The sequence below is a fragment of the Phascolarctos cinereus genome, unplaced genomic scaffold, assembly GCF_003287225.1.
Source record: "Phascolarctos cinereus isolate Bilbo 61053 unplaced genomic scaffold, phaCin_HiC Scaffold_2;HRSCAF=192, whole genome shotgun sequence".
Taxonomy (NCBI): Eukaryota; Metazoa; Chordata; class Mammalia; order Diprotodontia; family Phascolarctidae; genus Phascolarctos; species Phascolarctos cinereus.
The window spans coordinates 315,890,936-315,951,883 of record NW_027555625.1 but is presented as its reverse complement, the minus strand read 5'-3'; the positions used below and the strand labels follow the sequence as shown (position 1 = coordinate 315,951,883).

The window sequence follows — 60,948 nt, the reverse complement described above, 5'->3', positions numbered from 1 at the left end:
GGATGAAATAAAAACCAGAACAATAATATGGACTATGATGACAATGATGTCAATAAGAAGAACACACAAAGAATTGGAATCCTGAGGAATTATAATAACCAATCATTGCCAGAGAACAGAAAACAAAGCATACCTCCCACCTCTCAATGTAGAATTGGAAGTCTACAGGGTCAGGATACTGCTTACATTCTGAGATGTAGTTATTTCTGTTTCATTAAGTGGTTTTCTTGGGAACAAGAGACAATTCCATTTGGTTGCTGAGGGGTATTAATGAGAAAACGAAACAATAAACCTTTTTTTTAAAGAAAAGCAAAGTAATAATAAGAGTCTGTCCTATGGTGGTGGCTGAAGTACAAGTGAGGAGTAGAGAAATGATACAGAAATGCACTTGAAAGAAAGTGGTAAGTAACTGAGGGAGGGAGAGAAGAGAGAAGAGTCAAGGATAATAACAAATATTTCTACAGCATGTAAATGTTTATAAAGTTCTTCCCTTATAACAATTTTGGGCAGTGACTCCAAAATGTAATACCTCTGGGTTTGTTTGTTTATTTTTTTTAGATTAAAAAAAAAGTAACCTGAGGCTCAGTGAGGGAAGTGAAAAGCTTTATGTGGAGATGAAGAATTCCTTGATTCTTAATCCCCAGTGCTTTCTTTTGTATCTTCAAACTTTGGACAAATAGCAGGGTTGTTGTCTGAATTAGAAGAGGTCCTTTGTTTAGCTCCTTCAAATGTCTGTCTCCTAAAAGGGATTGCTAATGAATGTCTTTTCCTTTCCTCAACACAGGAGAGGCTGTGACTGACCACAATGGAGAGGACACTGGCCCAGGAGTCCAGTGAAGTCATCTAAATGGGTACCAAAAGGCAAACATATCCATTGAAAACAATTCCTTCTTTGTCTTAGAGACTAGCAGATAGTAGGATTCCCTGCTGCACCCAATGAATTTTACCATGGAAGCTTAGCAAAGTCAACTATGCTCAGTTATCTCATCACTGTTTACCTCTTAGCCAAATAATGAAGGAAAAACAAGATTGGGGTTTGAATAGGCTTTAGATCAAGAGAGAGGGTCACACTAGAGGGGGAAGGAAAGCTTAGCAGGGAAGAGAATAAGCAGAGGAATAAAACAGTAATGACAGAGGCCTAGATCTACCATGCTGTGGGGTAAGATGGTAGAAGTCAGTACTGGACTATGAGAACCAGGGAGGTAGAACATGGCACTTAGAGCAAGATGTGGGGTTGAAGGCTGACTCTGAAATGTCTGAGCTATGTGACTGTGGGCACTTTACCACCTCCACACTGTGTCCTCATTTATAATTGGTTATAATGAGGCCATAGGATTTAGAGCTGGGTGGACCCTTAAAGGTCATTGAGTGAAACATTCTTATTTTACAGATGTGAAAGCTAAGGCCCATACTTACAGATGAGGAACGAAGGCCCAGCACTTAGCACCGTGCCTGGCACATAGTAGGTGCTTAATAAATGTTTACCGACTGACTCACTATAGAAGAGCAGGGACTTCTTGCCTAAAATTATACAAGTCAATCAGCAAGCCCAGAATCCTCCCTAGGGCTTCTCACCAAAGGCCTTTTCTATGACAGCACACTTCTGCCTACACATCACTTGCTTGCTCTATAGGGTTGTTAAGAACAAAGCACTTTTTCAGTCTTCAGTCTATCAAAGAGCTGAGATGTCATCAGTGCAAGAGAGGGAGAGAGAGGGAGAGAGACAGAGAAAGAAAGAGAGAGAGAGAGAGAGAGAGAGAGAGAGAGAGAGAGAGAGAGAGAGAGAGAGAACGAGAACATAGAGTCTTTAGAAGATATAAGGGCTGAAAAATGTTATCCTCTAGTGGTCATCCTTTTGGACAAGGCTCTCTCCAGACTTATCTAGAGGTGTCATAAGCAACAAACAGCCTGTCATTGAGTCTGTGCTTGAAGACTTTGGAGTACATTAAAAACATCCAGAGTTTATACTCTGTGGCATTTCATTCAAGTCAATTGCACATTGATTTCTTATGCATCTACCTTATTCAAGAACCTGTGCTGAGAACTAGAAATATAGAAAAAAAAGAAAAAGAATGGCATTTCCTTTCCTTAGGGAGTTTACATTCTCTCAGGAAATATAACAGGTAGACAGACAAGTAAATACTAAATTATTTGAGGAAGGAAAGAGTACTCACAATTGGAAGGGGATAGGGAAAGTTTTTTAAGATACTGACCTGAGCCTTGAAGAAAGATAATTGTTTTTGTGAGAACATTCCAGGAATGAAACCGGTGGAAGTTTGAAGAAAGAGGTGGCATGTTGTGTCTAAGGACCAGCTACTAGTCTAGTTTTGTAAGCAAAAAAGGCAGAGTAATATGCAAGAAATCTGAAAAGAAAGGTTGCAGCCAGTTTTGGGAGGGTGTTAAACGAAAAACAGAGGGGTTTGTAGTTCATCCTATAGGAAATAAGGAGGTTCTCAAGCTTTCATATGATGAGAAGGCCATGGCTCATAGAATTTAGAGCTGTCAAAGACATTCACTGTCATCTAGTCCCTCATTTTATAGAGGCAGAAATTGAGGGGAAGAGACTGGATTTGACCATGGTCGCATATATAGTAAATAATTGAGCAAAGATTTGAACCTTGGGTCATTTGTCTCCAAATCCTTGATCTTTCCATTAAATTCTGGCTTGTGAGTTGTTTAGTGTTTCCCTCTTCAAGACACTCTTTTCAAGCACATGCTGCTTTTCATAGAAAGGATACTGGCATTAGAGTCAGAAGGTATGGTCCTAGCCTAGGCTCAGCAACTTAGGATTTGTGATCCTGGTCCACTCACTTTAATACACAGTCTTCTGCTTTATAAAATGAAGGATTCAGAAGAGATTGTCTCTAAAGTTTCTTCCAGTTTTGAAATTTTACAATATCTCTGATTAAGCAGATTAGCAATGGTACCACCAAAGAGTACTGTGAAGGATAGAGACCAGAAGATTGCCCAAGGCCAGCCCAGTTTTTCACAGACATGTGACAGACACACTCAGAACAGACCCCTCTTAGCTGCTCCTCAGGGATCTCTATCCAACTGCAGCAACCCTGGGCCTGTGGACTCTCAGAATGTGGTTCTATCTGTGGGTATAAGCCTTTGGCCTTAAGGGAGATTTTCCAGGGTCTTTCCAACCCTCCTTGCACTTATCTTTCCTTTATTTTCTATTCCTCTTCCTGCTAGTTTCTAATCCTCCTTGGCAATGTGAACTAGTTGTTAGAGAGGAGTATGAAGTTCCTTTGGGGAATAAGTATTAAGCATTGTCATTTGTGGTTCTCCCCATGACCTATAGAGATTTGTTCTAATGCTGCCCTGAGGCAGGGATGGCAAAGATTCTGCTTTCTGTGGTCACCATCCAACTTCTACTTCAAGGTGCATAAGCTTGGCTTGAAATTAACAACATTCCCTTTCTGGTTAAAGAGGTAATTTCAGGTAAGTCAATTACTTTTTCTCACTGGGCCTCAGTTTCTCCATCTGAAAATAATCTAATAAAACCTACCTCATAAAAGGGTTGCGAAGGAGGTCATATGTGTCTAAATGCATTGAAAAAGTGTGAGATCCTGAACAAATGTAAGGTACAATAATAAGAAACAGAGGGTGATGTGCTTGCATCCTCCCACGTGTCAGCCAGCAGCCTTGAACATTCCTGCCATGTGCTATCTGCAACTACTCCCTTCCCCTTGAGCCTGTTCACTGATGCTGTTGCCACAAGCTCCTGGTAGACCTAGAAATGGTAGAAATGGGCCCTCCCCATGCTATCCTGAGAGTTACAGAAGCATTTAAAAAGGACAACAAGGCAGGAAGATGAATCTGAGAGTAGAGACCTATCAAGATAATAATGAGAAGGCTTATTTTCTTCCAAGAGTTGGTAAGAAGAACTTGAATAAAGAGTGCCGGCCTATTGCAGGACCAGCTGAATTTGCAAAGTATAGGCAGAGCTGGTGCTAGGTGAAAATAAAAAGATGAAATATGGCTGAATTATCACTGTACAGACATTTCTAGGAAAGGAGGGTTGAAAGAAGGAGCTAGTTTTCTGCAATAGTTCTTTAAGTTCAACTAGGATGTCTGTCTTCCCAAACCATCCTTGGGAAATCATGCCTCCATCTTCAGGGATACTGGCATAAAGTTGAATATCTACTGACCCCAAGACTTGGGGCTTTGACTTCAAGGGAAACATAGAAGACATTTCAAAATCCCAAAGCAGAGTGTCATCCTTCTGTATATTCATTCTCATAACCCCACAGGGTTGAGCCCTGGAAAGAAAAAGTGTCCCTGGGAAAGCAAAAGAAACTCTTTGCATTTTTTGACATGGCATACAAATGCTTTGCCAGTGGAGACAGCAACAAGGTTGCCTGGTCTGTGTGCCACTTTATTGGGCAACACATTGTCAGTTGAGGATAGTTGAGGGGATTTAAACTTATCAATGAATGAGTGAGGTGAGGAGGCACACTAGCACACCAGAGCTTGTAGCCACAGTTGAGCAGGACCCTCCTCACAGTTCCAGAGTGGAAAAGAATGCTTGTAATCACTCACAGACCAGAGTACAGGCTAGGACAGTAGTACACGCATCTCATAGGATCATACCACCTTGGAATGAACTGAAAACTCTCAGGTCCCTGGAAGTATCTCTTGAAGCTCGAGACAATGCACACTCCACTCTGGAAGCAGAGCCCTACCTCAGCAAAAAGTCAAGGAACACGCTGGGAAAATAAGCAAACAGTGAAAAGAAAAAGCTTGGAGCATATGAAGTTACTATGGTGACAATGAAGATCAAAACACACAGAAGAAGACAACAAAGTCAAAGCTCCCACACCCAAAGCCTCCATGAAAATATGACTTGGTCTCTGGCCATGAAAGCACTCAAAAAGATTTTAAAAATCAGGCAAGTGAGGCAGGGAAAAACTGGGAAGAGAAATGAGAATGATGCAAGAAAATCATGGAAAAAGAGTCAACAGCTTGGTAAAGGAGACCCAAAAATATACTGAAGAAAATGACACCTTAAAAAATAAGACCAGGTCACTTGGCAAGAGTGGTAGAATAAGCCAAAGAAGAGAAGAATTGAAAAGCAGAGTTGGCCAAATAGTAAATGAGGTCCAAAAATACGATGAGGAGAAGAATGCCTTAGAAAGCAAAATTGGCCAAATGGAAAAGGAGGTTCAAAAGCTCACTGAAGAAAATAATTTCTTAAAAATTAATGTAGCAAATGGAAGCTAATGACCTTCTCAGAAATCAAGAAACAATAAAACAAAACCAAAAGAATGAAAAAAATAGATGACAATGTGAAATTTCTCAGTGGAAAAACAATTAACCTAGAAAATAGATCCAGTGGAGATAATTTAAAAAATGATTGGGCAACCTGAAAGCCGTGACTAAAAAAAAAGAGCCTAGTCATCATCTTTCAAGACATTATCAGAGGGGGTGGTGGTGGAGCCAAGATGGCGGAGGAAAAGCAGTGACTTGCTTGAGCTCTCCCCCAAACCCCTCCAAATACCTACAAAAATGGCTCTGAACAATTTCTAAAGCATCAGAACCCACAAAAAGACAAAGTGAAACAAATTTCCAGCCCAAGATAACTTGGATGGTTAATCAGAACGGTATATTGCACCAGGCTGGGAGAGGAACGCAGTTCAGCATGGGCACACAGACCTCAGCAAACCTGGAGGAGTCCTCAGAGGACTGAATTGTGGGTAGCTGTGGTGGTTTCCTGACTTCTCAATCCATGAACACCAAAGACAATTTAGAAGGTCAGTGGGAAAAGTCTGTGTCTGCAGTGGTGAGAGAGAGAAGCTTGGTGGTCTCAGCTCCAGTCCCCGCACTTGGCCCCAGGGATGTCACTGCTTCCTGAGCTTCTGGCCCACAGACTGAGGGGGAACCAGTTGCTGATCAGAGGGGGATTACAGGGATCTCTTTGCTGGTGCAGGATTCTCTTGCTTTGCTCATATTTGGATCTGGGTCACAGTTCTGGGTGGCAGTTCTGGGGCAAGGAGGAGTGTTGGCTTGGTGGAACTTGTAGTAGCAGTACAGATGAAATCCTCCTCACAGTTCCAAGACAGAAAAGAGTGCTTGTAGTCACTGATAGACCAGAACACAAGCCAGGAAAGCACTAAACACCTCACCCTCAATAATAAAACCTTGGAAGAACTGAAAATTTACATGTCCCTACAAGTATCTCTGAAAACAGCTGCAGAAAACCCCTGAAGCTTGGGACAGTCCATTCTCCACACTGCAAGCAGACCCCTAACTTAACAAAGAGTTTATAACTCAAGTAATTGGCTGGGAACATGACTAAGCTGCGCAAAAAGAGTCAGACTCTATTATCTTACTTTGGTGACAAAGAAGATCAAAACATACAACCAGAAGAAAGCAAGGTCAAAGCTCCTACATCCAAAGCCTCCAAGAAACACATGAATAAGTCCCAGGCCATAGAAGGGCTCAAAAAGCATTTTGAGAAGCAAGTAACAGAAGTAGAGGAAAAACAGAGAGGAATGCTAAAGGAGACCCCAAAAATACTGAAGAAAATAACACCTCAAAAAATAGCCTGAACCAAATGGCAAAAGAGGTCCAAAAAGCCGATGAGGAGAACAATGCCTTAAAAAGCAAAATTGGCCAAATGGAAAAGGAAGCCCAAAAGCTTACTAAAGAAAATACTCCCTTAAAAATTAGAATGGAGCAATTGGAAGCCAGTGACTTTATGAGAAATCAAGACACCATAAAACAAAGTCAAAAGAATGAAAAAATAGAAGAGAATGTAAAATATCTCATTGGAAAAACAACTGACCTGGAAAATAGATCCAGGAGAGGGAATTTAAAAATTATTTGACTATCTGAAAGCCATGATCAGAAAAAGAGCCTAGACATCATCTTTCAAGAAATTATCAAAAAACAAATATAAAAAGAAATTATCAAGGGAAACTGCCCTGATATTTTAGAACCAGAGGGCAAAATAGAAATTGAAAGAATCCACCAATCACCTCCTGAAAGAGATCCTGCAAGAAAAACTCCTAGGAATATTGTAGCCAAATTCCAGAGTTCCCAGGAGAAGGAGAAAATATTGCAAGCAGCCAGAAAGAAACAATTCAAGCATTGTGGAAACACAGTCAGGATAACACAAGATTTAACAGCTTCTACATTAAGGGACTGTAGGCCTTGGAATATAGTATTGCAGAGGGCAAAGGAGTTACAACCAAGAATCATCTACCCAGCAAAACTGAGTATAATCCTTCAGGGAAATAAATGGATATTCAGTAAAATAGGGGACTTTCAAGTATTCTTGATGAAAAGACCAGAGCTGAATAGAAAATTTGACTCTCAAATACAAGACTCAAGAAAAACACGAAGAGATAAACAAGAAAGGGAAATCACAAGGGACTTATTAAGATTGAACGGTTACATTCCTGCATGGAAAGATAATATTTGTAACTCATGAGACCTTTCTCAATATTAAGGTAGTTGGAGGGAAAAAATTATATGTATGTATGGATAGATAGATACATAGATAGATAGATAGATAGATAGAGGGCCCAAGGTGAGTTGAAGATGAAGGGATGATATACGGAGAATAAAATTAAGGGATGGGAGAGGATTATACTGGGAGAAGGAGAAAGGGAGAGATAGAATGGGGTAAATTATCTCACATAAAACTGACAAGAAAAGGCTTTTACAGTGGAATGGAAATAGGGGAAGGTGAGAGGGAATGAATGAATTTTATTCTCATCAAATTTGGCTTAAGGAGCGAATAACATACACACTCAATTGGGTATGGAGAGCTATATTGCCTTACAGGAAAATATGGGAGAAGGAGATGAGAGAGCAGGGGGATAATAGAGGGGAGGGCAGAGTGAAGGAGGTGGTAATCAGAAACAAACACTTCTAAGGAAAGACAGGGTCAAAAAAGAAAATAGAATAAATGGGGCAGGGGGCAGGATGGGATTAAGGGAAATAGACTAAGTTTTTCACAACATGACTACTATGGAAGTGTTTTGCATGACTACACATATATAACCTGTATGGAGTTGCTTGCCTTCTCAAGGAGGTTGGGTGGGGATGGAGGAAGGGAGAAAATTTGCAACTCAAAGTTTTAGAAAGAAATGTTAAGAAAAATTGTTTTCACATGCAACTGGGAAATAAGATATACAGGAAATGAGGTAGTATAGAAATCTATCCTGCCCTACAGGAAAACTGACAAGGAAGGAGATAAGAGGAGGGAGGGCAGATTAGGGGAAGGGGTATTCAGAATGCATGCCAACTTGAGGTGGGGGAAAGGATGAGATGGGGAGAAAATTTGGAATTCAAAACCTTGTGGAAGTGAATGTTGAAAACTGCAAATAAATAGATTTTAAAAATAAAAATATTCATTATTATAAATTCATTATTTAGTAAAAAATTGTAGGGAAAACTGGAAAGCAGTATGGCAGAAATTGGCATAAACCAATATCTCACACAATTTACCAAGATCAGGTCAAGATGGATACATGACCTAGATACAAAGAGAAATTTTACAAGAAAATTAGAAGAACATGGAACATATTACTTATCAGACTTATGGATATGCAAACAATTTATTAATGAACAAGAGATACAGAGCCAAGTTAGGTATAAAATGAATAATTTCAATTACATTAAATTAAAAAGGTTTTGTACAAATAAGAAAATGCAGCTAAGTTCAGAAGAAAAGCAGAAAATTGGGGGAAATTTTTATAGACAGTTTCTCAGATAAAGATCTCACACCTAAATATATAAAAAACTTTGTTAGTCTGTAAGAATACAAGTTATTCCCCAACTGATCAATAGTCAAAGGATGTAAGTAAGCAGTTTTCCAATGAAGAAATAATATCAATTTATGGTCATATAAAAAAATTGAATTGAAACAACCTTGAGATATGTTATACCTACCAGATTGGCTAAAATTATAGAAAGAGAGAGTGACAAATGTTGGAGGGGATGTGAAAAACTTGAGACACTTATCTTTGGTGAAATTGTGAACTTCTCTAACCATTTTGGAAAGGAATCTGGAATTATACCCAAAGACTTATCCAACTACCTATACCTTTTGACTCAGTAATAACAGTATTTCGTCTATTTCCAAACATAATCAGGGAAAAAGGAAAAGGAAAAGAACCCATATGTTTGAAAATGTTTATAAGAGCTCTGTTTGTGTAGCAAAGAGCTGAAAATTGTGGGAATGCCCATCAATTGAAAAATGGCTGAACAAGTTGTGGTATGTGATTGTGATGGAATACTGCTGTGCTGTAACAAATGATTAGTTCAATGATTTGATTTGACTTTTTAAATATTTATTGATGGGTTTATTTTTTCATTTTTTTTAAATTTTTAGGTAATTGGGGTTAAGTGACTTGCCCTGGGTCACACACAGTTAGTAAGTGTCAAGTGTTTGGTCTGAGACCACATTTCAACTCTGGTCCTCTTCATTCCAGAGACAGTGCTCTATCCACTGCAGCACCTAGCTGCCCCCTTATTTATTTATTTAAAAAAAATTTCCCCAGTTCCAGGTAAAAAAATTTTAACATTCATTTTTACAATTTTGAGTTCCAAATTCTCTCCCTTCCTCCCTCCCCGCCAACTCACCCACTGAGAAGGCAAGCAGTTTGATATAGGTCATACATGTGTAGTCATGCAAAACGTATCCATAATAGTCATGTTGTGAAAGAAACACGGACCAAAAAATCCTGCAGAAAAATCAAGAAATTAAATAAATAAAGTATGCTTCAGTCTGTATTCAGACAGCATCAGTCCTTTCTATGGGGATGGATACCATTTTTCATCCTAAGTCTTTCAGAGTTATCTTGGATCGTTGTATTGCTGAGAAGAGCCAAGTCATTCACAGCTGATCGTCCTACAGTAATACTGTTACTTTGTACATAGTATATGTCACTTTGCATCATCTCATGCAAGTCTTCTCAGGTTTTTCTGAGAGCATTCTACTCATTGTTTCTTATAGGTCTATAGTATTCCATCATATTTACATACCACAACTTGTTCAGCCTTCTCCAATTGATGGGCATCCACTCGATTTCTAACTGATTGCCCCCAGAAACGAGCTATTATAAATCAGTTTTTACATATACATCCTTTTCCTTTTTTCCGTGTCTTTTGGAATAGAGACCAAGTAGTGGTATTGCTTAGTCAAAGCGTAGGCATGGTTTTATGAGCTCAGCGATTTTAGAAAAACACGGAAAGACTTGCACGAAATAGTGAAAAGAGAAATGAGCGGAACCAACAGAACATTGTATACAGAAACAGCAATATTGTTTTAAGAATGACTTTGAGAGAATAAGGTATTTTGACCATTATAAATACTCAAATTAGCGATGAAGAAAGATGCTATCTGCATTCAGAGAAAGAGCTGATAAAAAGAAGTATGTATAAAATAATTTTACATGCATACCTACATACACACACTTTATTTGTGTCCAATGGCAGCCATCTTTAAGATAGGGGAAGGGAAGGAAAAAAAAGCAATTTATATGATAATTTTGTTGTATATTTGAAAGGAATAGCAAGTTGTGCATAGTAGATTTGCAGTTTCATGTGCAGTTTCATCTTTTTTATTCTACTATCTTCTGAAAATGCTTTTTTTATTCCGTAAATTAAAATTAAAATAAACTTTAAAAGAAATTCTACTCAGCTCTGTTCTCTTCATGAGGAATGCTTGAAAATTCTCTGTTTCATTATACGTATGCATATATTCCTTCTGTAGAATTATATTCAGTTTTGCTAGGTAGATTGTGGTTGGTTTCAAGTCTATTTCTCTTGCCTTTTGGAATGTAGTATTCTAAGCTCTCCACTTCTTCACTGTGGTATTTTTAAGTCTTTTGTAATTCTGACTCGATATCCTTGATACCTGACCTGCTTCTTCCTGGCTCCTTGCAGTATTGTTCCTTTGACATGGAAGCTTTGGATTTTAGGTATAATGTTTCTGTGAGTTTTCATTTTGGGTTTCTTTTGAAATGTCATTTCTATTTTCACTTTGCCTTCTTATTCAGATGTGTTTGGAGAGTTTTCTTTCATGATTTATTAGAATATTATATCCAGACGTATTTTCTGTTCATGACTTTCAAGCAGTCCAATGATTCTTAATTTCTCTATCTTTTATCTGTTTTCCAGGTCAGTTTTTCTTTTTCTTTTTTAATATAAAGTACTTTATATTTTCTTCTTTTCTTCAGGCTTTTTTGTTGCTTAATTATTTTTAGTTATGTCTGCCTCTTTGTGACTTATTTTGGGGTTTTCTTGGCAAATATACTGGCAAAGTGGTTTGCCATTTCCTTTTCCAGCTGATTTTACAGATGAGGAAAGTGCAGTAAATAGAATTAAGTGACTTGTTCAGGGTCACACAGCTAGTGCTTAAAGTGTTTAAAAGCCTCCCGTGGTATTATAATAAATCAATTTTCATTTCTTTACTTACTTATCCACCTTTACTTCCCAGATGAGACTTTGTATAATGGCCAGGTGCCGTCCACCTCTGACAGCACTGCTGTAGCTTTGTATGATCCTGGCCTCTTCATCTGGGCTGCTACTGCATTGTTTGAGTGTCAAGTGCTATGTTCTTCAAATATCACCAGCATGGCTTGAACCATGATGGTGCAAATTTTCAACCACCTATCAGAAATCTAATCAGTTATACAACCTGATTACTGTCCTCATGGACTTTCTAGGGCACAGAAGTCTTCTTACCTATGGGTAGCACTTTACTAGACATTAGTTGGCCTGAGCCCCTGTCAGATAGCAGAAAGGCTCAACATAGTAAGAGTGACAGTAGCACTGACCTAGAACTATAGTGTCTTGGGCGAACCCTCACCAATGTCCTGGCTTTGTTCTGGCCCTGGGGCTGAGTACCTGCCCACCTTAGTTGTCTTGCACTGCTGGTCCCATTCTATTGTGAGCTCTGAGGTCTGAATCCACGATCTAGGTCCCTCTGGACAATATCAGACGATTGGCCTGGGCCCAGGCTGCATCTTCTATCTGCTCTGTTTGATCCAATATTGAGGGCCCAGCCCTGTTCTTAGCCCTGGGGATTATCTGGTTGACTCTTTCAAGAAGGTATCTGTAATAGAAATTTGAGAAATTTCTGGGAGAGCACCTGAGCTTCCCCATTATTATTGTGCTGTAAGAAATACAGTGGTGCGCTCATATTTAACAGCTAATTCTCCAAGAAAAAGTAGTACACATGAAAGATTCTAAGTTTAAAGCACATTTTAAACATTTTCCCCATCACTGTCTTTAGTCTAAAAATCAACAAAACAATAAATCAAACTCTAATTTGTAGCATTTGCTGATTTCTGAGGTTAAATGATGCTCACACTGAAAATTTAATACTCACTTCACAGGTTTGAGCTGCCTTTAGCAGACTTCTGAATAAGGACACGTTGAATACAGAGAAACATAGAAAGGCTTATATGTACTGATTCAAAGTGAAGTAAAGAGAGCCAGAAGAACAATGTACACAATGACTATAATGTATGAATGGACAGAAACTTCATCAAAAAATTGAAACCGAACATTAAGAAATTATATGGAACAAATTTGGCCTCAAGGAAGAGATATGAGAAGAAATCTCCACTTGCTTTTGTTCAGAGATGCAGGCACATGTGTGTGGGATATTGCACATACCATTACATTTCTTTCTATGTATTGATTACTTTACTGAATTTCTTTCATCTACTTCCTTCTTTTCTTTTTCTCTCCTACAACAGTTATAAGATGGATTTCTGGGAGTCAGGAAGAGATAAAAGAAAAAATCTAGGCAATTTAAAAGCCATAATATCAATTAAAAATCTATTTTTAAATATTCATAGGGTATTTGAATTGTTTTCCTCATAGTTGCTTCTTTTGAGAAATCTTATATGACTTGAGCATGGGAATGGAAAACATTTTATCAGAAAAGGGAATTTTAGGCCATAATTTTCTTTCCTGTTGCCTCTCCTTCCATCCCTACTATAAAATCAGGGCAAGGATAGTGTTAAATTCTTAAGATACATCTAGTTCAACTAATTCATATTGAGGCCATGAGCACTTAACTTTTCCGATGCTAGTAATTACCCAATGGTAATTAGCAACTATGATATTTAGAACCCTTCATGTTAAAGATGAGGGGAATGAGGCCCAGTGAGGTTAAATAACTCATACAATGTCACACAAATAGGAAACAAGACCTGTGTGCCCTAACAGTCTTCTTGCACTTTCACGTTCAACACCTTAAACCCTCCCTAGGCTCTAAACTATCCCTTCTCTGGAACTATAGATAATTCATGCCATTGTATAGTGAGGACTTGAGTTCAAATTCTAATTCCCCTACTCACAAGTGAAGCCCCTACCTATAGAATCCTAAGCTCAAAAGACTGGTAATAGCATTGCCCTGCTTCTTGAGTCATATGAATTTCTAATTAAGAACATAGCTGAAGTGTTAGAGTACACTTAATAAAGTATTTTACGAATGCAATTAAAAGAACTTTAAACAGAAGAAATAGGAGAGGACCAGAGATTCAGATTTGAAAAGGACCTTAGAGGAAGGGACCATAGAATCCAACCCCTTCAATTTAGAGCTAAGTAAACTGAGCTACAGATAAGATTTGCTCTGTTTGACCTTAGAGGGAAGAATCTGGAGCAAGTGAACTTTCAGAGGTAAAATGAGGTTTGATGTAAGTTAAATTTTCCTAATTATTAGAGCTATCCAAAAGTAGAACTGGGTGCTTCGTGAGTGGTGGCTTTCCCCATGTTGGACACCTTCAAAGAGCATTGGATGACCACTTGTCACAGCTATATGTTCTAGTACCCTGTGGGGATCTCTGCAGGGTATAGGTTACAGTAGGTGACCTCTGAGATCCCTTTGCAACACTCAGATTTGAGGTTCTTTGAAATAAGTTATGTAAATAATTTCTGGAGTGAAAGGCAGATAGTCTAATGGGGTCCTGGATCCCAGGAGATGTTTTTGAACTCTGGAGAATTCATTAAGATGTTTGGGCAAGAACACCTCTATTCCACCGTCTCTTCCAGGAATGAGAGCTGCAAAAAGGAGGCTGGTTTCTCTATTCTAAGTCCTGGTCACTTTTCCAATTCCTTCCTACCTTAGCCTTTCAACAAAATGAGGCAGTGGATGGAAAACCTTGATGACAGTTCACCCTGACTCCTAGTTTACTGCCCTGAACAACTCATCCATTCTGACCAATATGTGACTTCCTCTTTTCATGATGAACATGCATCCCACCACAGAGAATGACGTAGAAGTCGAAATGTAAAGCAAGTTCTCTATTTTGGGATTGTCACCTGCCTTACCAACTCCTTTAGGATTCCTCCCTACACGCCACAAATCTGATCCCTCTCACTGCAAGAAACTCCTCTTCATTAAAGCTGCAAGTCTCAAATGACAGAGAGGCTAACAGTGACATCTCTTTAATTTGCTTATCACTCATCTTGCCTCTCCCTTCTGGCAATGTGATCATCAATTATTGACTTTGGAGGATGCTTGGAAGCATCATGAGTAACATGTTCCAAACCACCTTTTGAAATCCGTCATGAGACTGAGTTTCCGGCTTCATCTGGCTGGTCTTACTATATAAGGGCCCCTGGTAGGCAGAGTCTTACAGGAGGAGGAAGAGAAGGAAATTCAGATTCCTGCTGCAACTCCTTGGAGACATCCAGGTGAGACCCACCAGCCCAGCTCTACCCTCTCCGGGGCCCTCGACTGAGGGCAAGAAGTCCCTTTACTGCTCACATCCCACAGGGGCCTTTAGAGACCATCCTGGCCCAAACCTCTTCATGCCTCTAATCCTAGCTTAGAGTATCAGAATGATATCAGTATCAGATGATATCAGGATGAATATCAGAATGAGGAATTTCTCAAGGATTTTCTTGTAATCCATTTGGTCATGTGCAACCAGTCTTAGTGAGGCTCTTTTAAATCAAACAGGGTTGATGGATTCCAAGGACAATAAACGTTTGCTGGGATTGTAAAAATTGACCAATATTGCTTTGTAAGTGACATAGATGCTGCTAAAACCTGACTGGGTCACCTTGGTCAAGTCCCTCTCTCTCCTGGAGTCTTAGTTCTTTTCTTTTCTCTATAAAATGAGACAGTTAGACTAGATCTTCTCTAAGCTCCTGTGTGGTTTGGACGTTTTGGTCAAAAATTCAATTTAAATGTCCTAGGACTTTAGAAATGAGGAACTGGAAGATTTCTCCATAAGAGCTTTCTCTTTGAGCTAAAGGATGAAACCTCTAAAGCTCTAGTTGATTCAGTTTACTTGCTGTCAGGATGATGTGTAAGGCTTACTACCCTACGTGATCCAAGCTACAGAGTGAGTGACTTTGACTGGAGCCCAAACACTTGCTTGTATATTCAGAAAGGGGCTGCAAACAGAATAAAAATCATTGGGCCATGTATTGATTTCCAGACATTTGTACAAGACCTTGAGGTTTGTACCGCTGGGATCCTAGAATGTCAGAGTTGGACCACGCAATAGTATAATTCCTGATGCAGAGTCAGTGTTAGGGATGCAGGAGGGTCTTAGGACTTCTGACTCCCAGGTCATTTACCCCACACCACGCATCCTGTCTGACTATGCAGCTCTGACAGTAGCATGACTTCATGGGAACCCCAGGAGAACTAGAGGAGAGTCATAGGAAGCAGGCACTGATAATATTATGGGGAGTTGCTAGAAACATGAAATCAGTGGTTTTAATTTTAAAAAAAAGTGAAAATGGTACTCTGCATGACAAATCAGAAATATCTGGAATTCTCTCCATAAGGACTGGCAACAGATGAAAATATGGATTCAAGAAAGACTGATAAACTCAAGGGGTTTTCATCCATTTTGTATAGAGAAACATGTCATGTGGGAAGGGTCTAAGATGGGTGTGTGTGTGAGACAATACCCCACCATGCTCCCTCAAATATTCCACACGGAGGTTCAGGAGAGAAATTGTCCTCAGCTGGAAGTACTGGGAGGGGTTTGGAGGTGGAAGGGACATGGATTTCTTCTCTTCTTTAGTCACCATGTTGTTTTAAGTCTTTATCTTTGCCTTAGTCTAAATAGAACTAACCATGTGATTCTTTAGAGAATTCTAACAATCCTAAGCATGTATAGAGGGAGAATCCTACTTTCAAGCTGTGTCCCAATGAATATATTGTCAAAAATAATGGCTTCTTCTTTGCATATTAGACATGAAGACCCTGATGCTGTTAGGACTTGTGCTCTTGTGTGGCCAGTTCTCACTGAGCTTGGCCCAGGAGGAAGAACAAGGCTCAAAGGTCATCTCAGAGGTTGCTGCTAGTAAGTTCCCATCTTACTTAGGCCTGATCCCTTTCCAGGAGACCCCAGGCCTGAAGTGAAAAGACCACTGGGACAGAGGGCGATAAGAATAGGAGATGTCTGTGACCTTGGGAGGTAGGATGGGAGGAGGTTGTTGGTGAGACCACGATTGGCAAAACCTTGGAGCCAGTCCAGGGGAAGAGGAGAGGAAGAGAAGGGCCTACTGATTCACATATAACCTCCTCCTCAAATATCCTCATCACCACAGACGTTGAGATGGTGCTGACTATGCAGACATTTACATAACTGACATCAACAGAGGTCAAGTGATCTAGCCAGGGTCACACAGTTAGTGTCTGAAGCTAGGATTGAACTCATGTCTTTCTGACTCCAGGCCCAGGGCTCTCTCCACCATGCCACTTAGCTGCCTAGGCAGAGGGAAGAGTAAGATCCCTCCCCTTCCACAAGACGTATGAGTATGTTTGCTTCTACCCATCTGGGAGAACGTGGCTCAGTGTAGCCTTGGGTTTGGAGTCAGAGAATGTGAGTTCCATCCAGCCACTAGGCTAGGAAAGCTGTTCTTCTTTTCTGTATGACATAGAACAAGTCTCTTCCTCTCTTGAGCCTCAGAGGTTTCATTCCTAAAAGGCTGCTGGGGCTGGAGGAGAGTGCCATTGAAAGTGCTCAGACATTGGATGTTGGGATATGGGTCTTGAAAATGAATGAGACCAACCTATTTCTAGCATCATAGGAGCAAAGCCAATAGAGCTGTGAGGGACAGTGGAGGGTAAATAATCCAGTGTCTCACTTGCATGAGGAGAAACCTGAGGCCCAGAGAGAACCAGACAACTAGGTAGGAAGTAGCCAGCAGAGCTGGGCTTCAAATCCACTTCCTCGGACCCCAAATCCAGGGCTGCCGCCATGACATCAGCATGCCCTCCTTCCTCTCTAAGCAAGAGTCAAACTTGAAATCCTTTTCCAGGTATGCAGAATAGTCTGAAAAATGCTGTGGAAGACCTCAGCAAGCTGGACTTGATAAAAGAACTTGAGAACACACCAGTTATTGGAGATGTCCTGAAGACAACGAAAATAATTGTTGGGAATATAGTTTCGTGAGTCCATCTTTCTGATAAAGTCATGCTCCAATTCAAATGTGGGCATCAAGCAATCTCCCAGAGTGGGACTTAGGACAGCACAACTTAGAAAAGAGTTTCAGTGAATAGAGGGAGGCGTTCAAGAACCCATCTATGGAGCAATGGGGCAAACCACAGGAGACAGGGTGGGGAGCGGGATATTGACAGCTGGACCCTCCTCCATTGGATCTGCTTAATCATGCCTCCATTTCCCATGGTGATCTCAATGGCCTAGATTAGACATCGGATTATGGCTGCGCACCAATGTCCTCGTTCAAAATCTGTGATTCATTTGGGTGAAAACATTTTCTTTTCTGTCCTCAGAGACCACTTATCTGTTTAAGAGAGGAGTAACATTTAGGAATGGTTGGGTTTGGGGTTGAAGATGTGTCAGGAAAGGGTTTGGTCTATGAAAGTTATTAATTAGTGACACTCTCTCTCTCTCTCTCTCTCTCTCTCTCTCTCTCTCTCTCTCTCTCTCTCTCTCTCTCTCTGTACAGGTTCAACATTAACCATGCCCAACTCCTGAAAATTTCCCTTCAAGAAAATCAAGACACAGAGAGTCTCTCTCTCAGCGTGCCCTTGGATGTCTCTCTGAGTTTGAACACGTAAGTGATTCTTCTGAGTCCTGCAGGGCCCATTCAATGGCATGTGGAACCTTGGAGGGGGTATTCACATGGCACAACCAGATCTCTATAGTTGCAGTGTTTCCTGAGCAAATCCACCAGGATGAAGTTGGCAAGCGAGCAAGGCAAAGAGAATGGAGGGAGGCACACTATCTCACAGGGTTATTGGAAGGAAAGTGCTCTGGCAATCAAGAATCACCAGGGAAGTGTGCAGAATTCCTATGACTGCTATCATTCCTGTGAGCTCATTCTGCTCATCTTCCTTGATGGAGATCAGGAAGAAGCAGTTTAATGACAAGATACAAAGCTGCTCTTTTTCTTTTAGGGTCATTTCAGAGCACGATAAAAAATCCCTTTCTGTACATGACTAGGAGTACCACAATTCTTAATGTCTTCATGTTGGGATGCTCATTACTTCTCTGGCCAGCACCTCATTTCTGGTTTGGGTTGGGAAGAAGAGACTAGAATTGGCCATATGTCTTTCTTGCCATAACAAGGGGAAGCAGCAGAATCTTGGGGCAAGGATTTTCCCTGTGATATTGAGCACTGTGCAAAACCTCTGTTTCCTTCTCTATAAAATGGGCATAATAACATTGAGTCTGTCAACCAAGCAGGTCTCTCATGAGAACCAAATAAGGGAATAAATAGAAAAGTGCTTTGTTAAAGGCTTGCAAAGGGAGTCTCAAGCTGAGTCAATGTGGGAGATGTTTAGGATCGGTACTGTTTTCCCGGGTTTGGGTCCTCAGTTTACCTTCCTCTCTCTTTAGTTTCCATGATGACATTGGGTAAACAGTGGGATTCTTTTTCTACATTCCATATCTTCTTTCTTTAGACGGCTTTTTAAGACGATTGATGTCTCTCTAAATGCGAAGACATCACTTGAACTCACAACTGAAAAGGATGAAGATGGAGGAGCTCACTTGGTTGTTTCCAAATGTCAGACAAGCCCTCAACTTCTTGAAATCTCAGCCAAGAGAACGTGAGTCACCCAAGAGCTGTGTGTGTGTGGGGGGGGTCCCTGGTAGCATCTAATTCGTGTACTTGGTAGATACACTTCTGTGTTTCCATTCCTTCGCCCCACGGCCCTCAAAGAGGATGGGGCACTCTCCTGGGTCACAGGAGACCTCATTTCATGTCTTCTCTGGTACACCAAATCCCAAAAGGGATCCCGGGGTAGCTTGCAAAATGGACATTTTCTGTCTCGGTCAGAGAAACATCATACTAAGGACACCATGTAATATGGAGTGGGAGGATTGGGGAAATGAACGGTAAGGATGAGGTCTGGGGACTCTGCCGAAGAAAAGCTAATTTCTTCTAAGAGAGGGAACAGAAAAGAAGGCTTGCCTAACTGCAATGGAGGGAGTGATATGGGCCAGGACAGGGACAAGAGAGTTACAGGAATGATTTCAGGATTGGGCTAGAGACTGTATGCTCCAAATGAGAAGATTTAAAGGGATGTTAAGGTCCTGAGGGGCCGGACCATAGTGTCTTTTCCTTGAGTTGATGTAAGCATCTGAGACAACAGGGAAAATGATGAAGTGGGAGACACAAATTGTGGATTTGTGCTCGCACCTTTGTCATTTCTTCTCCATTGGACATCAGCCCAGTCCCCATTCTTCTGGGGGCCTGATTCAGGTTTATAAAATAGGGTCAGTTTTTGCCACAAAGCCATCGTGATTCTTCTGAATTGGGTCACACAGGAAAAAGTGCCTTCTATAACGGTCTAGCCCTCTCAAACTTCTGAGATTTTATTACGAATGCCTGTATTTCTCTCTTCCTTACTTTCTTCTCTCGTAAGAGATACACACATGATCCACAGCCTGTTAGACTGTGAGCTTCACGGGTGTGAGGCCTTTATTGATCCTTCAGGATCCAGAATACTTCTCTGCTCACGATAGCTACTGTATAATCATTTTCTGAAAACAAGAATGAAGCTTCTCTGGGACTCTGGCATCAGAATGACAGACTTTTGGGATAATTGTTCCATTCTGGCTCGAGAGGCTTTTAGCTCTGACCCTAAACCGGCTCCAAAGACATGATGGAAAACTCTATCACACTCTCCCTACCTCCATCTAATACATACTACTCCCTTTGGGCAAACAGAACAAGAGTGGACATGGAACTCCAGCTGGGACCAGCACATGTGGGCTCCAGCCTCTGTTTGAATACTTAGCATCCCTGTGACCTCAGATGACCCACTGACCCTCCGTTTCCTCACCTCTAGAAATGAAGGGGGTTTGAGTGAATGCAGTTTCATTCCTTAAGCATTTCTCAAGTTTCTCCTAAGTGTCTGGTGCAGGGTTGGACTAAATGACTTTGAAAGACCCTTCCAATTAGGAATCCTATAAATGAATATCCTGATACAAGAGGGCTTCTCTCTGGCTCCGGGAGACAGACTCTGTCCAGAAGCACCCAACCTCAGGTCTCAGTTATGTTTTCCTGGCTGAGTTAGTGAGACTTCTCACAGGGACAGAGCAATCCTGCCACATAGCACTTCCCTGGGGCCTGCTGAGCTGTTTCCCATAGGGTTAGGAAGCTTCTGGAGGGAGGGGATTTACCTGGGATCGTCGGCCACTGGCAGCACACTGACGCTCAGTTTCTTCTTCCTTTAGGGGGCTCTTTGGGCTGGGAGTAGAAGTATCTGAGACCGTGAGCAACCTGGCTCAGCTGACGGTCAACCAATTAGTAAGTGTGAAGATTTGGTCTGATTACTTAAAGCCAGATTTGTTGTTTTTAGACAGTGCAAAGAGGACTCAACTAGGAGTCCCAAGGCTGGGGATCTGGCCTATGTTTGGTGTCTGCCTTATGGCGTGGAGTGAGGTGAGCCCCTTCCCCTCTTTAAGATGGTGGGTGATTAGGCAAGATTGTGTCTAAGATTCCTTACAGTTCTGGCATCCACCCTGTGGCCTACTTGCTGTCCGTGAAGTCAGGCTGAGCTAAACATTCTCAAGTGTGATGGGTCCACAGGCCCAATTCCAGGTCAGCTAGGCTTGGTGATGACCCCTGTTGCCACCTTTACCCTCTGGCCCTGTTCCCTTGCCTGATGCCCTCATGCTCATCTATCCCTCCTGCAGGCCTGCCCTTTGATCACAACTGCAGTAAAATTGGTGCCTCCAGCACTGGTAGACAGCTTGCAGAGTAAGTATCTGCTCTCGCCAATCCTTCTCCTCTATCTACGATGGGCTGAGTTACCCAGACTAACTTCCTTTGTGCCGTCATTGAACTGGAGTTTTAAGGATTTCATACCAAGAACTAGTAGCCTTGACTGCTTATTGTTACTTTTTTCTTATAGTTCTAACCTGCCCTCTTCCCCAATGGAGTGACTGAGAACTGAGTCAAAGCAGCAGGTGGATGACTGTTCCTTAGACGTCTTAGAATTCCCAGGAAAATCCTGGTTCAGAGCCTCCAGCCCTCTGACTGCCAAGGGGCTGGCCACAGTCTATGATATTCAAAGGTTTCCCGAGCTGTGAGAACTAAATTGTCCCATGCTCCCAAGCATTCTGCCTTTCTCAAAATTCAATGAGTGACTAATTGAATGAGTGACTAACTCCTAATGTCAGTGTATAGGGATGTCTGTCCCACGAACTGCTATTATTTGTTTCTTTTGTGAAGCCCAGATCTCTCTCATCAGAGTCACTGCACTGGGAAGGGACTGTGCAGTGACAGTGTAGACCTATTCCAGTTCCCTCAGCCCTGCCCTCTAGAAGATGCCTTTCTTTTCCCTTCTTTTCCAAAACTAGAACTGGTAGAAGCCCCGCAGTCTCTCTCGTTCCCCTTGACTCTATCTCATCTGAATCACATGTTCTTTCTTTTAGATGTGGTACGTGGGAACGTGAGTGTTACTGTGTAATTCTTCATTACATGGACAATAACTTCCCTCCTTCCCCAAGGGTGTAAGTGTTGCATTGAAAGTTGCATATTCTCTTTTGATTCACTGAATTTGCAAATAATTTTTTTTCCCCCAGGAACAGAGGATCTAAGAATTTTGGAATCTAGAACTCTTGGGGGGAGAGGAGGAGAGAATGTATTGACTGAGTGTTTATTATGTATCAGGCTCCATATTAAACACTGTGGGTATCATTACAAACCAGCGACTCAATGCCTATCCTCAAGGAACTTGCATTCTATTCAGGGATGACATCACCTGCAGGAGATCTGGGGAATGAGTGGGAATGCAGGCTTGGTCTAGAGATTCTTAAGCTATCAGATGGATATCTAGTTGCTGGCAGGACGAGGTGCAGATTCTCATCCCAGTGTCCTGGAACCCAGGCAAAGTAGGAAACAAAGACTCCTAAAAATTTAGAGCCATAAAAGGACTTAAGAAAGGCACCTAGGCCAGTGTTCATCTGAAGGTAGACTCTCATGCTCTACAATAGCTCCCAAAAGGAATAAGAGCCTGACTGATAGGATTAGATTGGTTGGATGAGAAAGAAATGGAATAATACATAAGATTCTGAATGTCAGAACAGCTCACAAAGATGGCAGTCTTATTTGTTGCATTTTCCCCTGACAGAAGCCCCTCTTGCTCTTCTTTTCCTTCTGCCTGAAGCCATTTAAAGCCAGAGGACAACTTACTGGATCTCGTGTCTGATGAGAAAAATCCTTTCCCTCTGCTGACCCTTGCCATGGTCTCCTTGCCTGGAGTTATTGGAGCCACTTTCCTTGCGTGAAGACTCTCTCTGGATGGTGTGTTCCTTCCACCTGCTTTTCCTTACAATAAACTTCCCAGTATTTCAGCATGAGCAGAGTGGTCACTGCTTATTTTCCCCTCCCCTGGTTAAATCCTCTCCACTTGGGAATAACTGAGGCTGAGCTTGTGTTTCTCGTGGAAGCTCTCAAGGGAAGGGACTGAGTCCAGCACTCAGAATGGCTTAATGCACCTCCTTGCTGCACTTGGCTCATAAGTTATGGGTATCAGTCAAGTCAGAGCTATAACTAGGAATTCTGGCAGTTGGAGAAAATTCATTTTAACGTGCGTGTGGTTGGGGGAGAAGAGGTTTGAAGTTGTGAGCTGTTGTGCATAAGGCAAACCAAGACTGGAACTCTTGGGAGTTCAGGAGAGTGAGAAACAAGGTAGGAGGGAGAGAGTATTGAAAACCATACAAGTACTGGACTGGCGCTGAAGTCTATGAGTGAGGTCCTGAATGTGCTGGGAAAGACAGAGCATGACATGGAGTTTTAAGGGGACGACTCCTAAAATCTGGAGAAGACTTAGTAAAACCTGATCAATGAGAAGATGTCCTTTGCTGAGTGGTGGTGCCAAAGGGAAGGCACGACAGCGGCAGAGGGTCTTAAAGGCCTTATCAGTCCTTCCTATGGTCCTCATAGTTCTGGGAATGTAAGACAGTTGAAGGACCAGCCATCTTAGAAGAGGGTAGCAAGAGAAAGAGTGACTTTAGGAAAAAGGTCGGGGATCACCAGAAGATGAAAGAATGGAAGGGGAAATAATGGAAGATAAAAGAGCATTTGTTTAGTGTGAAGGATGTTTCTTTTTTTTTTTTCCTTTCAGCCAAAGACAAGATTTATTAGAACATTCATCATATTGGCCAGACTCTTAAGGAATCAAAGCATTTGCATTGGTAATGCAATCGGGCCAGATCTTAAGAATCTGAGCAGTGGCCAGATTTTAAGAATCTGAGCACCTTAAGGAGACAAGGTGAACCTTATATACAGAAAGACCGTGGGAGGGTTCTAGGAGTGACCAAGTAGTTCAGGGTGACTGGTGGAGGGGTGTAAGGAGAATCTGGATGGGAGTGGCCAGTAAGCTGGGGTGAACAGAACGCCAGGGACCTGGACCACGTGGCCAAGGGAGAATGGAGTCTAGATAGTGTTAGAAAAATCTGAAACAAAAATGTACTACAGTGAGTGAGTGAAAGAAAGTCTTTATTACGTTTCTCGTGAGAGAAGTGGGTACAATGCACTTTAGTAACACGTGGGCACTGGTTCAGTGGTAGAATCAACTTTTAAACTGTTAGTAAGATCCATACTCCACCCATCAGGGCTCCTATTGGTCTAGTTCATCTGAGTTACACCCTTCCTGGACAGCCCACCTCATGTTCGTCTATGTTCTGTTAACTCTACCCACTTCATGGGTCCCATGTTCAAAAATGGTGGCTATCTCTGCCCTTGGGGTGTTTCAGTTCATATTCAATAAGCTTATTAAGCAAGTGCAGTGGAGAAAAGCCTTTGACAAGTTGAAGCCCTGTCCTTGAAGCTGGCTGGTTGCAACCAGTTTAGCCTCTAGGTTTTTTCTTAAGAACCAGTTGTTTATAGAAAAGTTTGGGGTACTTTCTGATTGGTTGAGGGACAATCCACAAGATCTTAGAATTCCCTATCCTGCTGTGGAAGCCTAACCCCCTACAATCTTTCTTACAATTCCTCCCTTTTCTTTTCTAGTAAAGATCTGGCTTCCACACATTCCCAATTTCCTTATCCTCTAATCTCTTTAACATGATTTCACATTCCCCATCCCTGGGGAAAGTCTCATTGGTACTTTCAATCAACATCCTTATATTGCCAGAGCCTGCCCTCTGAACTCCCACTGTGTGTTCTACTGGGATAATCTTAGTGAGGGACATCCCTAGCAATTGTTGTACCAGTCCTCTAATGCATGGAACTATACAACATCCTACAACATTTCAACCACAACTAGGTTAGCGAGAATGGATACAGCCATTCCTTTTCCATTTGCCAAGCCAGGATTCTAACTATCCCTTTAATCAACTATCTATCCCAGAGTTTTCTGCTAACTCCTCAGCTAAAGTAGTTGAACCTTGCAGTGCCTTAGTGACAGTTCTATGTGGGGCTGTGCTGCTGGACAACATTTCATCAAGGGATTTTGAGCAACAATATGGGAGAAGAAAGGGAGGAATTGACCGACGCATTGACAAATTAAAGAGGGGGCAGTCCCCTTATTAAGTACAGATACAGAGACCCAAAGTAAAGATAAATTGTCCATTTAAAGCTTCAGAAGTCTCTTCTCATACAGCGGTCTGACACTCTGGACATCATCTGGTGAAGTCCTCTGGTCTAAGTGCCGTTCAAACAGTGTCCAGCAGACTCTCTCCTTGTAGACATCCGTGGAGGATGTTTCTTAAGAGCACGGTATAAAAGATGCAAAAGAGGATAGTGACTGGGGAGAATTAAGGCTGAAGATGGAGACAGTGACTGGTCTTTGACACCTTAGTAACTCACATCTTTCACCAAACACCAACTTCCACCTTTTATGGAGAGCACCCTATGTATGACACTTCCCCAGAGCAGGGAGAACGCTGGTGGCTTGACAGATTTGTGCAGAAGAAGGTTGGGACAGCCACAGGATCTTGGGGTTGCAGCCAAGGTGCTGGTGATGGGGGGCACTGACTGCGGGGAGTGGATCTAGGGCAAAGGAGATACACTTGCTGTCCATGAAGTCTGATTGGCCTGTGCTAATTTCACCTCTGAGTCCTTCCTTAGTGACTAAGCAGTTGTGCCAGTATATCAATTAACCTTTCTGGACCAGTTTCTGCATGGAGACAATAAAAGGCATTTGCTCATTGATTTGATCTCCTCATAATTTACCTCCCTTTCCTGACTAATGACGGGAGAAGCATTGGACATCAGACAAGGAGAAACAAATGCACCACAATTTCTCTTCTCAAATATCCCAATTCCCTGTTGTCTTCTAGCACTAGCAGATCACAAGAAAATAATCCACATGAGGGGATCCTCTTGGGCTGCCCATGCAGTGCAGTGACACATTTCTTTGAACCCTCAAGGCTTATTTGGGTTTTTCCTCTATTCCGTTCATCTCATTTTTCCCCCTAAAGACAATTAGGTGTGGGCAAGCAGACAATCTACTAGTAATATACATTGCCTTTCCCTTTCCTTAAATACTGCCTGGAAAAGCAGGGCTGTTAATCACAGTAGACTGCACCTGCCCTTCCTCTCTGGTTTGGGTTTTCTTCAGTTCTTCAGAGAACCAATAGTATTTCTTTTTGGTCTGTTTTCTTTTTCCAGTATAATTTTATTTTTTCTTTTTGTAACCTTTTTTATTTTAGACTGAAATACACAATAAAAGAATAGGAACCATAAACTTAAATGTTAAAACAAATACAAAGTAAAAAGCAAAAGGGACATATCATATGCAAAGGAGAATGTAAGAGAGGATTCAACCTATATAGCAATAAATTTCCATTTCAAAAAAGCCTATGTAATTAATGCTACTAAGTGAGTTGTTGACAGCTATCCATCTTTTCTTTGCTTCTTTGTAAATCTTCTTTTGTTGTCTCTTCCTCTTTCTCATTTCCTACAAGCCTTTCTGAATTTCTCATAAACCTTCCACGTTATAATTTTTATTCATTTACATTTCAATTAATTTTATTTTCCTGAAGATCTGCTTTCTCTCCCTCCCTTTAACCCTACCTCCATTTGGAAAGCAAAAGTAAGAAAATGTGTCTTAGCAGGTCCTCTATCCAAGCAAAACAATTTCCATAATTGGTAGTGCAAGGAAAAAAAGTCTCACTCTACACTCTGAGTCTATCACCTCTCTGTCAGTATCTGTGTAATGTATTTTAGCATGAGTTTTCTGGAACTCTGTTTGTTACCATGTCGATAAGAATGCCTGAATCTTTCAAAGTTGTTGTTTTGTTTTTCTTTTACCTTTGCAATGATGTTGTTATTGTACAAATTGTTCTCCTAGTTCTCCTTGTTTCACAATGAATCCATATGTAGGAGTCATCCCAGGTTCTTCTGTAACCATTGTCTTCATAACTTCTTAAAAACAAAATCATATCAGTATATTCATATGCCAGAACTTGTTCAATCACTTTACAATTGATGGGCTCTCCCAATGTTTCCAAATTCTTTTCCACCACAAAATGAGCTGCTATAAATATTTTTGTATATGTGGGTCTTTTCCACCAATCTTTGATCTCTTTTGTTATAGGCCTAGTAGTGATATCACTGGGTCATAAGATCCACACATTTTCCTAACTTGGGGACACAGTTTCCAACGTGCTTTCCACAATGTCTATACCAGTTGACAGTTCAACCCATGGTGTTTTCAAGTACCTAGACTCAAGAAAATCAGAAAAAAAGTGAAGAAGAAAGGGATATCAAAAGGGACTCAGTAAGGTTAAGCTGTTTCCATTCCTACATGAGAAGATGACACTTGTAACTCATAAAATTTTCCTATTATTCGGGCAGTTAGTCAGAGTATACCTAGACAGAGGGCACAAGTGTGATTTGCATGTTTTAAAGTACCTAGTGTTCCACAGCCCTTCCAAGATTTGTATTTTTCCTTTTTTCGGTCAATTTTGCTAATCTTATATCTGCGTAGTGGAACTTAAGAGTTGCTTTAATTTGTATTTCCATATTCATTGGTGATTTAAAACATTTTTCATGTGCCTGCTGATGACTTTGATGTTTTCCTCTGAAAGATCTCCTATTCATCAATTGGGGAATGGCTCTTATTTATGTGAATTTGAATCTGTTCCCTACATACCTGAGAAATGAGATCCTGATCAGTGAAAGTTGCTGCAAAGAATTTTACCCTTTAACCTGCTTCTCTTCTATTTTTATTTGTACTGGCATTGTTTGTGCAGTATCTTTTTAAAAAATTTTATGTAATCAACAGTGTTTATTTTACCTTCCATGATCTCTGCCTTTACAAAATAATCATTTGGTGTTTTGACTGGTATAGCATTGAATAAATTATTTCATGAAATAATGTTCTAATTTGTTTTTATGAGATTGGCCCTCTCTGTTCATGAGAAATTCATTTTTCTCCCTTTATTTACATCAGCTTGTATCTCTGTGAAGAGTATAGTAGAAGAATGTCCATCTACTTCCTGTGTGTGGGTCTGGACATGTACACTCCCAAGTCTTTTCTATTTCCTGTACTTATTTTTGATAGGGTATATGAATGTAATAGAATGTTACTGTAGCCATAAAATAATAGACAAAATATAGTTTGAAATACCAATGGAAATACTTTTATGAATTGATACATAATAAAGCACAAGAGTAATTTAAACTATAATACCAATATTATAAAAACAAAAAAATTTGGAAGTAAATAAGAAGTCTGATCAAATATGATTCTAAAGGAGCAATGAAGAAGAAAACTCTACATAAATGAAAGGTAGTGAAAAGATGAACTGATATGCAGAATAATTTATAAATATTTCAACATAAGTAATATGATAATGTTTTGCCTGTTTACCTTATGCGATTCAAGGTTTTTCCTTCCTTCCTTCTTTCATCCTTCCTTCCTTTTCTCTCTTCCCCTCTTCTTTCCTTCCTTCTCCAATCTCTTTGTTCCTCTTTCTGTCTCTCCTTTACTTCTTCAGTGGGTGGAACAAGGTGGAATGAACAAGAAAAAACTGAAAATTTGAAAGTCAAAATAAGAAAGTAACAAAAATGTTTTTTAAAAAAATTAGATCCTTACCTTTAGCCAGTTTCCTAATTTTCTTCTAAATTTAACCACATTTGTTTTTTCTGAAAAATTTATATTATATAATCAAAATTGTTCATAGTGTGTTGTGCAATCCTCTCTATTCCTTGTTTTGTCTTGAACTATTCCTCATTCTATAAATTCAAAAGATCACTTTTTTCCTTGCTCCTCTAATCTGTTTATGATATCATTCTTTGTATCCAAATCTTATATCCATTTGGGGACATAGACTGACCAACGGACAAACACAGAAATAGATTAACTAGTACTCATTTACAATGTGTGAGGCACAGTGCTAAGCATTAAGAATATAAAGCCAACAAAACATAACGGTCCGTGCATCTAAGAAGCTTATATTTTAATAGATGAAAACAAAAACAAAAAAAAACCCAAAGATGTGCCTAGAAAGTGGGAGGGGAAGTCACCAAGATTATCTGCATAGGCAAAATAGCTAGTGGGGAGCTGAAATAGGCAAAAGAGTGACCTGGAAGAGAAGCAATTGGAATGCTATTTCTAGCACTAGATCATACAGAAGAGAGGCAGCTTGGTGGTGGTGAATGCGTTTTAGCATTGCACTTGGAGTCAGAAAGATGTGACCCCCAGGGGGCAGTGAGGTGGCACAGTGGATAGAACACCAGCCCTGGATTCAGGAAGACCTGAGTTCAAATCTGGCCTCAGATACATAACAGTTACTAGCTGTGTGACCCTAGGCAAGTCACTTAACCCCATTGCCTAGCCAAAAAAAAAAAAAGATGTGACCTCCAGTATGACTTCAGATTGTTACTAGCTATGTGATGGTGGGCAAGGCCCTTCATCTCTGTCTCACTCAGTTTCTTCATCTGTAAAATGGGAATAATAACAGCAACTATGTCCTAGAGTTATCAAAAGTATAAAAGGAAATAATAGTTGTAAAATGCTTTTCCAACTTTTGTTGTCATTGTTGTTCAGTTGTGTCTAATTCTTCATGGTCCCATTTGGGGGTTTTCTTTTTTCTTTTCTTTTTAGTTTTTAAATTATTTACTATTTTATTTCCCCCCAGTCACATGTAAAATCAAATTTTAACTTTAGTTCTTAAAATTTTGAGTTCCAAATTACCTCCCTCTCTCACCACCCCCTCCCACTGAGAAGGCAAGTAATTTCGTCTAGATTATACATGTATAGTCATGACAAACATATTTCCATATTAGTCATGTTGTAAAAAGAAAACATAGACAAAAAAAACAAAGAAAAATAAAGTTTAAAAAAAAAGATGTTTTTACCTGTAGTCAGACTCCATCAATTCTTTCTCTGGGAATGGAGAGTATTTTTCATCATAAGTCCTTCAGAGTTGTCTTGGATCATTATATTGCTGAGAATAGTTAAGTTACTCACACTCGATCATCTCACAATATTGCTGTTACTGTGTAAATGTTCTGCTGGTTCTAGTCATTTCACTTTGCATCAGTTCATGTAAGTCTTTCCATGGTTTTTTTTTTTCCGAGAGCATCTTGCTCATCAGTGCTTATACAACAATAGTATTCCATCACAATCATATAGGACAACTTGTTCAATCATTGTCCAATTGATGGTCATCCCTTCAATTTCCAATTCTTTGCCAAATAAGTCTTTTTCCTTTTGTTCTTTGATCTTTTGGGGGATACAGACCTAGTAGTGGTATTGCTAGGTCAAAAGGTATGCATGCTCTTATAGGACTTTTGGCATACTTCCAAATTGCTCTCAGAATGGTTGAATCAATGCACAACTCCACCAACAGTCCATTCGTGACTCAGTTTTTCCACAATCCCTCCAACGTTGTCATTTCCCTTTTCTATTCTATTAGCCAGTCTAATATGTGTGAGGTAGTACCTCAGAATCATTTTAATTTGCATTTCTCCAATCAATAGTGATTTAGAGCTTTTATTCATAAGGCAACAGATAGTTTTGTTTATTTCATCTGAAAACTGCTTGTTCATAACTTTTGTTCATATATCAATTGGATAATAGTGCTTATGTTTGTAAATTTGAGTCATTTCTCTATATTTGAGAAATGAGGCCTTTATCAGAGAAGCATGCTTCAAAATTTTTTTCATCATTATGATTGCTAACTGTATTTTCCTCCATCCTAGTTCCTTCCTGTTTATTCTATTCTTTCTCTCCGTTCATTCTGTAGCTCTTCAAAAGTGTTTGCTTCTGACTACCACCTTCAATAATCAACTCTCCCTCTATCAGTATTCCTCCTCCACGTGCCCTCCCTGATTCCTCCATTGTCCACCTTGTTCTATCCCTTTTGCCTCCTACTCTGCTGTAGGGTAAGATATATTTCTATACACAATTGAGTGTGTGTGTTATTCCCTCTCTTACCCAGTTCTGATGAAAGTAAGAATCGAGCATTCCATGCCATCTTCCCCATCTTCCCCTCCACTGTAAAAGCTCATTCTTGCCCCTTTTACATGACATAATTTACCCTAATTCTATCCCTTTACTTTCCTTTTCTGTCAATACATTCCTCTTTCTCACTCCTTAATTTTATTTTTTAGATATCATGCCATCATATGCAAGTCACACTTGTGCCCTCTGTCTAGGTATACTCTGACTAACTGCCCGAATAATAGGAAAATTTTATGAGTTACAAGTGTCATCTTCTCATGTAGGAATGGAAACAGCTTAACCTTACTGAGTCCCTTTTGATATCCCTTTCTTCTTCACTTTTTTTCTGATTTTCTTGAGTCTAGGTACTTGAAAACACCATGGGTTGAACTGTCAACTGGTATAGACATTGTGGAAAGCACGTTGGAAACTGTGTCCCCAAGTTAGGAAAATGTGTGGATCTTATGACCCAGTGATATCACTACTAGGCCTATAACAAAAGAGATCAAAGATTGGTGGAAAAGACCCACATATACAAAAATATTTATAGCAGCTCATTTTGTGGTGGAAAAGAATTTGGAAACATTGGGAGAGCCCATCAATTGTAAAGTGATTGAACAAGTTCTGGCATATGAATATACTGATATGATTTTGTTTTTAAGAAGTTATGAAGACAATGGTTACAGAAGAACCTGGGATGACTCCTACATATGGATTCATTGTGAAACAAGGAGAACTAGGAGAACAATTTGTACAATAACAACATCATTGCAAAGGTAAAAGAAAACAAAACAACAACTTTGAAAGATTCAGGCATTCTTATCGACATGGTAACAAACAGAGTTCCAGAAAACTCATGCTAAAATACATTACACAGATACTGACAGAGAGGTGATAGACTCAGAGTGTAGAGTGAGACTTTTTTTCCTTGCACTACCAATTATGGAAATTGTTTTGCTTGGATAGAGGACCTGCTAAGACACATTTTCTTACTTTTGCTTTCCAAATGGAGGTAGGGTTAAAGGGAGGGAGAGAAAGCAGATCTTCAGGAAAATAAAATTAATTGAAATGTAAATGAATAAAAATTATAACGTGGAAGGTTTATGAGAAATTCAGAAAGGCTTGTAGGAAATGAGAAAGAGGAAGAGACAACAAAAGAAGATTTACAAAGAAGCAAAGAAAAGATGGATAGCTGTCAACAACTCACTTAGTAGCATTAATTACATAGGCTTTTTTGAAATGGAAATTTATTGCTATATAGGTTGAATCCTCTCTTACATTCTCCTTTGCATATGATATGTCCCTTTTGCTTTTTACTTTGTATTTGTTTTAACATTTAAGTTTATGGTTCCTATTCTTTTATTGTGTATTTCAGTCTAAAATAAAAAAGGTTACAAAAAGAAAAAATAAAATTATACTGGAAAAAGAAAACAGACCAAAAAGAAATACTATTGGTTCTCTGAAGAACTGAAGAAAACCCAAACCAGAGAGGAAGGGCAGGTGCAGTCTACTGTGATTAACAGCCCTGCTTTTCCAGGCAGTATTTAAGGAAAGGGAAAGGCAATGTATATTACTAGTAGATTGTCTGCTTGCCCACACCTAATTGTCTTTAGGGGGAAAAATGAGATGAACGGAATAGAGGAAAAACCCAAATAAGCCTTGAGGGTTCAAAGAAATGTGTCACTGCACTGCATGGGCAGCCCAAGAGGATCCCCTCATGTGGATTATTTTCTTGTGATCTGCTAGTGCTAGAAGACAACAGGGAATTGGGATATTTGAGAAGAGAAATTGTGGTGCATTTGTTTCTCCTTGTCTGATGTCCAATGCTTCTCCCGTCATTAGTCAGGAAAGGGAGGTAAATTATGAGGAGATCAAATCAATGAGCAAATGCCTTTTATTGTCTCCATGCAGAAACTGGTCCAGAAAGGTTAATTGATATACTGGCACAACTGCTTAGTCACTAAGGAAGGACTCAGAGGTGAAATTAGCACAGGCCAATCAGACTTCATGGACAGCAAGTGTATCTCCTTTGCCCTAGATCCACTCCCCGCAGTCAGTGCCCCCCATCACCAGCACCTTGGCTGCAACCCAAGATCCTGTGGCTGTCCCAACCTTCTTCTGCACAAATCTGTCAAGCCACCAGCGTTCTCCCTGCTCTGGGGAAGTGTCATACATAGGGTGCTCTCCATAAAAGGTGGAAGTTGGTGTTTGGTGAAAGATGTGAGTTACTAAGGTGTCAAAGACCAGTCACTGTCTCCATCTTCAGCCTTAATTCTCCCCAGTCACTATCCTCTTTTGCATCTTTTATACCGTGCTCTTAAGAAACATCCTCCACGGATGTCTACAAGGAGAGAGTCTGCTGGACACTGTTTGAACGGCACTTAGACCAGAGGACTTCACCAGATGATGTCCAGAGTGTCAGACAGCTGTATGAGAAGAGACTTCTGAAGCTTTAAATGGACAATTTATCTTTACTTTGGGTCTCTGTATCTGTACTTAATAAGGGGACTGCCCCCTCTTTAATTTGTCAATGCGTCGGTCAATTCCTCCCTTTCTTCTCCCATATTGTTGCTCAAAATCCCTTGATGAAATGTTGTCCAGCAGCACAGCCCCACATAGAACTGTCACTAAGGCACTGCAAGGTTCAACTACTTTAGCTGAGGAGTTAGCAGAAAACTCTGGGATAGATAGTTGATTAAAGGGATAGTTAGAATCCTGGCTTGGCAAATGGAAAAGGAATGGCTGTATCCATTCTCGCTAACCTAGTTGTGGTTGAAATGTTGTAGGATGTTGTATAGTTCCATGCATTAGAGGACTGGTACAACAATTGCTAGGGATGTCCCTCACTAAGATTATCCCAGTAGAACACACAGTGGGAGTTCAGAGGGCAGGCTCTGGCAATATAAGGATGTTGATTGAAAGTACCAATGAGACTTTCCCCAGGGATGGGGAATGTGAAATCATGTTAAAGAGATTAGAGGATAAGGAAATTGGGAATGTGTGGAAGCCAGATCTTTACTAGAAAAGAAAAGGGAGGAATTGTAAGAAAGATTGTAGGGGGTTAGGCTTCCACAGCAGGATAGGGAATTCTAAGATCTTGTGGATTGTCCCTCAACCAATCAGAAAGTACCCCAAACTTTTCTATAAACAACTGGTTCTTAAGAAAAAAACCTAGAGGCTAAACTGGTTGCAACCAGCCAGCTTCAAGGACAGGGCTTCAACTTGTCAAAGGCTTTTCTCCACTGCACTTGCTTAATAAGCTTATTGAATATGAACTGAAACACCCCAAGGGCAGAGATAGCCACCATTTTTGAACATGGGACCCATGAAGTGGGTAGAGTTAACAGAACATAGACGAACATGAGGTGGGCTGTCCAGGAAGGGTGTAACTCAGATGAACTAGACCAATAGGAGCCCTGATGGGTGGAGTATGGATCTTACTAACAGTTTAAAAGTTGATTCTACCACTGAACCAGTGCCCACGTGTTACTAAAGTGCATTGTACCCACTTCTCTCACGAGAAACGTAATAAAGACTTTCTTTCACTCACTCACTGTAGTACATTTTTGTTTCAGATTTTTCTAACACTATCTAGACTCCATTCTCCCTTGGCCACGTGGTCCAGGTCCCTGGCGTTCTGTTCACCCCAGCTTACTGGCCACTCCCATCCAGATTCTCCTTACACCCCTCCACCAGTCACCCTGAACTACTTGGTCACTCCTAGAACCCTCCCACGGTCTTTCTGTATATAAGGTTCACCTTGTCTCCTTAAGGTGCTCAGATTCTTAAAATCTGGCCACTGCTCAGATTCTTAAGATCTGGCCCGATTGCATTACCAATGCAAATGCTTTGATTCCTTAAGAGTCTGGCCAATATGATGAATGTTCTAATAAATCTTGTCTTTGGCTGAAAGGAAAAAAAAAAAGAAACATCCTTCACACTAAACAAATGCTCTTTTATCTTCCATTATTTCCCCTTCCATTCTTTCATCTTCTGGTGATCCCCGACCTTTTTCCTAAAGTCACTCTTTCTCTTGCTACCCTCTTCTAAGATGGCTGGTCCTTCAACTGTCTTACATTCCCAGAACTATGAGGACCATAGGAAGGACTGATAAGCCTTTAAGACCCCTCTGCCGCTGTCGTGCCTTCCCTTTGGCACCACCACTCAGCAAAGGACATCTTCTCATTGATCAGGTTTTACTAAGTCTTCTCCAGATTTTAGGAGTCGTCCCCTTAAAACTCCATGTCATGCTCTGTCTTTCCCAGCACATTCAGGACCTCACTCATAGACTTCAGCGCCAGTCCAGTACTTGTATGGTTTTCAATACTCTCTCCCTCCTACCTTGTTTCTCACTCTCCTGAACTCCCAAGAGTTCCAGTCTTGGTTTGCCTTATGCACAACAGCTCACAACTTCAAACCTCTTCTCCCCCAACCACACGCACGTTAAAATGAATTTTCTCCAACTGCCAGAATTCCTAGTTATAGCTCTGACTTGACTGATACCCATAACTTATGAGCCAAGTGCAGCAAGGAGGTGCATTAAGCCCATTCTGAGTGCTGGACTCAGTCCCTTCCCTTGAGAGCTTCCACGAGAAACACAAGCTCAGCCTCAGTTATTCCCAAGTGGAGAGGATTTAACCAGGGGAGGGGAAAATAAGCAGTGACCACTCTGCTCATGCTGAAATACTGGGAAGTTTATTGTAAGGAAAAGCAGGTGGAAGGAACACACCATCCAGAGAGAGTCTTCACGCAAGGAAAGTGGCTCCAATAACTCCAGGCAAGGAGACCATGGCAAGGGTCAGCAGAGGGAAAGGATTTTTCTCATCAGACACGAGATCCAGTAAGTTGTCCTCTGGCTTTAAATGGCTTCAGGCAGAAGGAAAAGAAGAGCAAGAGGGGCTTCTGTCAGGGGAAAATGCAACAAATAAGACTGCCATCTTTGTGAGCTGTTCTGACATTCAGAATCTTATGTATTATTCCATTTCTTTCTCATCCAACCAATCTAATCCTATCAGTCAGGCTCTTATTCCTTTTGGGAGCTATTGTAGAGCATGAGAGTCTACCTTCAGATGAACACTGGCCTAGGTGCCTTTCTTAAGTCCTTTTATGGCTCTAAATTTTTAGGAGTCTTTGTTTCCTACTTTGCCTGGGTTCCAGGACACTGGGATGAGAATCTGCACCTCGTCCTGCCAGCAACTAGATATCCATCTGATAGCTTAAGAATCTCTAGACCAAGCCTGCATTCCCACTCATTCCCCAGATCTCCTGCAGGTGATGTCATCCCTGAATAGAATGCAAGTTCCTTGAGGATAGGCATTGAGTCGCTGGTTTGTAATGATACCCACAGTGTTTAATATGGAGCCTGATACATAATAAACACTCAGTCAATACATTCTCTCCTCCTCTCCCCCCAAGAGTTCTAGATTCCAAAATTCTTAGATCCTCTGTTCCTGGGGGAAAAAAAATTATTTGCAAATTCAGTGAATCAAAAGAGAATATGCAACTTTCAATGCAACACTTACACCCTTGGGGAAGGAGGGAAGTTATTGTCCATGTAATGAAGAATTACACAGTAACACTCACGTTCCCACGTACCACATCTAAAAGAAAGAACATGTGATTCAGATGAGATAGAGTCAAGGGGAACGAGAGAGACTGCGGGGCTTCTACCAGTTCTAGTTTTGGAAAAGAAGGGAAAAGAAAGGCATCTTCTAGAGGGCAGGGCTGAGGGAACTGGAATAGGTCTACACTGTCACTGCACAGTCCCTTCCCAGTGCAGTGACTCTGATGAGAGAGATCTGGGCTTCACAAAAGAAACAAATAATAGCAGTTCGTGGGACAGACATCCCTATACACTGACATTAGGAGTTAGTCACTCATTCAATTAGTCACTCATTGAATTTTGAGAAAGGCAGAATGCTTGGGAGCATGGGACAATTTAGTTCTCACAGCTCGGGAAACCTTTGAATATCATAGACTGTGGCCAGCCCCTTGGCAGTCAGAGGGCTGGAGGCTCTGAACCAGGATTTTCCTGGGAATTCTAAGACGTCTAAGGAACAGTCATCCACCTGCTGCTTTGACTCAGTTCTCAGTCACTCCATTGGGGAAGAGGGCAGGTTAGAACTATAAGAAAAAAGTAACAATAAGCAGTCAAGGCTACTAGTTCTTCTTGGTATGAAATCCTTAAAACTCCAGTTCAATGACGGCACAAAGGAAGTTAGTCTGGGTAACTCAGCCCATCGTAGATAGAGGAGAAGGATTGGCGAGAGCAGATACTTACTCTGCAAGCTGTCTACCAGTGCTGGAGGCACCAATTTTACTGCAGTTGTGATCAAAGGGCAGGCCTGCAGGAGGGATAGATGAGCATGAGGGCATCAGGCAAGGGAACAGGGCCAGAGGGTAAAGGTGGCAACAGGGGTCATCACCAAGCCTAGCTGACCTGGAATTGGGCCTGTGGACCCATCACACTTGAGAATGTTTAGCTCAGCCTGACTTCACGGACAGCAAGTAGGCCACAGGGTGGATGCCAGAACTGTAAGGAATCTTAGACACAATCTTGCCTAATCACCCACCATCTTAAAGAGGGGAAGGGGCTCACCTCACTCCACGCCATAAGGCAGACACCAAACATAGGCCAGATCCCCAGCCTTGGGACTCCTAGTTGAGTCCTCTTTGCACTGTCTAAAAACAACAAATCTGGCTTTAAGTAATCAGACCAAATCTTCACACTTACTAATTGGTTGACCGTCAGCTGAGCCAGGTTGCTCACGGTCTCAGATACTTCTACTCCCAGCCCAAAGAGCCCCCTAAAGGAAGAAGAAACTGAGCGTCAGTGTGCTGCCAGTGGCCGACGATCCCAGGTAAATCCCCTCCCTCCAGAAGCTTCCTAACCCTATGGGAAACAGCTCAGCAGGCCCCAGGGAAGTGCTATGTGGCAGGATTGCTCTGTCCCTGTGAGAAGTCTCACTAACTCAGCCAGGAAAACATAACTGAGACCTGAGGTTGGGTGCTTCTGGACAGAGTCTGTCTCCCGGAGCCAGAGAGAAGCCCTCTTGTATCAGGATATTCATTTATAGGATTCCTAATTGGAAGGGTCTTTCAAAGTCATTTAGTCCAACCCTGCACCAGACACTTAGGAGAAACTTGAGAAATGCTTAAGGAATGAAACTGCATTCACTCAAACCCCCTTCATTTCTAGAGGTGAGGAAACGGAGGGTCAGTGGGTCATCTGAGGTCACAGGGATGCTAAGTATTCAAACAGAGGCTGGAGCCCACATGTGCTGGCCCAGCTGGAGTTCCATGTCCACTCTTGTTCTGTTTGCCCAAAGGGAGTAGTATGTATTAGATGGAGGTAGGGAGAGTGTGATAGAGTTTTCCATCATGTCTTTGGAGCCGGTTTAGGGTCAGAGCTAAAAGCCTCTCGAGCCAGAATGGAACAATTATCCCAAAAGTCTGTCATTCTGATGCCAGAGTCCCAGAGAAGCTTCATTCTTGTTTTCAGAAAATGATTATACAGTAGCTATCGTGAGCAGAGAAGTATTCTGGATCCTGAAGGATCAATAAAGGCCTCACACCCGTGAAGCTCACAGTCTAACAGGCTGTGGATCATGTGTGTATCTCTTACGAGAGAAGAAAGTAAGGAAGAGAGAAATACAGGCATTCGTAATAAAATCTCAGAAGTTTGAGAGGGCTAGACCGTTATAGAAGGCACTTTTTCCTGTGTGACCCAATTCAGAAGAATCACGATGGCTTTGTGGCAAAAACTGACCCTATTTTATAAACCTGAATCAGGCCCCAGAAGAATGGGGACTGGGCTGATGTCCAATGGAGAAGAAATGACAAAGGTGCGAGCACAAATCCACAATTTGTGTCTCCCACTTCATCATTTTCCCTGTTGTCTCAGATGCTTACATCAACTCAAGGAAAAGACACTATGGTCCGGCCCCTCAGGACCTTAACATCCCTTTAAATCTTCTCATTTGGAGCATACAGTCTCTAGCCCAATCCTGAAATCATTCCTGTAACTCTCTTGTCCCTGTCCTGGCCCATATCACTCCCTCCATTGCAGTTAGGCAAGCCTTCTTTTCTGTTCCCTCTCTTAGAAGAAATTAGCTTTTCTTCGGCAGAGTCCCCAGACCTCATCCTTACCGTTCGTTTCCCCAATCCTCCCACTCCATATTACATGGTGTCCTTAGTATGATGTTTCTCTGACCGAGACAGAAAATGTCCATTTTGCAAGCTACCCCGGGATCCCTTTTGGGATTTGGTGTACCAGAGAAGACATGAAATGAGGTCTCCTGTGACCCAGGAGAGTGCCCCATCCTCTTTGAGGGCCGTGGGGCGAAGGAATGGAAACACAGAAGTGTATCTACCAAGTACACGAATTAGATGCTACCAGGGACCCCCCACACACACACAGCTCTTGGGTGACTCACGTTCTCTTGGCTGAGATTTCAAGAAGTTGAGGGCTTGTCTGACATTTGGAAACAACCAAGTGAGCTCCTCCATCTTCATCCTTTTCAGTTGTGAGTTCAAGTGATGTCTTCGCATTTAGAGAGACATCAATCGTCTTAAAAAGCCGTCTAAAGAAAGAAGATATGGAATGTAGAAAAAGAATCCCACTGTTTACCCAATGTCATCATGGAAACTAAAGAGAGAGGAAGGTAAACTGAGGACCCAAACCCGGGAAAACAGTACCGATCCTAAACATCTCCCACATTGACTCAGCTTGAGACTCCCTTTGCAAGCCTTTAACAAAGCACTTTTCTATTTATTCCCTTATTTGGTTCTCATGAGAGACCTGCTTGGTTGACAGACTCAATGTTATTATGCCCATTTTATAGAGAAGGAAACAGAGGTTTTGCACAGTGCTCAATATCACAGGGAAAATCCTTGCCCCAAGATTCTGCTGCTTCCCCTTGTTAGGCAAGAAAGACATATGGCCAATTCTAGTCTCTTCTTCCCAACCCAAACCAGAAATGAGGTGCTGGCCAGAGAAGTAATGAGCATCCCAACATGAAGACATTAAGAATTGTGGTACTCCTAGTCATGTACAGAAAGGGATTTTTTATCGTGCTCTGAAATGACCCTAAAAGAAAAAGAGCAGCTTTGTATCTTGTCATTAAACTGCTTCTTCCTGATCTCCATCAAGGAAGATGAGCAGAATGAGCTCACAGGAATGATAGCAGTCATAGGAATTCTGCACACTTCCCTGGTGATTCTTGATTGCCAGAGCACTTTCCTTCCAATAACCCTGTGAGATAGTGTGCCTCCCTCCATTCTCTTTGCCTTGCTCGCTTGCCAACTTCATCCTGGTGGATTTGCTCAGGAAACACTGCAACTATAGAGATCTGGTTGTGCCATGCGAATACCCCCTCCAAGGTTCCACATGCCATTGAATGGGCCCTGCAGGACTCAGAAGAATCACTTACGTGTTCAAACTCAGAGAGACATCCAAGGGCACGCTGAGAGAGAGACTCTCTGTGTCTTGATTTTCTTGAAGGGAAATTTTCAGGAGTTGGGCATGGTTAATGTTGAACCTGTACAGAGAGAGAGAGAGAGAGAGAGAGAGAGAGAGAGAGAGAGAGAGAGAGAGGTGTCACTAATTAATAACTTTCATAGACCAAACCCTTTCCTGACACATCTTCAACCCCAAACCCAACCATTCCTAAATGTTACTCCTCTCTTAAACAGATAAGTGGTCTCTGAGGACAGAAAAGAAAATGTTTTCACCCAAATGAATCACAGATTTTGAACGAGGACATTGGTGCGCAGCCATAATCCGATGTCTAATCTAGGCCATTGAGATCACCATGGGAAATGGAGGCATGATTAAGCAGATCCAATGGAGGAGGGTCCAGCTGTCAATATCCCGCTCCCCACCTGTCTCCTGTGGTTTGCCCCATTGCTCCATAGATGGGTTCTTGAACGCCTCCCTCTATTCACTGAAACTCTTTTCTAAGTTGTGCTGTCCTAAGTCCCACTCTGGGAGATTGCTTGATGCCCACATTTGAATTGGAGCATGACTTTATCAGAAAGATGGACTCACGAAACTATATTCCCAACAATTATTTTCGTTGTCTTCAGGACATCTCCAATAACTGGTGTGTTCTCAAGTTCTTTTATCAAGTCCAGCTTGCTGAGGTCTTCCACAGCATTTTTCAGACTATTCTGCATACCTGGAAAAGGATTTCAAGTTTGACTCTTGCTTAGAGAGGAAGGAGGGCATGCTGATGTCATGGCGGCAGCCCTGGATTTGGGGTCCGAGGAAGTGGATTTGAAGCCCAGCTCTGCTGGCTACTTCCTACCTAGTTGTCTGGTTCTCTCTGGGCCTCAGGTTTCTCCTCATGCAAGTGAGACACTGGATTATTTACCCTCCACTGTCCCTCACAGCTCTATTGGCTTTGCTCCTATGATGCTAGAAATAGGTTGGTCTCATTCATTTTCAAGACCCATATCCCAACATCCAATGTCTGAGCACTTTCAATGGCACTCTCCTCCAGCCCCAGCAGCCTTTTAGGAATGAAACCTCTGAGGCTCAAGAGAGGAAGAGACTTGTTCTATGTCATACAGAAAAGAAGAACAGCTTTCCTAGCCTAGTGGCTGGATGGAACTCACATTCTCTGACTCCAAACCCAAGGCTACACTGAGCCACGTTCTCCCAGATGGGTAGAAGCAAACATACTCATACGTCTTGTGGAAGGGGAGGGATCTTACTCTTCCCTCTGCCTAGGCAGCTAAGTGGCATGGTGGAGAGAGCCCTGGGCCTGGAGTCAGAAAGACATGAGTTCAATCCTAGCTTCAGACACTAACTGTGTGACCCTGGCTAGATCACTTGACCTCTGTTGATGTCAGTTATGTAAATGTCTGCATAGTCAGCACCATCTCAACGTCTGTGGTGATGAGGATATTTGAGGAGGAGGTTATATGTGAATCAGTAGGCCCTTCTCTTCCTCTCCTCTTCCCCTGGACTGGCTCCAAGGTTTTGCCAATCGTGGTCTCACCAACAACCTCCTCCCATCCTACCTCCCAAGGTCACAGACATCTCCTATTCTTATCGCCCTCTGTCCCAGTGGTCTTTTCACTTCAGGCCTGGGGTCTCCTGGAAAGGGATCAGGCCTAAGTAAGATGGGAACTTACTAGCAGCAACCTCTGAGATGACCTTTGAGCCTTGTTCTTCCTCCTGGGCCAAGCTCAGTGAGAACTGGCCACACAAGAGCACAAGTCCTAACAGCATCAGGGTCTTCATGTCTAATATGCAAAGAAGAAGCCATTATTTTTGACAATATATTCATTGGGACACAGCTTGAAAGTAGGATTCTCCCTCTATACATGCTTAGGATTGTTAGAATTCTCTAAAGAATCACATGGTTAGTTCTATTTAGACTAAGGCAAAGATAAAGACTTAAAACAACATGGTGACTAAAGAAGAGAAGAAATCCATGTCCCTTCCACCTCCAAACCCCTCCCAGTACTTCCAGCTGAGGACAATTTCTCTCCTGAACCTCCGTGTGGAATATTTGAGGGAGCATGGTGGGGTATTGTCTCACACACACACCCATCTTAGACCCTTCCCACATGACATGTTTCTCTATACAAAATGGATGAAAACCCCTTGAGTTTATCAGTCTTTCTTGAATCCATATTTTCCATCTGTTGCCAGTCCTTATGGAGAGAATTCCAGATATTTCTGATTTGTCATGCAGAGTACCATTTTCACTTTTTTTTAAAATTAAAACCACTGATTTCATGTTTCTAGCAACTCCCCATAATATTATCAGTGCCTGCTTCCTATGACTCTCCTCTAGTTCTCCTGGGGTTCCCATGAAGTCATGCTACTGTCAGAGCTGCATAGTCAGACAGGATGCGTGGTGTGGGGTAAATGACCTGGGAGTCAGAAGTCCTAAGACCCTCCTGCATCCCTAACACTGACTCTGCATCAGGAATTATACTATTGCGTGGTCCAACTCTGACATTCTAGGATCCCAGCGGTACAAACCTCAAGGTCTTGTACAAATGTCTGGAAATCAATACATGGCCCAATGATTTTTATTCTGTTTGCAGCCCCTTTCTGAATATACAAGCAAGTGTTTGGGCTCCAGTCAAAGTCACTCACTCTGTAGCTTGGATCACGTAGGGTAGTAAGCCTTACACATCATCCTGACAGCAAGTAAACTGAATCAACTAGAGCTTTAGAGGTTTCATCCTTTAGCTCAAAGAGAAAGCTCTTATGGAGAAATCTTCCAGTTCCTCATTTCTAAAGTCCTAGGACATTTAAATTGAATTTTTGACCAAAACGTCCAAACCACACAGGAGCTTAGAGAAGATCTAGTCTAACTGTCTCATTTTATAGAGAAAAGAAAAGAACTAAGACTCCAGGAGAGAGAGGGACTTGACCAAGGTGACCCAGTCAGGTTTTAGCAGCATCTATGTCACTTACAAAGCAATATTGGTCAATTTTTACAATCCCAGCAAACGTTTATTGTCCTTGGAATCCATCAACCCTGTTTGATTTAAAAGAGCCTCACTAAGACTGGTTGCACATGACCAAATGGATTACAAGAAAATCCTTGAGAAATTCCTCATTCTGATATTCATCCTGATATCATCTGATACTGATATCATTCTGATACTCTAAGCTAGGATTAGAGGCATGAAGAGGTTTGGGCCAGGATGGTCTCTAAAGGCCCCTGTGGGATGTGAGCAGTAAAGGGACTTCTTGCCCTCAGTCGAGGGCCCCGGAGAGGGTAGAGCTGGGCTGGTGGGTCTCACCTGGATGTCTCCAAGGAGTTGCAGCAGGAATCTGAATTTCCTTCTCTTCCTCCTCCTGTAAGACTCTGCCTACCAGGGGCCCTTATATAGTAAGACCAGCCAGATGAAGCCGGAAACTCAGTCTCATGACGGATTTCAAAAGGTGGTTTGGAACATGTTACTCATGATGCTTCCAAGCATCCTCCAAAGTCAATAATTGATGATCACATTGCCAGAAGGGAGAGGCAAGATGAGTGATAAGCAAATTAAAGAGATGTCACTGTTAGCCTCTCTGTCATTTGAGACTTGCAGCTTTAATGAAGAGGAGTTTCTTGCAGTGAGAGGGATCAGATTTGTGGCGTGTAGGGAGGAATCCTAAAGGAGTTGGTAAGGCAGGTGACAATCCCAAAATAGAGAACTTGCTTTACATTTCGACTTCTACGTCATTCTCTGTGGTGGGATGCATGTTCATCATGAAAAGAGGAAGTCACATATTGGTCAGAATGGATGAGTTGTTCAGGGCAGTAAACTAGGAGTCAGGGTGAACTGTCATCAAGGTTTTCCATCCACTGCCTCATTTTGTTGAAAGGCTAAGGTAGGAAGGAATTGGAAAAGTGACCAGGACTTAGAATAGAGAAACCAGCCTCCTTTTTGCAGCTCTCATTCCTGGAAGAGACGGTGGAATAGAGGTGTTCTTGCCCAAACATCTTAATGAATTCTCCAGAGTTCAAAAACATCTCCTGGGATCCAGGACCCCATTAGACTATCTGCCTTTCACTCCAGAAATTATTTACATAACTTATTTCAAAGAACCTCAAATCTGAGTGTTGCAAAGGGATCTCAGAGGTCACCTACTGTAACCTATACCCTGCAGAGATCCCCACAGGGTACTAGAACATATAGCTGTGACAAGTGGTCATCCAATGCTCTTTGAAGGTGTCCAACATGGGGAAAGCCACCACTCACGAAGCACCCAGTTCTACTTTTGGATAGCTCTAATAATTAGGAAAATTTAACTTACATCAAACCTCATTTTACCTCTGAAAGTTCACTTGCTCCAGATTCTTCCCTCTAAGGTCAAACAGAGCAAATCTTATCTGTAGCTCAGTTTACTTAGCTCTAAATTGAAGGGGTTGGATTCTATGGTCCCTTCCTCTAAGGTCCTTTTCAAATCTGAATCTCTGGTCCTCTCCTATTTCTTCTGTTTAAAGTTCTTTTAATTGCATTCGTAAAATTCTTTATTAAGTGTACTCTAACACTTCAGCTATGTTCTTAATTAGAAATTCATATGACTCAAGAAGCAGGGCAATGCTATTACCAGTCTTTTGAGCTTAGGATTCTATAGGTAGGGGCTTCACTTGTGAGTAGGGGAATTAGAATTTGAACTCAAGTCCTCACTATACAATGGCATGAATTATCTATAGTTCCAGAGAAGGGATAGTTTAGAGCCTAGGGAGGGTTTAAGGTGTTGAACGTGAAAGTGCAAGAAGACTGTTAGGGCACACAGGTCTTGTTTCCTATTTGTGTGACATTGTATGAGTTATTTAACCTCACTGGGCCTCATTCCCCTCATCTTTAACATGAAGGGTTCTAAATATCATAGTTGCTAATTACCATTGGGTAATTACTAGCATCGGAAAAGTTAAGTGCTCATGGCCTCAATATGAATTAGTTGAACTAGATGTATCTTAAGAATTTAACACTATCCTTGCCCTGATTTTATAGTAGGGATGGAAGGAGAGGCAACAGGAAAGAAAATTATGGCCTAAAATTCCCTTTTCTGATAAAATGTTTTCCATTCCCATGCTCAAGTCATATAAGATTTCTCAAAAGAAGCAACTATGAGGAAAACAATTCAAATACCCTATGAATATTTAAAAATAGATTTTTAATTGATATTATGGCTTTTAAATTGCCTAGATTTTTTCTTTTATCTCTTCCTGACTCCCAGAAATCCATCTTATAACTGTTGTAGGAGAGAAAAAGAAAAGAAGGAAGTAGATGAAAGAAATTCAGTAAAGTAATCAATACATAGAAAGAAATGTAATGGTATGTGCAATATCCCACACACATGTGCCTGCATCTCTGAACAAAAGCAAGTGGAGATTTCTTCTCATATCTCTTCCTTGAGGCCAAATTTGTTCCATATAATTTCTTAATGTTCGGTTTCAATTTTTTGATGAAGTTTCTGTCCATTCATACATTATAGTCATTGTGTACATTGTTCTTCTGGCTCTCTTTACTTCACTTTGAATCAGTACATATAAGCCTTTCTATGTTTCTCTGTATTCAACGTGTCCTTATTCAGAAGTCTGCTAAAGGCAGCTCAAACCTGTGAAGTGAGTATTAAATTTTCAGTGTGAGCATCATTTAACCTCAGAAATCAGCAAATGCTACAAATTAGAGTTTGATTTATTGTTTTGTTGATTTTTAGACTAAAGACAGTGATGGGGAAAATGTTTAAAATGTGCTTTAAACTTAGAATCTTTCATGTGTACTACTTTTTCTTGGAGAATTAGCTGTTAAATATGAGCGCACCACTGTATTTCTTACAGCACAATAATAATGGGGAAGCTCAGGTGCTCTCCCAGAAATTTCTCAAATTTCTATTACAGATACCTTCTTGAAAGAGTCAACCAGATAATCCCCAGGGCTAAGAACAGGGCTGGGCCCTCAATATTGGATCAAACAGAGCAGATAGAAGATGCAGCCTGGGCCCAGGCCAATCGTCTGATATTGTCCAGAGGGACCTAGATCGTGGATTCAGACCTCAGAGCTCACAATAGAATGGGACCAGCAGTGCAAGACAACTAAGGTGGGCAGGTACTCAGCCCCAGGGCCAGAACAAAGCCAGGACATTGGTGAGGGTTCGCCCAAGACACTATAGTTCTAGGTCAGTGCTACTGTCACTCTTACTATGTTGAGCCTTTCTGCTATCTGACAGGGGCTCAGGCCAACTAATGTCTAGTAAAGTGCTACCCATAGGTAAGAAGACTTCTGTGCCCTAGAAAGTCCATGAGGACAGTAATCAGGTTGTATAACTGATTAGATTTCTGATAGGTGGTTGAAAATTTGCACCATCATGGTTCAAGCCATGCTGGTGATATTTGAAGAACATAGCACTTGACACTCAAACAATGCAGTAGCAGCCCAGATAGAAGAGGCCAGGATCATACAAAGCTACAGCAGTGCTGTCAGAGGTGGACGGCACCTGGCCATTATACAAAGTCTCATCTGGGAAGTAAAGGTGGATAAGTAAGTAAAGAAATGAAAATTGATTTATTATAATACCACGGGAGGCTTTTAAACACTTTAAGCACTAGCTGTGTGACCCTGAACAAGTCACTTAATTCTATTTACTGCACTTTCCTCATCTGTAAAATCAGCTGGAAAAGGAAATGGCAAACCACTTTGCCAGTATATTTGCCAAGAAAACCCCAAAATAAGTCACAAAGAGGCAGACATAACTAAAAATAATTAAGCAACAAAAAAGCCTGAAGAAAAGAAGAAAATATAAAGTACTTTATATTAAAAAAGAAAAAGAAAAACTGACCTGGAAAACAGATAAAAGATAGAGAAATTAAGAATCATTGGACTGCTTGAAAGTCATGAACAGAAAATACGTCTGGATATAATATTCTAATAAATCATGAAAGAAAACTCTCCAAACACATCTGAATAAGAAGGCAAAGTGAAAATAGAAATGACATTTCAAAAGAAACCCAAAATGAAAACTCACAGAAACATTATACCTAAAATCCAAAGCTTCCATGTCAAAGGAACAATACTGCAAGGAGCCAGGAAGAAGCAGGTCAGGTATCAAGGATATCGAGTCAGAATTACAAAAGACTTAAAAATACCACAGTGAAGAAGTGGAGAGCTTAGAATACTACATTCCAAAAGGCAAGAGAAATAGACTTGAAACCAACCACAATCTACCTAGCAAAACTGAATATAATTCTACAGAAGGAATATATGCATACGTATAATGAAACAGAGAATTTTCAAGCATTCCTCATGAAGAGAACAGAGCTGAGTAGAATTTCTTTTAAAGTTTATTTTAATTTTAATTTACGGAATAAAAAAAGCATTTTCAGAAGATAGTAGAATAAAAAGATGAAACTGCACATGAAACTGCAAATCTACTATGCACAACTTGCTATTCCTTTCAAATATACAACAAAATTATCATATAAATTGCTTTTTTTTCCTTCCCTTCCCCTATCTTAAAGATGGCTGCCATTGGACACAAATAAAGTGTGTGTATGTAGGTATGCATGTAAAATTATTTTATACATACTTCTTTTTATCAGCTCTTTCTCTGAATGCAGATAGCATCTTTCTTCATCGCTAATTTGAGTATTTATAATGGTCAAAATACCTTATTCTCTCAAAGTCATTCTTAAAACAATATTGCTGTTTCTGTATACAATGTTCTGTTGGTTCCGCTCATTTCTCTTTTCACTATTTCGTGCAAGTCTTTCCGTGTTTTTCTAAAATCGCTGAGCTCATAAAACCATGCCTACGCTTTGACTAAGCAATACCACTACTTGGTCTCTATTCCAAAAGACACGGAAAAAAGGAAAAGGATGTATATGTAAAAACTGATTTATAATAGCTCGTTTCTGGGGGCAATCAGTTAGAAATCGAGTGGATGCCCATCAATTGGAGAAGGCTGAACAAGTTGTGGTATGTAAATATGATGGAATACTATAGACCTATAAGAAACAATGAGTAGAATGCTCTCAGAAAAACCTGAGAAGACTTGCATGAGATGATGCAAAGTGACATATACTATGTACAAAGTAACAGTATTACTGTAGGACGATCAGCTGTGAATGACTTGGCTCTTCTCAGCAATACAACGATCCAAGATAACTCTGAAAGACTTAGGATGAAAAATGGTATCCATCCCCATAGAAAGGACTGATGCTGTCTGAATACAGACTGAAGCATACTTTATTTATTTAATTTCTTGATTTTTCTGCAGGATTTTTTGGTCCGTGTTTCTTTCACAACATGACTATTATGGATACGTTTTGCATGACTACACATGTATGACCTATATCAAACTGCTTGCCTTCTCAGTGGGTGAGTTGGCGGGGAGGGAGGAAGGGAGAGAATTTGGAACTCAAAATTGTAAAAATGAATGTTAAAATTTTTTTACCTGGAACTGGGGAAATTTTTTTTAAATAAATAAATAAGGGGGCAGCTAGGTGCTGCAGTGGATAGAGCACTGTCTCTGGAATGAAGAGGACCAGAGTTGAAATGTGGTCTCAGACCAAACACTTGACACTTACTAACTGTGTGTGACCCAGGGCAAGTCACTTAACCCCAATTACCTAAAAATTTAAAAAAAATGAAAAAATAAACCCATCAATAAATATTTAAAAAGTCAAATCAAATCATTGAACTAATCATTTGTTACAGCACAGCAGTATTCCATCACAATCACATACCACAACTTGTTCAGCCATTTTTCAATTGATGGGCATTCCCACAATTTTCAGCTCTTTGCTACACAAACAGAGCTCTTATAAACATTTTCAAACATATGGGTTCTTTTCCTTTTCCTTTTTCCCTGATTATGTTTGGAAATAGACGAAATACTGTTATTACTGAGTCAAAAGGTATAGGTAGTTGGATAAGTCTTTGGGTATAATTCCAGATTCCTTTCCAAAATGGTTAGAGAAGTTCACAATTTCACCAAAGATAAGTGTCTCAAGTTTTTCACATCCCCTCCAACATTTGTCACTCTCTCTTTCTATAATTTTAGCCAATCTGGTAGGTATAACATATCTCAAGGTTGTTTCAATTCAATTTTTTTATATGACCATAAATTGATATTATTTCTTCATTGGAAAACTGCTTACTTACATCCTTTGACTATTGATCAGTTGGGGAATAACTTGTATTCTTACAGACTAACAAAGTTTTTTATATATTTAGGTGTGAGATCTTTATCTGAGAAACTGTCTATAAAAATTTCCCCCAATTTTCTGCTTTTCTTCTGAACTTAGCTGCATTTTCTTATTTGTACAAAACCTTTTTAATTTAATGTAATTGAAATTATTCATTTTATACCTAACTTGGCTCTGTATCTCTTGTTCATTAATAAATTGTTTGCATATCCATAAGTCTGATAAGTAATATGTTCCATGTTCTTCTAATTTTCTTGTAAAATTTCTCTTGTATCTAGGTCATTATCCATCTTGACCTGATCTTGGTAAATTGTGTGTATTGTTTATGCCAATTTCTGCCATACTGCTTTCAGTTTCCCTACAATTTTTTACTAAATAATGAATAATAATATTTTATTTTTAAAATCTTTATTTGCAGTTTTCAACATTCACTTCCACAAGGTTTTGAATTCCAAATTTTCTCCCCATCTCATCCTTTCCCCACCTCAAGTTGGCATGCATTCTGAATACCCTTCCCTAATCTGCCCTCCCTCCTCTTATCTCCTTCCTTGTCAGTTTTCCTGTAGGGCAGGATAGATTTCTATACTACCTCATTTCCTGTATATCTTATTTCCCAGTTGCATGTGAAAACAATTTTTCTTAACATTTCTTTCTAAAACTTTGAGTTGCAAATTTTCTCCCTTCCTCCATCCCCACCCAACCTCCTTGAGAAGGCAAGCAACTCCATACAGGTTATATATGTGTAGTCATGCAAAACACTTCCATAGTAGTCATGTTGTGAAAACTTAGTCTATTTCCCTTAATCCCATCCTGCCCCCTGCCCCATTTATTCTATTTTCTTTTTTGACCCTGTCTTTCCTTAGAAGTGTTTGTTTCTGATTACCACCTCCTTCACTCTGCCCTCCCCTCTATTATCCCCCTGCTCTCTCATCTCCTTCTCCCATATTTTCCTGTAAGGCAATATAGCTCTCCATACCCAATTGAGTGTGTATGTTATTCGCTCCTTAAGCCAAATTTGATGAGAATAAAATTCATTCATTCCCTCTCACCTTCCCCTATTTCCATTCCACTGTAAAAGCCTTTTCTTGTCAGTTTTATGTGAGATAATTTACCCCATTCTATCTCTCCCTTTCTCCTCTCCCAGTATAATCCTCTCCCATCCCTTAATTTTATTCTCCGTATATCATCCCTTCATCTTCAACTCACCTTGGGCCCTCTATCTATCTATCTATCTATCCATACATACATATAATTTTTTCCCTCCAACTACCTTAATATTGAGAAAGGTCTCATGAGTTACAAATATTATCTTTCCATGCAGGAATGTAACCGTTCAATCTTAATAAGTCCTTGTGATTTCCCTTTCTTGTTTATCTCTTCGTGTTTTTCTTGAGTCTTGTATTTGAGAGTCAAATTTTCTATTCAGCTCTGGTCTTTTCATCAAGAATACTGGAAAGTCCCCTATTTTACTGAATATCCATTTATTTCCCTGAAGGATTATACTCAGTTTTGCTGGGTAGATGATTCTTGGTTGTAACTCCTTTGCCCTCTGCAATACTATATTCCAAGGCCTACAGTCCCTTAATGTAGAAGCTGTTAAATCTTGTGTTATCCTGACTGGGTTTCCACAATGCTTGAATTGTTTCTTTCTGGCTGCTTGCAATATTTTCTCCTTCTCCTGGAACTCTGGAATTTGGCTACAATATTCCTAGGAGTTTTTCTTGCAGGATCTCTTTCAGGAGGTGATTGGTGGATTCTTTCAATTTCTATTTTGCCCTCTGGTTCTAAAATATCAGGGCAGTTTCCCTTGATAATTTCTTTTTATATTTGTTTTTTGATAATTTCTTGAAAGATGATGTCTAGGCTCTTTTTCTGATCATGGCTTTCAGATAGTCAAATAATTTTTAAATTCCCTCTCCTGGATCTATTTTCCAGGTCAGTTGTTTTTCCAATGAGATATTTTACATTCTCTTCTATTTTTTCATTCTTTTGACTTTGTTTTATGGTGTCTTGATTTCTCATAAAGTCACTGGCTTCCAATTGCTCCATTCTAATTTTTAAGGGATTTTCTTTAGTAAGCTTTTGGGCTTCCTTTTCCATTTGGCCAATTTTGCTTTTTAAGGCATTGTTCTCCTCATCGGCTTTTTGGACCTCTTTTGCCATTTGGTTCAGGCTATTTTTTGAGGTGTTATTTTCTTCAGTATTTTTGGGGTCTCCTTTAGCATTCCTCTCTGTTTTTCCTCTACTTCTGTTACTTGCTTCTCAAAATGCTTTTTGAGCCCTTCTATGGCCTGGACTTATTCATGTGTTTCTTGGAGGCTTTGGATGTAGGAGCTTTGACTTTGCTTTCTTCTGGTTGTATGTTTTGATCTTCTTTGTCACCAAAGTAAGATAATAGAGTCTGACTCTTTTTGCGCAGCTTAGTCATGTTCCCAGCCAATTACTTGAGTTATAAACTCTTTGTTAAGTTAGGGGTCTGCTTGCAGTGTGGAGAATGGACTGTCCCAAGCTTCAGGGGTTTTCTGCAGCTGTTTTCAGAGATACTTGTAGGGACATGTAAATTTTCAGTTCTTCCAAGGTTTTATTATTGAGGGTGAGGTGTTTAGTGCTTTCCTGGCTTGTGTTCTGGTCTATCAGTGACTACAAGCACTCTTTTCTGTCTTGGAACTGTGAGGAGGATTTCATCTGTACTGCTACTACAAGTTCCACCAAGCCAACACTCCTCCTTGCCCCAGAACTGCCACCCAGAACTGTGACCCAGATCCAAATATGAGCAAAGCAAGAGAATCCTGCACCAGCAAAGAGATCCCTGTAATCCCCCTCTGATCAGCAACTGGTTCCCCTCAGTCTGTGGGCCAGAAGCTCAGGAAGCAGTGACATCCCTGGGGCCAAGTGCGGGGACTGGAGCTGAGACCACCAAGCTTCTCTCTCTCACCACTGCAGACACAGACTTTTCCCACTGACCTTCTAAATTGTCTTTGGTGTTCATGGATTGAGAAGTCAGGAAACCACCACAGCTACCCACAATTCAGTCCTCTGAGGACTCCTCCAGGTTTGCTGAGGTCTGTGTGCCCATGCTGAACTGCGTTCCTCTCCCAGCCTGGTGCAATATACCGTTCTGATTAACCATCCAAGTTATCTTGGGCTGGAAATTTGTTTCACTTTGTCTTTTTGTGGGTTCTGATGCTTTAGAAATTGTTCAGAGCCATTTTTGTAGGTATTTGGAGGGTTTGGGGGAGAGCTCAAGCAAGTCACTGCTTTTCCTCCGCCATCTTGGCTCCACCACCACCCCCTCTTGATAATGTCTTGAAAGATGATGACTAGGCTCTTTTTTTTTAGTCACGGCTTTCAGGTTGCCCAATCATTTTTTAAATTATCTCCACTGGATCTATTTTCTAGATCAGTTCATTTTCCACTGAAAAATTTCACATTGTTTTCTATTTTTTTCATTCTTTTGGTTTTGTTTTATTGTTTCTTGATTTCTGAGAAGGTCATTAGCTTCCACTTGCTACATTTTAATTTTTAAGAAATTATTTTCTTCAGTGAGCTTTTGAACCTCCTTTTCCATTTGGCCAATTTTGCTTTCTAAGGCATTCTTCTCCTCATCGTATTTTTGGACCTCATTTACTATTTGGCCAACTCTGCTTTTCAATTCTTCTCTTCTTTGGCTTATTCTACCACTCTTGCCAAGTGACCTGGTCTTATTTTTTAAGGTGTCATTTTCTTCAGTATATTTTGGTCCCTTTACCAAGCTGTTGACTCTTTTCCATGATTTTCTTGCATCATTCTCATTTCTCTTCCCATTTTCCCTGCCTCACTTGCCTGATTTTTAAAATCTTTTGAGTGCTTTCATGGCCAGAGACCAAGTCATATTTTCATGGAGGCTTTGGGTGTGGGAGCTTTGACTTTGTTGTCTTCTTTCTGTGTGTTTTGATCTTCATTGTCACCATAGTAACTTCATATGCTCCAAGCTTTTTCTTTTCACTGTTTGCTTATTTTCCCAGCGTGTTCCTTGACTTTTTGCTGAGGTAGGGCTCTGCTTCCAGAGTGGAGTGTGCATTGTCTCAAGCTTCAAGAGATACTTCCAGGGACCTGAGAGTTTTCAGTTCATTCCAAGGTGGTATGATCCTATGAGATGCGTGTACTACTGTCCTAGCCTGTACTCTGGTCTGTGAGTGATTACAAGCATTCTTTTCCACTCTGGAACTGTGAGGAGGGTCCTGCTCAACTGTGGCTACAAGCTCTGGTGTGCTAGTGTGCCTCCTCACCTCACTCATTCATTGATAAGTTTAAATCCCCTCAACTATCCTCAACTGACAATGTGTTGCCCAATAAAGTGGCACACAGACCAGGCAACCTTGTTGCTGTCTCCACTGGCAAAGCATTTGTATGCCATGTCAAAAAATGCAAAGAGTTTCTTTTGCTTTCCCAGGGACACTTTTTCTTTCCAGGGCTCAACCCTGTGGGGTTATAAGAATGAATATACAGAAGGATGACACTCTGCTCTGGGATTTTGAAATGTCTTCTATGTTTCCCTTGAAGTCAAAGCCCCAAGTCTTGGGGTCAGTAGATATTCAACTTTGTGCCAGTATCCCTGAAGATGGAGGCATGATTTCCCAAGGATGGTTTGGGAAGACAGACATCCTAGTTGAACTTAAAGAACTATTGCAGAAAACTAGCTCCTTCTTTCAACCCTCCTTTCCTAGAAATGTCTGTACAGTGATAATTCAGCCATATTTCATCTTTTTATTTTCACCTAGCACCAGCTCTGCCTATACTTTGCAAATTCAGCTGGTCCTGCAATAGGCCAGCACTCTTTATTCAAGTTCTTCTTACCAACTCTTGGAAGAAAATAAGCCTTCTCATTATTATCTTGATAGGTCTCTACTCTCAGATTCATCTTCCTGCCTTGTTGTCCTTTTTAAATGCTTCTGTAACTCTCAGGATAGCATGGGGAAGGCCCTTTTCTACCATTTCTAGGTCTACCAGGAGCTTGTGGCAACAGCATCAGTGAACAGGCTCAAGGGGAAGGGAGTAGTTGCAGATAGCATATGGCAGGAATGTTCAAGGCTGCTGGCTGACACGTGGGAGGATGCAAGCACATCACCCTCTGTTTCTTATTATTGTACCTTACATTTGTTCAGGATCTCACACTTTTTCAATGCATTTAGACACATATGACCTCCTTCGCAACCCTTTATGAGGTAGGTTTTATTAGATTATTTTCAGATGGAGAAACTGAGGCCCAGTGAGAAAAAGTAATTGACTTACCTGAAATTACCTCTTTAACCAGAAAGGGAATGTTGTTAATTTCAAGCCAAGCTTATGCACTTGAAGTAGAAGTTGGATGGTGACCACAGAAAGCAGAATCTTTGCCATCCCTGCCTCAGGGCAGCATTAGAACAAATCTCTATAGGTCATGGGGAGAACCACAAATGACAATGCTTAATACTTATTCCCTAAAGGAACTTCATACTCCTCTCTAACAACTAGTTCACATTGCCAAGGAGGATTAGAAACTAGCAGGAAGAGGAATAGAAAATAAAGGAAAGATAAGTGCAAGGAGGGTTGGAAAGACCCTGGAAAATCTCCCTTAAGGCCAAAGGCTTATACCCACAGATAGAACCACATTCTGAGAGTCCACAGGCCCAGGGTTGCTGCAGTTGGATAGAGATCCCTGAGGAGCAGCTAAGAGGGGTCTGTTCTGAGTGTGTCTGTCACATGTCTGTGAAAAACTGGGCTGGCCTTGGGCAATCTTCTGGTCTCTATCCTTCACAGTACTCTTTGGTGGTACCATTGCTAATCTGCTTAATCAGAGATGTTGTAAAATTTCAAAACTGGAAGAAACTTTAGAGACAATCTCTTCTGAATCCTTCATTTTATAAAGCAGAAGACTGTGTATTAAAGTGAGTGGACCAGGATCACAAATCCTAAGTAGCTGAGCCTAGGCTAGGACCATACCTTCTGTCTCTAATGCCAGTATCCTTTCCATGAGAGCAGCATGTGCTTGAAAAGAGTGTCTTGAAGAGGGAAACACTAAACAACTCACAAGCCAGAATTTAATGGAAAGATCAAGGATTTGGAGACAAATGACCCAAGGTTCAAATCTTTGCTCAATTATTTATTATATATGCGACCATGGTCAAATCCAGTCTCTTCCCCTCAATTTCTGCCTCTATAAAATGAGGGACTAGATGACAGTGAATGTCTTTGACAGCTCTAAATTCTATGAGCCATGGCCTTCTCATCGTATGAAAGCTTGAGAACCTCCTTATTTCCTATAGGATGAACTACAAACCCCTCTGTTTTTCATTTAACACCCTCCCAAAACTGGCTGCAACCTTCCTTTTCAGATTTCTTGCACCGTCTTTGTTTACAAAACTAGACTAATAGCTGGTCCTTAGGCCAGCTGTTTCTTCAAACTTCCACCAGTTTCATTCCTAGAATGTTCTCACAAAAACAATTATCTTTCTTCAAGGCTCAGGTCAGTATCTTAAAAAACTTTCCCTATCCCTTCCAATTGTGAGTACTCTTTCCTTCCTCAAATAATTTAGTATTTACTTGTCTGTCTACCTGTTATATTTCCTGAGAGAATGTAAACTCCCTAAGGAAAGGAAATGCCATTCTTTTTCTTTTTTTTCTATATTTCTAGTTCTCAGCACAGGTTCTTGAATAAGGTAGATGCATAAGAAATCAATGTGCAATTGACTTGAATGAAATGCCACAGAGTATAAACTCTGGATGTTTTTAATGTACTCCAAAGTCTTCAAGCACAGACTCAATGACAGGCAGTTTGTTGCTTATGACAACTCTAGATAAGTCTGGAGAGAGCCTTGTCCAAAAGGATGACCACTAGAGGATAACATTTTTCAGCCCTTATATCTTCTAAAGACTCTATGTTCTCGTTCTCTCTCTCTCTCACTCTCTCTCTCTCTCTCTCTCTCTCTCTCTCTCTCTCTCTCTCTTTCTTTCTCTGTCTCTCTCCCTCTCTCTCCCTCTCTTGCACTGATGACATCTCAGCTCTTTGATAGACTGAAGACTGAAAAAGTGCTTTGTTCTTAACAACCCTATAGAGCAAGCAAGTGATGTGTAGGCAGAAGTGTGCTGTCATAGAAAAGGCCTTTGGTGAGAAGCCCTAGGGAGGATTCTGGGCTTGCTGATTGACTTGTATAATTTTAGGCAAGAAGTCCCTGCTCTTCTATAGTGAGTCAGTCGGTAAACATTTATTAAGCACCTACTATGTGCCAGGCACGGTGCTAAGTGCTGGGCCTTCATTCCTCATCTGTAAGTATGGGCCTTAGCTTTCCCATCTGTAAAATAAGAATGTTTCACTCAATGACCTTTAAGGGTCCACCCAGCTCTAAATCCTATGGCCTCATTACAACCAATTATAAATGAGGACACAGTGTGGAGGTGGTAAAGTGCCCACAGTCACATAGCTCAGACATTTCAGAGTCAGCCTTCAACCCCACATCTTGCTCTAAGTGCCATGTTCTACCTCCCTGGTTCTCATAGTCCAGTACTGACTTCTACCATCTTACCCCACAGCATGGTAGATCTAGGCCTCTGTCATTACTGTTTTATTCCTCTGCTTATTCTCTTCCCTGCTAAGCTTTCCTTCCCCCTCTAGTGTGACCCTCTCTCTTGATCTAAAGTCTATTCAAACCCCAATCTTGTTTTTCCTTCATTATTTGGCTAAGAGGTAAACAGTGATGAGATAACTGAGCATAGTTGACTTTGCTAAGCTTCCATGGTAAAATTCATTGGGTGCAGCAGGGAATCCTACTATCTGCTAGTCTCTAAGACAAAGAAGGAATTGTTTTCAATGGATATGTTTGTCTTTTTGGTACCCATTTAGATGACTTCACTGGACTCCTGGGCCAGTGTCCTCTCCATTGTGGTCAGTCACAGCCTCTCCTGTGTTGAGGAAAGGAAAAGACACTCATTAGCAATTCCTTTTAGGAGACAGACATTTGAAGGAGCCAAACAAAGGACTTCTTCTAATTCAGACAACAACCCTGCTATTTGTCCAAAGTTTGAAGATACAAAAGAAAGCACTGGGGATTAAGAATCAAGGAATTCTTCATCTCCACATAAAGCTTTTCACTTCCCTCACTGAGCCTCAGGTTACTTTTTTTTTAATCTAAAAAAAATAAACAAACAAACCCAGAGGTATTACATTTTGGAGTCACTGCCCAAAATTGTTGTGAGGGAAGAACCTTTATGTACTATAGAAATATTTTTGTTATTATCTTGACTCTTCTCTCTTCTCTCCCTCCCTCAGTTACTTACCACATTCTTTGAAATGCATTTCTGCATCATTTCCCTACTCCTGACTAGTCCCGCAGCCACGACCATATGACAGACTCTCATTATTATTCTCTACATGAACAATTGTTTTTCTTTTTAAAAAAGTTGTATTGGTTCCTCTTCTCATTAATAACTCTCAGCAACCAAATGGAATTGTCTCTTATTCCCAAGGAAACCAGTTAATGATACAGAAATAACTACATCTCAGAATGTAAGCAATATCCTGACTCTGTAGACTTCCAATTCTACATTGAGAGGTGGGAGGTACACTTTGTTTCCTGTTCTTGGCATTGATTGGTTATTATAATTCCTCAGGATTCCAATTCTTTGTGTGTTCTCCTTATTGACGTTATCATCATCATGGTCCATATTATTCTTCTGATTATTATTTCATCCCACATACAAATGTTCAAATGTTTTTTGAAAATCATCATAGTGATGATTTCATGCATACAGTCATATTCCTTTCCATTCCCATATAATCTACTTTGTTCATCTGGTTCCCAAATCAATGGAATCAACTTTTTCCCTTATACTTTTTCACTATTATAGAAAGTATTTCTGGGAATATATTGGTATATTGAAGCCTTTTTTTCCTCCCTTTGACCTTTTGGGGGCATGTTCTCATTTGTGAGATAACTGAGTCAAAGTATATGAATAGGTTAGCTACTTTCATGCTTAATTCCAACATGCTTTATAGAAAATTTTGAATCAACATAGTCAAAGGCATATTTTTGTGTCTATCTTCCCACAGTCTCTCCAAAATGATTTCCATTTTTTGACATTTTTACATGTCAGATTCATATTCACTTCTATTTCTCTTTTTATTAATGATTTGTAGTATGTTTTTGTATAGTCACTGACAGTTTATACTTTGAAGCATTGTTCATATTTTTGGACTACTTGTTTCATATTCTTTGACTATTTGTACATTGCCAATAGGCTCTTGGTATTTTATGTGTATCAGTTATGACTTTTTTATGTCTTTTATGTCAATTTATGTGTTATGTCTTTTTCTCCATCCTTTCCCTCCATGTTTATGCTTTTCTTTCTCCTTTCTTGTTTTCCCTCCTCACCAGTGTTTTGCTTTTGACCATAGCCTCCCTCAGTCCCTCCTCCCTTCTATTAGCCCTTTCCCTTTTCTTCCCCTTTACCTTTACTACATCTGCCCTCCCTTCTATCCTCCCTCCCTTTGCTTTCCTGTTTTCCCTCCTACTGCCCATAGGGCAAGTTAGATTTCTATACCTAACTGATCATGTTATTCCCTTCTTGAGTCAAATCTGATGAGAGTAAGGTTCAAATAATAGTCATCTCCCCCTCTTCTTTCCCTCTGCTGTAATAGGTTTTTGTGCCTTTTCCTGTGATATAATTTATCCTTGTCTGCCTCCTCCTTTCCTTTTCTCTCTGTACATTTTCTTAGTCAGCTCAGATTAATTCACTTACTTGGATCCATTTAACCCACTTGATTAGATTGCTTTCATGATTACATCAATGTCAATTTATGCCCACCACCTTTATGTATACTCCTTTAACATGGTGTAATAACAATACAGTTCTCAAGAGTTACAAGTGTCATTTTCTTTCTGTCTTGTTTACCTTTTTATGTCTCTCTTGAGTCTTGTATTTGAAGATCAAATTTTCTGTTGAGCTCTGGTCTTTTTATCAGGAACGTATGGAAGTCCCCTATTTCATTGAATATCCATCTCCTCCCCTGAAAGATCATGCTCATTTTTGCTAGGTAGTTGATCCTTGGTTGCAATCCAAGCTCCTTTGCCTTATAGAATATGATATTCCATGCCCTATGGTCTTTTAATGTAGAAGCTGCAAGGTCCTGTGTAATCCTGACTGTGGTTCCATGATATTTAAATTGTTTTTTTTTCTGGCTGCTTGCAGTAGTTTCTCTTTGACCTGGTAATTTTGGAATTTGGCTACTATATTCCTTGGTGTTTTCAATTTTGGATCTCTTTCATGAGGTGATTGGTGGATTTTTTCTATGGCTATTTTACCTTCTGGTTCTAAGACCTCAGGGCAGTTTTCCTTGATGATTTCCTGAAAGATACTGTCCAAGCTCTTTTTCTCATCATGATTTTCAGGTAAACCAATAATTTTTAAATTGTCTCTCCTGGATCACTTTTCCAGGTCAGTTGTTTTACAAATGAGGTATTTTACATTTTCATCAATTTTTTCATTCTTTTATTTTTGTTTGACTGATTCTTACTCTCTTATAGAGTCATTAGCTTTCATTTGCCCAATTCTAATTTTTATCATGATTTTCAGGTAGTCCAATGATTTCTAAATTGTCTCTCCTGGATCTATTTTCCAGGTCAGTTGTTTTACTGATGGGTATTTTATGTTTTCATCTATTTTTTCTTTTTTTTTGTTTCTGTTTGACTGATTCTTGCTCTTTCATAGTCACTAGTTTCCATTTGTCCAATTCTAGTTTTTAGCAGATTGTTTTCTTCTGTTAGTTTTTGTACTTCCTTCTTCAATTGGCCAATTGTATTTTTAAGGGATATGTTTTCTTCAGTGTACTTTTTTCCAGTTTGCCAATTGTGTTTTTTAGGGACTTGTTTTCTTCAGTGTAATTTTTTTCCAATTGGCCAATTGTATTTTTTTAAAGACTCTTCTACCTCTCTCATTAGACTTTTAAAATCCTTCTTGAGCTCTTCTAGGAAGGCTTTTTAGGCTTCAGACCAGTTCATATTTCCTTTTGATGTTGCAGATGTGGATTTGTTGACAATGTTGTCCTCTTCAGAATTTCTGTAGTGATCTTCACTCTTCTCATAATATGAATCTATGGTACGTTTCTTTTCACTCATGGTGTTTTGTTATTCCCTGGCCTTTAAAGAGATTGAGCTCTCCTGATGGGGAACAGAGAGTACTGACCCAAGCTTCTTGTGTTGGGAGCCTAGGTCTTGGTCAATGGCTTTGTGTGCTGGGGCCTCTTACTTTGGCAATTGGATGCTGTAGGGTTCTGGCAGCTTACCTCGTGTTGGGCTGGAATCAGCAAGGCTGGAACTTTAAGGCAATTCTAGGTTTCCTGCTTTTCTTCTTCTTTAGCTTTCTTCAGCTCCTTTCAGATGGGTGCTGCAAGGTGTTTATCTGCCTGGGGCCCCTTGCAATGCTGCCTTTCTGGTTTCTGCTAAT

General features: G+C 40.6%; 2 protein-coding genes across 6 annotated transcripts; one reads left to right on the top strand and one right to left on the bottom strand.

The window, feature by feature from the left end:
* Nucleotides 1-14,591: 14,591 nt before the first annotated feature.
* LOC110211321 (BPI fold-containing family A member 1-like) lies at nucleotides 14,592-22,776 on the top strand. 3 transcript variants are annotated; one of them, XM_078149082.1, is made up of 9 exons: nucleotides 14,592-14,670; nucleotides 16,191-16,301; nucleotides 17,263-17,392; nucleotides 17,914-18,021; nucleotides 18,872-19,018; nucleotides 20,652-20,724; nucleotides 21,114-21,177; nucleotides 21,855-21,932; nucleotides 22,589-22,776. In XM_078149082.1, exons 2-8 carry the CDS (start codon nucleotides 16,193-16,195, stop codon nucleotides 21,887-21,889), a joined length of 666 nt encoding a protein of 221 aa, XP_078005208.1. In that variant the 5' UTR covers nucleotides 14,592-14,670; nucleotides 16,191-16,192; the 3' UTR covers nucleotides 21,890-21,932; nucleotides 22,589-22,776. The 3 variants fall into 3 exon arrangements, with proteins under 3 accessions (XP_078005208.1, XP_020846205.1, XP_078005207.1); XM_020990546.2 differs by having other exon boundaries at nucleotides 22,553-22,776; XM_078149081.1 differs by having other exon boundaries at nucleotides 14,635-14,719; nucleotides 22,553-22,776.
* Nucleotides 22,777-35,495: 12,719 nt separating this feature from the next.
* LOC110211325 (BPI fold-containing family A member 1-like) lies at nucleotides 35,496-43,670 on the bottom strand. Of its 3 annotated transcripts, none has more exons than XM_020990552.2 (9): nucleotides 43,592-43,670; nucleotides 41,960-42,070; nucleotides 40,869-40,998; nucleotides 40,252-40,359; nucleotides 39,256-39,402; nucleotides 37,554-37,626; nucleotides 37,101-37,164; nucleotides 36,343-36,420; nucleotides 35,496-35,722 (listed from the first exon to the last, which is right to left on the bottom strand). In XM_020990552.2, exons 2-8 carry the CDS (start codon nucleotides 42,066-42,068, stop codon nucleotides 36,386-36,388), a joined length of 666 nt encoding a protein of 221 aa, XP_020846211.1. In that variant the 5' UTR covers nucleotides 42,069-42,070; nucleotides 43,592-43,670; the 3' UTR covers nucleotides 35,496-35,722; nucleotides 36,343-36,385. The 3 variants fall into 3 exon arrangements, with proteins under 3 accessions (XP_020846211.1, XP_078005206.1, XP_078005205.1); XM_078149080.1 differs by having other exon boundaries at nucleotides 35,496-35,686; XM_078149079.1 differs by having other exon boundaries at nucleotides 43,543-43,627.
* Nucleotides 43,671-60,948: the final 17,278 nt, after the last annotated feature.

Bases quoted from the DNA above. Each gene is read 5' to 3' on its own strand.
- LOC110211321 (XM_078149082.1), top strand. From the start codon at position 16,193: ATGAAGACCCTGATGCTGTTAGGACTTGTGCTCTTGTGTGGCCAGTTC. The intron at 17,393-17,913 runs GTGAGTCCATCT...CTCTCTGTACAG, and splicing joins ATTGTTGGGAATATAGTTTC to GTTCAACATTAACCATGCCC. The intron at 20,725-21,113 runs GTAAGTGTGAAG...TCCCTCCTGCAG, and splicing joins AGCTGACGGTCAACCAATTA to GCCTGCCCTTTGATCACAAC.
- LOC110211325 (XM_020990552.2), bottom strand. From the start codon at position 42,068: ATGAAGACCCTGATGCTGTTAGGACTTGTGCTCTTGTGTGGCCAGTTC. The intron at 40,999-41,959 runs GTAAGTTCCCAT...ATCCTTTTCCAG, and splicing joins CATCTCAGAGGTTGCTGCTA to GTATGCAGAATAGTCTGAAA. The intron at 40,360-40,868 runs GTGAGTCCATCT...CTCTCTGTACAG, and splicing joins ATTGTTGGGAATATAGTTTC to GTTCAACATTAACCATGCCC.